Below are 71,230 nucleotides of genomic sequence, written 5' to 3'. Positions count from 1 at the left end.
TGGAGTCTGATGGTTTTCCCTGCCCTTTTCAGACACCAAGAAAAAAGGAGAGTAACTTTATTTTGTTTGTGTGATTTTATTTTGTTGTGTGACTACTGGTTGCAGTTCCCTGTTCAATTGATTGCAGTTCCCTGTTAAATTTAAAAAAGAAAAAAGTCTAAAGTTTTGTTTTGACTGGAGAGAACTAAAAAGGTTACACTGTCTTCTGGTACTAGCTCAAAATAACAAGTGGTGCTTGCTGCAGAACCACAAAGGCGGAGCTGCACCAGAAGGTGGAGCTGAACCAGAGTCAGCCCCGCCCATTCCAGAATCAGCCCCGCCCATTCCATTAGAGTCAGTCTAATTCCTTCCAGTTGTCAGACTTGATAGCATTCTGGAACCAAAGAGGGTGTTGTAGCTAAAAAATGCGAGATTGAGGACGGAGTTGAGAAGTTAATTGAACAGTTTTTGTAAAGGTTCCATATAATTAAAAATCTAACTTTTGGAACTTTTAATCATGTTATATTGTCATTTCCTCATAAGAAACACGCCAAAGCCATTTTTAGCCTCATTCATGCATTTTCCTCCCATCTCAGCTTCAATTTGGTCTCCTCCCCCAAAGCGGGTCTGGTCTTGGTTCTCAAATCTGGATATTCTGTGAATTTTCTGACAAATTATTTCTGAAATGACTTCTACTGAGACACCGCCAATAAACCATACATCCCATCTCAGAGACACACTGGGCAGCACAATTACATGTAACGCCACTTGATTTATAACAGATGTGGTGGTGTAGTGGTTATGGAGTCAGGTTGACATGCTGTTTCGCCTCCCAGTAGTGTAAGTTTTAGGTAGTTTACAACCTCTTTTCTTCATTTCTAGCTACACTTGCCAGCACTATGTTTACATCAATTTACTGGTATACCGTTTAACATATAATGTGTTTATTTATTTATTTATTCGTTTATTTAGCCAGTGTGAGTCCATTTGTGAGCAGAGTTTCAACTAAAATGCTGTTTAGGAACGACCAAATTCAAAGAACTTTTAGCGACATAAATATTTTGCTGAAAAGAAACATTACAACTAAAATATAAACAAATTGAATGTGGCTAAATAGACTGCTGATGACCCCACCGAGAATCGAACCAGCATCAGCTGAGGGGAAAGCGAAAACCACCTCAGACGATTTTACCACTAGACTACCAGAGGCCATTCAATAGACTGAAGTGCTGTTGTAGACCACTTTTATTAGACCAGTTGTAGGCAGATATTAGCTAAAAGAAACCTTTTCATTTCGAGATATATTCAGTCTTTGTCATGTAGCAAGTTATATTTATCTTGTTTAATTGGAGTATAGAACATAGCATTAACGACTGTAAACTAGTAACAGCCGTAATTCATGTGGGTCAGGTCAGTTTGCGATAAAGTTGAAAACAAAAACGGAAGTCAGTGGGCTAGGCTGAGTTTGCGTGAATGGGCGGGGTGCAGCTCCGCCTTTGTGGTTTTGCAGCCAGCACCCTCTCCAAAATAACCACAGTTTTTTCCCTCAGTGTCATTTGATCTATTTCTTGGGAAGATGGATGGATGGATGGATGGAGATATATATATATATATATATATATATATATATATATATATATATATATATATATATATATATATATAATTATTTTTAATATAGCCTTTTTCAATACCAAACTTTCAATACCAAACAAAAATGAACTACAATAAAATTACTGGCACACTAAATTCCAATTCTCCTCAATGGGACTTGAACTCGCCAACTGATCTCCCTTACACGACACCAAACGAGGTGCTTTACTTGATTTGGGAGGGGGAAATAAAAGCAGTAAAACAATAAAACTTTGAACATTACAACACAAAGAGAAAATAAATAATGTTACAGCAATTGCGGAATGCCATCTGCGGGATTCGAACCTGCCGCAACGACCAACCAGTAGGTGTCAAACCATGACTAATGAGTGCAAGCCTTGGCGCTCAGGGACACCCATCAGTATGTGATTGTGAGGCCACAGCACATACGTTTTAGACTGGGTGGGATTCTTATACCCAACAGGAGTCTTCTGCCCGCCTTCTCATTAGAATATGCATAATTTGTGTTTCAGGCACTAGTTAACTAGTGAGCTGCTGCACTGCCACACATGTAAACTGGTGAAATTTCAATTGTTCCACTAGTTAACTAGTGGACAAAAATGGTCATCTTGTATGTGTTTTTAGATGCAACTAGTTAACTAGTGAGCAAATCCGCACCTCACTAGTTAACTAGTGAGGTGCAGATATGCTCACTAGTTAACTAGTGAGGTACTAGTGAGGTGCAGATATGCTCACTAGTTAACTAGTGAGCATATCTGCACCTCACTAGTTAACTAGTGAGCAAATCTGCACCTCACTAGTTAACTAGTGAGCAAATCCGCACCTCACTAGTTAACTAGTGAGCAAATCTGCACCTCACTAGTTAACTAGTGAGCAAATCCGCACCTCACTAGTTAACTAGTGAGCAAATCCGCACCTCACTAGTTAACTAGTGAGCATATCTGCGCCTCACTAGTTAACTAGTAAGCAAATCCGCACGTCACTAGTTAACTAGTGAGCATATCTGCGCCTCACTAGTTAACTAGTGAGCAAATCCGCACCCTACTAGTTAACTAGTTGGCGTTTTGAGGCCCACTAGTTAACTAGTGAGCATATCTGCACCTTACTAGTTAACTAGTGATGCTTTTTTGCACCTTACTAGTTAACTAGTGGGCGCTTAAGGGTGCACTAGTTAACTAGTGAGCAAATCTGCACCTCACTAGTTAACTAGTGAGCATATCCACACCTTACTAGTTAACTTGTGGGCGTTTTGGGGCCCACTAGTGAACTAGTGACACTTATTTTGCACCTCACTAGTTAACTAGTGGACATTTGTACCCTCTCTAGTTAACTAGTGAGCAGTTCCGCCTTCACAAGTTTACATGTAAGTGTCACACTGAAGCCACTACTAGTTTACTAGCTGAGGTTCCTCTGGCCAGCATGTTAACTTGTGTGCCGCATGCAAATGTTTGGGGTGGGATTTTGCAAAATTCCGCACTGTGATTGGTTGTCATATTTTATTTTAACATAGTGAGCCAATAGAAAGCCTCAATTTGAGAAATTCTCTGCCTCCTAATTAGAATTCTGTGCAACTAGCTAGCTAGTGTGAATGTAGGCTTGAACTAGTTTACTAGTATACATTTATGTCCTCACTAGTTAACTAGTTTGGACAATGGATGAATCAACTAGGTAACTAGTGAGCCTGCTACAATCAACTAGCTAGCTAGTGAGTCATTAATGGTTCACTAGTTAACTAGTGGCACTGCCCTACTCCAACTACTTAACTAGTTAGGAGTTTTGCCTTCACTAGTGAACATGTGGACACTTTGAACTGTCACTAGTTAACTAGTGAGACACAAAAACCTTCAACTAGCTGACTGGTATGCATTTTAGCCCTTACTAGTTAACTAGTGAGCCATTTTTGTGTCACCTAGTTAACTAGGAAGCCAAAATGTGTTCACTAGTCAACTAGTGGGCATTTCTTCTGTCACTAGTTAACTGGTGTGCACATTTTGGCCATCACTAGTTAACTAGTGAGACACAAAAACCTTCAACTAGCTGACTGGTATGCATTTTGGCCTTTACTAGTTAACTAGTGAGCCATTTTGTGTCACCTAGTTAACTAGTGAAGCCAAAATGTGTTCACTAGTTAACTAGTGAACATTTCCGTCTCCCACTAGTTAACTGGTGGGCTCATTTTGACCCTGACTAGTTAACTAGTGAGACACAAATACCTTCAACTAGCTGACTGGTATGCATTTTGGCCTTTACTAGTTAACTAATGAGCCATTTTTGTGTCAACTAGTTAACTAGTGAAGGTCAAAATGTGTTCACTAGTTAACTAGCGTGTACAGTTTGACCCTCACTAGTTAACTAGTTGACCTGTTGACAAGATATCAGAATTAATGCTCAAGCGGCTGGCCAAATTGGGCAAAGTTAACAAGTGGGATTTTTACATTCAGTAGTCAGCTAGTACGAGTTTTTGTACCTTACTAGTTGACTAGTAAAAACTAAATGTGTTTTAACTAGTTAACTAGTGGACATTGATCTGTCCACTAGTTAACTAGTGAACACACTGAGCAGTACTAGTTAACTAGTAAGATATGAAACATTTTAACTAGTTAACTAGAGAGAATTTAGGCCTTACTAGTTAACTAGTTGACATTTAGGCTGTCACTATTTAACTAGTTGACACAAACATGGCTAACTAGTTAACTAGTGGACAGAAATGGCTTACATGTTCATGACAATTCTGGCTGATATTCTGATATCAGAATAAATGCTCATTTGGCTTGCCATAAAGTAGTCTCTTTCTGATATCATGTAGAAACAAGCAGTCTCTTTCTGATATCATGTAGAAACAAGCAGTCTCTTTCTGATATCATAAAAAAACAAGCAGTCTCCTTCTGATATCATGTAGAAACAAGCAGTCTCCTTCTGATATCATGTAGAAACAAGTAGTCTCTTTCTGATATCATGTAGAAACAAGCAGTCTCTTTCTGATATCATGTAGAAACAAGCAGTCTCCTTCTGATATCATGTAGAAACAAGCAGTCTCCTTCTGATATCATAAAGAAACAAGCAGTCTCTTTCTGATATCATAAAGAAACAAGCAGTCTCTTTCTGATATCATGTAGAAACAAGCAGTCTCCTTCTGACATCATGTAGAAACAAGCAGTCTTCTTCTGATATCATGTAGAAACAAGCAGTCTCCTTCTGATATCATGTAGAAACAAGCAGTCTCCTTCTTATATCATGTAGAAACAAGCAGTCTCCTTCTGATATCATGTAGAAACAAGCAGTCTCCTTCTGATATCATAAAGAAACAAGCAATCTCTTTCTGATATCATAAAGAAACAAGCAGTCTCTTTCTGATATCATGTAGAAACAAGCAGTCTCCTTCTGATATCATGTAGAAACAAGCAGTCTCCTTCTGATATCATGTAGAAACAAGCAGTCTCCTTCTGATATCATAAAGAAACAAGCAGTCTCTTTCTGATATCATAAAGAAACAAGCAGTCTCTTTCTGATATCATGTAGAAACAAGCAGTCTCCTTCTGACATCATGTAGAAACAAGCAGTCTTCTTCTGATATCATGTAGAAACAAGCAGTCTCCTTCTGATATCATGTAGAAACAAGCAGTCTCCTTCTTATATCATGTAGAAACAAGCAGTCTCCTTCTGACATCATGTAGAAACAAGCAGTCTCCTTCTGACATCATAAAGAAACAAGCAGTCTCTTTCTGATATAATGTAGAAACAAGCAGTCTCCTTCTGATATCATGTAGAAACAAGCAGTCTCCTTCTGATATCATGTAGAAACAAGCAGTCTCCTTCTGACATCATAAAGAAACAAGCAGTCTCCTTCTGACATCATAAAGAAACAAGCAGTCTCTTTCTGATATAATGTAGAAACAAGCAGTCTCCTTCTGATATCATGTAGAAACAAGCAGTCTCCTTCTGATATCATGTAGAAACAAGCAGTCTCCTTCTGATATCATGTAGAAACAAGCAGTCTCCTTCTGACATCATAAAGAAACAAGCAGTCTCCTTCTGACATCATAAAGAAACAAGCAGTCTCTTTCTGATATAATGTAGAAACAAGCAGTCTCCTTCTGATATCATGTAGAAACAAGCAGTCTCCTTCTGACATCATAAAGAAACAAGCAGTCTCCTTCTGACATCATAAAGAAACAAGCAGTCTCCTTCTGATATCATGTAGAAACAAGCAGTCTCCTTCTGACATCATAAAGAAACAAGCAGTTAGAAGAAATCATCAAGTCTTTAGAGGCGTCCACAGAAGAAGAGTCAATGAGCAAATGACGTAAAGCTAAACTAGAACTTAATGGAATTAAAAAAGACTCAATTTTTAGCACAAAGACTACGAATAGAAAACTTCGAACATAGTAATAGATCAGGTAAATTCTTAGCTAGCCAATTAAAAATAAATAAAGAGAAAACTACCATATCTGCTGTTAAAGACTCAACCGGGAATATAGTTAATGACCCTGAAAGAATAAACAACACCTTCAGAGACTTTTACCAAACGTTGTACTCACCACAGATAAACCAATCAGATAATGAGATCAATGAGTTCCTTGACAGGATAACACTTCCTAAATTATCAGACAGCCAAGTTACAGTCCTGGACTCGCCACTAACATCAGCGGAGCTCCAGGAAGCCCTTAAATCCATGAGTAATAGGAAAGCTCCAGGTCCAGATGGGTTCCCAGTAGAATTCTACAAAGAATTCTGGATCAATCTGGCTCCAACATTTTTCAGAATGATGAGGGAAATCGAAGAGAGCGGCAGATTACAGCCAAACATGAATTCAGCCAATATTAGTCTCTTGTTAAAAACAGACAAAGACCCAGTATTTCCAACCAGCTATCGCCCAATTTCTCTTATTAATGTTGATCTCAAAATAATTTGTAAAGCCCTGGCCAAAAGATTAGAGAAGGTAACCCCCTTCATAATACACCCTGACCAAACTGGTTTCATTAAGGCCAGACAGTCATCCACAAACTCACGTAGATTACTTAATTTGATAGATTTCTCTTACAGTAGAAACATAGAACCTAGTATATTATCTCTAGATGCAGAAAAGGCTTTTGATAGAGTTAACTGGAAGTTCTTATTTGCAACTTTACATAAATTTGGTTTTGGGAACTTCTTCATAAACTGGCTACAAACATTATACAGTTCACCAACAGCACGTGTCTGGACGAATGACCAAATATCACCTAGATTCTGTCTTCAGAGGGGGACCAGGCAGGGATGCCCACTCTCCCCCTCACTATTTGCTATCTTTATTGAACCACTAGCAGCAGCAATTAGGCAAACAACAGATATCAAAGGGATAAAGTGTAAGAAAATAGAACATAAGATCAGTCTTTATGCAGATGATGTTTTACTCTTCCTCCAGAATTCTCAATCCTCTCTCTCTCCCAAGCAATAGAACTGATAAACTCTTTTTCAAGAGTTTCAGATTACTCAATAAACTGGTTAAAATCCACAGTTCTACCAATTAATTTCTCATTTGTCAATTTGCTTAATACACAATTGGAGTCAGGGAATATCACATACCTGGCAATTAATATATCTCCCAAGTTAGCAGATCTAACCAAACTAAACTACATCCCACTTTTAAGGAAAGTGGAAGATGATCTTGCAAGATGGAAATCCTTACCAATATCACTCATGGGGAGAGTTGCTACAATTAAAATGATGGTCTTACCCAGAATAAATTACTTATTCTCGATGATCCCAAACAAACCACCAGCTGACTGGTTTAAATCTCTGGACTCCTCAATTACTAAATTCCTTTGGCAGGATAAACCTCCACGAATTAGCTTAAAAACGCTTCAGAAGACCAAAGACAGAGGAGGACTGGATTTACCCAACTTTTATTATTATTTCTTAGCCAACAGGCTGCAATATCTACCAAGATGGTTGCAAGATAATCCACTAGATGAGTCCTGGTTAGATATAGAACAGACACTTTGCAATACAATAGAACTTTCAGACTTACCATTTATTAGCTCAAGCATAAGAAAACATGAAAGCTTCAAAAGTATTAGTATCAGCACCTCTCTGACAGCATGGTGGGAGTATCTTAAAATGACTGAGTCTTCACTGGTACCATGCAGACGCACACCTATCTGGAATAATCCTGACATTTTGCAAAATAACAAAATGATGAACCTTCCGGACTGGAAAAATAAAGGAATCCTATACCTGGAACACATATATGAAGGATTGGACTTCATCCCATTTAATCAAATAGTCTCCCAATTTGGAATGATAAGAATAGCTTTTTAGAATATCACCAAATTAAATCTGTAGTCAAACAAAAATTTAAGCTCAATAAAATAGAATTACAAACACCACCAAGGGTATTAGACTTCTATAATCTCAAACCCCCCAAACTACTGTCTAAAGTATATAAGACACTGTCCAAAATAGATGATAAAATTGCAATCCCTATTGAAAAATGGGAGGTGGTTCTATCAGTTAGCTTTGACCAAGACTTCTGGTCCCAAACTTGTTTAAAAACTTTTAAAATGATCAGACACCCCAATTTACAATTAATTCAGTACAACATTCTACACAGAGTACACTATACAGGTCATCGGATGTTCAAGATGGGGTTTGTGTCGTCTGACACCTGTGCACACTGCACAAACAACATTCCTGACAATTACATTCATGCACTGTGGTCCTGCCCACCTGTCCAGGAATTTTGGGGTAGAGTATGTGAGGATCTGTCAAAATATCTGAAATGTCATATCCCAACTTCCCCCTCTCTTTGTTTACTGGGAAACCTGGACGATGTCCCGATTGAAACATCTTTGGTTCACGTGGTTCTGACTGCCATGTGCATCGCTAAGAAAACTATCCTCTTGAATTGGAAAAATAGAGAAACTCTCTGCATTAACCAGTATAGAAATCTTTTGTTAGATCATATTGCACTTGATATAGCCTCTGCTTCCACTTCAGATGAATCTCTCTGGGCTCCTTTGATCGGTTCCATCACATAGCGAGGGTGGGGGGCCGTTGATGTTGTCCTGCGGGATGGTGTGGGTGGGTGGGGGTGGGGGGGGGGGTCTGAGTTTGGAGTATCCGGATGTTCCCTGGAGGTGGGTTCACTGGGGGTGTCTGGGACTGGGGGGGGGGGGGGCGTTGCCCCCCTCTGGAGGTGCTTGGGTTGCCTCGGGGGGTGGACTGCTGGCGGTTGTGAGTGGGGCCCCTTGGGGATCTTGGCGGCGGCCATGGGTCACTGCCTGGCGGCTGCAATGCCCCTGGGCGGGTCTGGGTGGGGGCCTGGGGGCTCGGGGTTTGGGGGTGGCCGGCCCCGTGTGGGGATCTGGGCGGGGCCTTGGGGGTCGGGTCTAGGGATGGGTACCGAATTCGTTACTTTTTAAGGTACCGACCGAATTCCACAGTACCGACCGAGCACCGATTCACTTCATTTCAAACGGTGCCTCGTTTCGGTACCGGTCCTTCATAACGAGAACTTGGCTGGACAGCTGCGCATGCGCAAGAGCGTTATGTCATCAGTCGCTGCGAGCCAGTTGTAAACAGAGCAGCATGGTAGAAAGAACGCACGCTAAAGCTTTGGTCCACTTCACTAAATGTGATGGGTAACTGGGTGATGATGAAACCAGCGACAACGATCTAAGTGAGACATCCTCATCTTAACCTGCTCCGGTAGGTAAATAAAATGTTTAAGATAACGTTAGCTTGATTTGTTAGCTTCCGTTTCACTAATGGTGCGTTCGCTTCCTCCTCGGAACTCCGAAATTCCGACTAGAAGAACATGAACGCGCTCTAAAGTTTGGCTTCACTTTACTAAATGCGACGGGTGATTGGGTGAAGATGAAACCAGTGACGATCTAAGTGTGAGGCATCATCGTTTAAATCTGCTCCAGCAGCTAAATAAACTGTTTAAGATAACGTAGCTCGATATGTTAGCTTACTATGCCACCATTGTCATTATCTAATGGTGCGTTCACTTTCTCCTCGGAAATTCTAACTTCCCAGTAGGAAAAATCAAATGAAAAAGGACGGTAAAAGGAATGAAGATACACAGTAAATTTAGTTCACAGTAAAGATGTTTGCTTCAGTTTAATTATCAGCTTATAAAACTATAAGGACGATGTTAAAATACAAACAGTTGTATGTCATTTATCGTGATATTTATCAAATATGGTTATATCTTGAGAAAAATATATATTTAATTATAAAAGAGAATTAAAAATATTAAACACTCAAAAGTATCGAAAATTGGTACCGTTAAGTACCGGTATCGATTCGTAGGTACCGGGAATTAGTACCGAATCGATTCAAATGTCAAAGGTACCCATCCCTAGTCGGGTCCTGACATGTATGCTGCCGGGAAGAAGGCAGGAACACGCAGCAGTGCCTGGCCCGGGTTCGGGGGCCTCAGGTAGACCTTGGATCCTCTGCCGTTCCATCACAGGGGAGGGGGAGGTCCAGGAGGGGGAGGACCCAACCTTACCTGGATGTCCCATGTCTTATATATTCTGGAAGTTGTGCAAATGCAGGGATGGGCATAGATATTCTGCTGGGGTGGGGCTGGGTTGGTGTCCTCGGACTCCGTGAGGCTCTGTAATGCTGCTGCTTTGGGCCCTGGCAGGATGGGCTGGGACCTCCATGCCCTGGGTGGCAGTTTGACAACAGAGGTGCCTATTGGGGCCAGTAGGGGAGCTGGCTCCCTGGAGGGCTAAGCCCAACGAGCCATTCCTCCCCATCCCCGCATATTTCTCTCCTCCTGCTCCCTCACATCATCACACAAACATACACATAGGACCTTGGGGGGTGGGCAAGTCAGGGAGTGCGGGTATGGACCCCATTTCCGCATTCCCCTGGCAACCTGCCCCCCAATTTTATTTGCACCTTATACACTTCCACTGACGACATTCCACACAAACACACACTTAGGGCCTTGGGAGTGAGCACATTCAACGGCATTTGGCAGGGGGATATCTCAGTCTCCTCCCGGGTGCCGGTGGCCACTTCCAATTTTAAACCGCACTTAGACACTGATGGCTGAGGGTGTAAGTGGGGTGGTGCGGTGGCATCAGCTGGCATAGGCCAGATGATGCCCGCACTGCCCACTCACTACAGCCATGGAATACACCTCATGATCACACAACACTATATTGGAGCAGGCGGAGGGAGACTAGGGGTCTTAGCCACCTCTGTTGTTGCTAGGCTTCCTAGGCCGGGAGGCTAGGAGGGAGATCTGGCCCTCTGGTTGGGGTCTGGGGTGGTGGGTTGCTGTGCTCAGCGTTGGGCGGGGGAGCCTGCTCATCAGCACCCCAGCAGAAAGGGTCAAACTCTGGTTACCGGTGATGGTTGTACCCAATGTGCAGCAGTACCGGGACCAGAAAGAATAGGGTGTGTATGGGGAGCATGAGTGGGTGTCCGGCGTGCATTTTTGTAAGTCTTGGGTTGTATGTGCATGTGTGAGCATGAGGGAGGGAGTGTGTGACTGTGTTTGTGTATGACTGTATATGTCAGGTGGGGCCTTTGACTCCTCCCCTCTCCTGGAACTTCTCTTGATGATATAGATCTTCGTCCCCCCTCCCCTGCCACACCTGGTGTGAGGGGTTGTGCCATGGTCTGCCTGAGTGTTCGTGGCAACCGGGTCTGGGGGTTTAAGATTTTGGCATCTGCCTGATAGATGCCGGTGGCTGCCTGGTGGGGTCTGGGTCCCTGGGCTCTGCTGGGTCCCCGGCGGGGGTGGTCGCCCCTGGGTCCCGGGTCGCTGGGTCCCGGGCTCGGCCGGCTAGGGGGTGGGAGGCTGCCGGTGGGCCTGTGGGCTTGCCGCTGATGTCTCCCGGGACTCTGCCGGCTGCTGGTTGTGGCCCCCCGGGGCGATCCTCTGTGCCTCTCGAGGGGGGCGGGGGCCTTTCTGGTTGCAGTCTCCTTGGGGTTCCTGTGTTCCTGTGCATAAAAAGTATTAAAATGTGTCAAATGCAAACCATTGACTTTAACCAAAACATTAAGTGCTTCAGACTGAGTGAATCTAGTATTTGCCTACATTTAAATGTCCCTTCAGGTGGTTTTACAGCAGTATATGGGCTAGATAGAATTGTTATGTTGAACACTGTCACTGGCTTCAATCAGCTCCAAAACAAGCTGGTCAAAGTACCTTTATACATTTGGACTTTGTTCACTGTTCACATTAGGTTGGGTTTCCGATCCTCTCTCTGATTCTGTCGTGCTGTCTCCAGGATGTTGATCCTCTTCCATTTGTGGAAGGAACTCGTCACGTATGAACCCTGGATTTGTCTGTCCACTTCTGTGGTGATTACGAACCTCTTCGAATATCTGAAGAACCTTGAAATCAAGTCAAAAAAAGTAAAACTTGGATGAACACACTCAATAAAAAATAACAATTTTACATTGAATGAAGAGAACTGATTGCATTTAGAATACCTTGGATTTAGGAATCAGACCCACTCTGAAGAAACCAATGTTCCCAGTATCAATCTTTGTGCAGTCGACAAAGTAGATGCAATGTTTTTTGGACGCGGTCCATCACACAACACCCCATCCACCTACATCCAAAGAAACGTCAAAGTACCTCACAAAAAGTCCAACAAATCTTTATTTCCTGCTTTTTCTATGAACACTAAATCATTCCCTTGCCTTGTCTCCCAGTTTGGCGTAAACCTGGTTATGATGAGTAGTGTCTGCCTCGCCAGTGGGGTTGGCTGAGGTTACAGCAATAGGTCCCACCTGAGAGAACCAAATATTATTTTTCACTTATGGTTGTTCTGTTTTAGCTTCTTTTATTCTAAGATGTGCAGTAATAAATACTCATGGATTTATCTGATTAATGAGATGTGTAGCCTCTGCAAAGTCTGGGTTTCTGATTGCTTTGTGGAGCCCCTATGTGTATGGCAGCATCTCCTGGAACAAAGAATGCAGACAGCCATCATCTGTCAAGAAGATGGAAACATACTTGTAAGCTTTGGTGACTGCATCGGGCCTGTTGCAGGCTGCTACCAGCACATAGACAGTGTCGGTTGGCTCATAAGGATGAGCTGGAAGGTGAATGCGTACACAAAACAGGCTACATTTAGAAACAGTGCTGCAACTGTCACCAGAAGGTTAAACAACATGAAGCTGATGATCCCAACAGCCACATTAAAGCCTCTGGTTTCACCGTACAGACCTCTGTATCGAGTCGGCCCCCAAACGTCCACATGACCCCGTACAGAATAAAGATAGTACTCTCAAAGGTTTCACCCCGAGCGAACGCCACAGGAGCTGCAGAACCCCACCAGCCACCACCACCCAGAGCAGAACCAGGACGGACTGAGGAGTTCTGCCACCAACTGTGGCTGTGATGGAAAAAGCAGCCAGAACATTGCAGGCATGACCCAACACCTCTGCATCTGCATATCTGGAGTAGCCCAGGTGAGGTTCATGTCGCTCTTTATCAAGAGCTTTGGGCGTGAGTTTCCCCATCCTGGTTACTAAAGCCTTAAACACACCCTGGCCTGCAGGAATCTTGGTACTGGAAACCATGTTGAATGCAGTGATGAACAGCATTCCAACCGTAGCTACAAATATAACACCCTGCACTCCCTGAGTACCTCATTCGAAGAAGCCTTTGGGCTGTGCTGCAATGGAAATACAATAGGCTACAAAGAATAACTGGTAGAGGCCCACCAGCAGGCTCTTTTGACAGCTAAACAGTCAGAGTTGAGAAAAGCACCGCAAAGACAACAGGAAAGGGAAGCGGAGAGAAAGGCTGGATGGAGTACCAGGACAACAAAGCACTGTAGCCCTCTGCAAACCTCAGCAGGGCTGTAAAACCATAGAAAGTAGCAGCCAGTATGTCCAAAGATCGATAAAAGAGAACACACAGGCTTAGCTGGAAGACCGGCTGTCCACAGCCAGGGGACATGTCCAACAGAGAGTGTAGGGACAACACGTGACAGGGGACAGGCCAACACAGAGGCAGATAACAAGTTCATCACCAAACCTACACTTGCTACATCACTGCATCTCTGGTTCTGGTCTGTTTTCAGCTCAGCTTTCAGCTTCAGGGCAACTCCTGGGGGTCTCACTTTACCCTGAGTGATTGTGGACAGAAGACATCCAAATCCAAAGTGAACACACACCAGACAGACAAGAAGGTAGTTTGCAGCAATGGCAGACTTTCCAAACCCTGCAGCACACAGGTCAGTGATTTGATGGGCAGAAGCTAAAGAAATGCAGACGGCTATGATGAACAGAACCTGTTTCTTCACAAAGAGTGCAACACTGCCGATGATGAACAAGGCTAGAGTAAACGCGGCCAGACCAGGAACCAGTGAGGCTTTCAGGTCTGTGAGCTGCAGCACCCCCTGTCCTACCAGAATGTAGATCAGACCTGAGCCACACCACAGAGCAGAGACAGTGAGACACAGAGTGGAAAACAGCTGGGCGTGGGCAGGCTGTGACGGACACCTAGGAGAGATAGACGGTCCAGTTAGCAGGCTGGAAACAGGAAGTAAATCACGTCGGTCATTAGAAAATCCTTTAAAACAAACCTGCATAAGCTACAAGGATTGTGATGATGAGGAGCAAAACCCCCAGGGCAGTGTGGGGGATGAAGTCTTTTAGATGGGAGCTGGCAGAGCCGTTCACCAACAGCAGGAGAGAGCCTAACAACACAGACATTATTGTGTGGGTTAGGGTTGGTTCAGCTGTTGAAAAACAATCAGAAAAAAGGCTAAAAAATGGCATCAGATGCTTCTAGACTTAATCATGCAGTACACTAAAGACACGTTTACTGTGATTTATTGGTAACAGAACAAAATATAGATGGAAGACCGGAGAAAGCCAGAGGAAGAGTCGCCTGGCTGCTTGTGTTTGTCTGATCTGATTTGCACATATCTGTGCCACGTCTCATTTTTGGCTCCATTAGTGTTTTAAGGGTTTTAGTTTGAACTGTTTTAGACAGGAGAAAGCCATAATGCTTTTTGGCTTTTTAAACAGACGAGGGACCAGAGTGCTGGCTCCCTCTCAGCTCCAAACATTTGTGAGTATGGTCAGTAGACCTCTGTGACATGTGTGGGAGCTTTTTAGGTGTCTGTTTTAATTGAGAATCCCCATTTTAATCATGTATAACCACCTGCCTTTTTAACACTGTTATTTAACTTTTAGACGCTCCACGGTCAGAGATCAGCGGTACTTAGCTACATGCTAACCCAAAGCTAACAGAGTTTTCCCGGGCGTTTTTATCAAGATAAACTCCAAAGTGAAGGCACCTCTGGCCTGCTTAGTAATGAAATCATAACGAGGTAAGCTGACCGAGGATATTGGGCTAACACTCACAGTTCAGTGCAAACTAGATCTATTAAGCCTAAAACCAGGCTATAAACACATTTATTTCTGCTGTGAAACTGGCATTATTAACATGGGATTTGCTCACTTCTGGTGCACGAACACACACACACACACACACACACACACACACACACACACACACACACACACACAATGATTATGATGGGGCAGTGTGATACAAGAAGCTGCTCACATCTCTGCTGGGAACTTTCCAGTAAACAGTTTTGCATCTATGGTTTTTTTCCAGTTCCCTCCCTACAATCACAAAACATGTATTTTAGGGTCATTAGGAGTCTAATTTAATCTATGAACATGTCTCTGTGTCAGCTCTGTGTTATCCTGTTGTTCAGGTGTTATTCGTCTCTCTCCTGGTTAATACTGGTATGAGCTCCGTGACTCTGAACTGGGCAAAGTAAGGACAAAAAATAGCTCTGAACATTTTTCACATTAAACTGGTCAGTGAGTCATTTGTAAGTTTCGTAGTTAAACAGCCTGGAAGTTTACGCCACCACATTTAAAACGGCTTTTAATTTCAGTTAAATTAGGTCACATTTAAAAAAGTAATAATAAAAATTATAAAATAAATAAAAAAATATTAATAAAATGTATTTTGTAAAATGTATTTAACTTTCTGTAAAGTTTAGATACACCTTCAAACAACAGGTAAGTTCAGTCCATTTCAAAAGAAGACTTTTTAAATTTTATTTAGTTTCAGTTGTTGGCTTTTTAAGACATAATGAGTACTTTTTTATACATACATGTACTTTTTATTGAGTTAAAGACAGATACAGAAACAAATACTATTTTAAGTACATTAAACAGCTTTTAAATGTCCCTGAAATCATCTAATATAAAGTATATGTGTTTCACTAGGCTCTGTGTGCTCATGGTAAAACACCAGCAGTCATGAATAAATACAGAGGTTAACAAAGAAATTATAATTTACTTGAACACATGAATGTAATGCCTCCTAATCGCCTGGAAAAAGTTCTATTTTACTTTCCACATCTAAGCATGTTCACGGCTTATTTACGTTATGAAACAAGATCCACTATAAATGTAAGAAAGTGCTTTTATGTTTGTAACTGTAACGTGAGGAAATATGGGTTTTCTGTCACAATGGTGGTGTTGGACGCAGCTGGGTCATAGCTGGGTCGCTGAGAACTTTCACCCACAGATTAAGACCTGAACGCCAGCGAGTCTGGGAGGAAACCATAACATCTGCCACCTGCAGTCTACCAGAAGATGTGTTTACATGAGTTGTACCCAGACCAAGTCAAAACATAAAGTTTAAACTTCCTTTTCTTGATTTTAATGTTAAAGTAACCATTATCATTTTGCTCATTATAAATGTGTTTAATCAAATGAATGACTATTATGCTTTGGGGTAATTATAATGGTTTAATGAATCCATTCTTAAATAATGTTGAGAATGTTTGTTACTGACCTTCACACACACTCAAGCACAAACATTCACACACACCCACACACACCTGCTCACAGTAAACTCCAGACACATTTGATGACGCACGTTTGCTTTGAGAAGAGAAAGGTTTTTGGTAAGTTTCAGTCTTATGTTTAGCAGTTCGTGTTGGACAACGGGAAAGAACAGACCTAAAAACCAAAGGGGGGGCAGAGCCGGCTGGCTCGTTCTTCCCCCCCCTTTCACGCTGTTTCTGCCAAGCCAGGCAGAATAGCTGAATCGCAACTTCTAACGCAGACTCATTACCGAGTCTTTTGATTTCTGAGTGAATTAACTTAAGAAAGCGCGTCGACAAAACGCTTTACCATCAACGTGTACCGAGGGCAACTCTGGACCGGTTCCGTTCGACACCTACGTCTCCTGTCAGCCGCCGGTGTCATCTGGATGTACCACAACATCCTCCACGGCCCGGATCCGAAAGAGGGTCCACAAGAATTCGGTGAGACAGAACACAGTGTTTAGCGTTTGGATGCATCTTTTCCAACTAAACCTAAGTTTATTCAAACCATCACTTTTCACTCAGACACCTGTTTCTTCCTGAAGCAAAATCAGATGCACACACGCATCCATCTCACCTCATCTCACCACACTTTGCACACACACGCATCCATAATCACATCATATCACTCTCACAACTCACAACATTCTCAATCTTCATAAATTCACCAGAAGGTCTATTTGAGCAAGAACAACATATCAACTGTTAAAGATTGTCCCACAAAGTTGCCAATGTGATTGTTGTTTCCTGTTTGTCAATTTTCAAAATCATTAGTTTAATTTGAAGAATTAAAACTTTTAATCCTTCAAACTGGTTTCCTCATTGAACTGAAACACAGACACTCAGATATTATCGGCAGTTTATCGATGAAAACAACCTCAGAGTCTTCTGAACAATATAAAATTTGGTTATTGATTTATTAAAAATTAATATTCCGAATTAATACGTAGCATGGTTCCTCTTTCATAAAAGAGCATAAAACCACAACGCTACATAACAAAGCTACTTTTTCAACCATATAAAACAGCAGGGTTGTTTATATGTTTCAGAGACAATTCAGTTCATCATCATAGTAACTTAAATCAATGAGATGGTGATAAACACAGAAAAGACTTTGATGAACGACTGCTGCCAGCCACATGGTTGATCCTTCATGAGCTTTTGTTGGAGAAATGATTGAACTGGTCTTCTCCACAAGCCAGCATTGTTGCATGAAACATCCTGGGTCGATCAGGATCCTAGCAGCAGAAGCAATCAGAAACATTAGTTTAGTTTATTTCAAACAAAGAAAACATACATAAAAGTACCACAAACAGAAAAAATACATATCATCCCATCTGTGTTTGAAAAGGAGTAGGCTGAAGTGGAAACTTATATATCCCTACCCCTTTATACAAGTAATTTTTACTTGTTTACTTAAATCTAACACAAAACCTACAATAAAACAAACAAAATGGTACAAGTCACCAAAAAAAACACCAAATTATATGGAAAAAAAGAAAAAAAAACATCTTTTTACAATTGATACAATTTACTTTTCCTCGGAATAAAGGACACCCACATAAATCATCTATTTTCCACTATATACTTGTTCAGAATATGTTTTTTATAATTAATTTTAAACACATTTATATTTGTACTTACTTTGATTTCTTCTTCTAAATTGTTCCATAATTTAACCCCTATTATTGTGATACACATCTGTTTTAATGTTGTTCTAAACTTATGGATCTTTAAGTTTAGTGTCCCTCTCAGATTATATCCTCCTTCTCTCTCTGTGAACAGTTTCTGTATTTTATCAGGCATTAATTTATTTCTTACTTTATACATTATTTGTGCTGTTTTGTATTTAACCAAGTCCTGGAACTTCATTGTCCGTGTTTTAATAAAAAGTTCATTTGTGTGATCCAAATATCCTGCATTTGTTATTAATCTGATAGCCCTTTTCTGCATTGTCGTTATTGTTTGTAAATTACTTTTGTACGTGTTTCCCCAGACCTCTACACAATAGCTCAAATATGGCAGTAGCATCGTATTGTATAATATATAAAGTGCTTTCTGATTAAAAATATACTTAGCTTTGCCCAATATAGCAATGCCCCGTACAAGCTTCCCCCTAACATATTTGATGTGTGGCTTCCAACAGATCCTGCTGTCTATGACCACCCCAAGAAATTTTATTTCATATACTCTCTCAATTTTTACATTATTAATTACTATATCTAATTCATTGTATCTACTTTCATTACCAAACAACATAAATTTTGTTTTCTCTAAATTTAGTGACAGTTTATTTACATCAAACCATTTTTTTAATTTATTTATTTCCTGTGTGACCACATCCAGGACCTGATGCAATTCCACACCCGAGCAAAAAACATTTGTGTCATCTGCAAACAATACAAACTTCAATACTTGTGAAACCCTATAAATGTCATTTATGTACATTATGAATAGTTTAGGTCCTAAGACTGATCCTTGAGGTACCCCACATTGTATCTCTCTTAGTCCTGATTTATGTTGATTTATTTGCACATATTGTTGTCTATTTGATAAATAACTTTTTATCCAGTCCAAAACTATACCCCTGAAACCATATTTTTCCATTTTTCTCATCAATACGTCATGGTTTACTGTATCGAAAGCTTTCTTCAGATCTAAAAACAACCCTATTGCATGCTTCTTTTTGTCAATGCATTCTGTTATTTCCTCATTAAGATCAATCAGTGCCTGGACTGTCGACCTGTTATTCCTGAAGCCATACTGGCATTCCGTCAGCAACTCACATTGATCAACAAAATTATCGAATCTTTTAACAAACAGCTTTTCTAATATTTTGGAAAATTGTGATAGTATTGACACAGGTCTATAATTTGTAAATTGATGCTTATCTCCTGTCTTGTAAATAGGAATTACCCTTGCTACTTTCATGTGATTCGGAAAAACCCCCTTTTGAAAAGAAAGATTACAAATGTGTGTTAATGGTTTTACAATGCCCTCAATCACACATTTCAGTGTTTTCATATCAATATCGTTCCAGTCTGTACTGGTTTTATTCTTCATATTTCTAACTATATCATAAATCTCCTTCTCATCAACTGCTCTTAAAAAAACAGAATTTTTATTTCTTTCAACATACCCTGTGGCATCTGTTTGTATCTCATCAACTATTATTTTTTCCTCCAATTTAGATCCTATGCTTACAAAATATTTGTTGAATTCATCCACTGCTTCATTCATGTTTGTAATATTATTTTTTCTCTCTATAAAATGTTGTGGATAGTTATTATTCCCTGTCTCTTTCCTAATTACGCCATTTAATACTTTCCAGATGCCTTTTATGTTGTTTCTATTGTGCTCTAACTTTTTAATAAAATATTCACGTTTACAGCTTCTCACTATATTTATGAGTTTGTTTTTATATCTTTTGTACTTTGGTTCTGCTTCTGTCGTTCTGTTTTTTATAAATTCTCGGTAAAGTGTGTTTTTTTATTGCATGCATTTTGTAGACCTTTGGTCATCCACGGTTTTTCTTTATACTTATTCCTCTGAATATTTTTGATAACTGGACAGTTTCTGTCAAATTGACTTTTAAATATATTTAAAAAGGTATCGTATGCTTGGTCTACTTCATTTTTTTCATAAACAATATTCCAATCTTGTTCTAATAAATCATTTTTAAGACTATTTAACCTCTGGTCTGTTTTCATTCTTTTATACATATAGTTAGTTTCTTCTGTTTCATTTTTATAATGAAAGTCATACGAAGCAAAAACCGGTAGATGGTCACTCATATCGCTTATTAATAACCCACTTTCCACCTTTTCTTCCGTTATATTAGTGAATATATTATCTATTAAAGTAGTGCAGTGTAATGTTATTCTAGTCGGTCTGGTTATCAATGGAAATAAACCTAGACTGTACATTATATCAGTAAATTCCTCTGTACTTTTGTTTTTATTTGGATTTAGCAAGTCTATATTGAAATCTCCACAAATAAACACTCCCTTCTGGTACAAATTTGTAAACATCTCCTCCATTTTATTCTTAAATGTTTCAATCTTAGAGCCTGGTGTTCTATATATACAGCTTACTAATATGTTCTTCTTTTTCATGCTTATTTCTACTGTTACACATTCCATCACTCCCTCAATAGTAGTAGTCATCATTTCTGCTTTTTTGTAATTAAGATTTTTGTCAATATAAAGTGCCACCCCTCCTCCTTTTTTTCTTTTTCTGTCTTGGTGGATAAAGTCATATCCATGCAATTCAAAATTTCCTTCCTTTTTATGTGTTATCCATGTCTCTGATGTGGCAATGATAGTAAATGGCTTCTTGAATTGTGCTATATATTCCTTGATGGCGTCAAAATTTGCATATAAGCTTCTGCTATTGAAATGAGCTATTGTCAAACTATTTTCTGACTTCATCTTTATATTGAATTGTTCTTCATTGTAATAATTACATTCATGTATTTCATTATTAAAGAAATTGTAATCAGGATCAATATTGCTGTCAAAATCCCAAAACCTATCTTTACAGCCTATATTTGTGTCAATATGTAGTTCATTTGTCATCCTGTTCATTATAAATTTCTAATCTCCCTCACACTAATCACGTTTCAAAATCCAAATATCATTGAAAGACTAAGTCCTAAATGAAATTTCATTTTCCTCATATTTTAATCTACACATTCCATTCCTCTATCCCATCATCTCTTTTACTGAAATTGATCCAAATCTTCTAAACTTTTAATCACCAGTATCTTTGCTTCTTCTGGAGTTCCATTCAATTTAACAAAAATTTTACAATTTGCAGTCCAGGTACCCTGGATCTTTTTCTGCTTCCTCAGAAAACGGGCTTTCTTTGCAATTTCTGCATTATACTTTGTCAGATGCTCATTTACATAGACCGCAGTTCCTTTCAACTTTTTGGCCTGCTTAAGGAGTGAATTTTTCATCTTTCTGCTCACAAATCTCATTAACACAGACACTTTTCCCTTCGTATTCCTACTTGATAAAACATGACACGCTTCAATGTTGTTCTCACTGATTTCAATACCCTTTGAGTGAAAGAAAGTTGTTACCTGCCTTTCCACATGATTCTTATCTGTATCAGTTGGTTCATCCCCATTATTATTTGCTACAGCTCGAGCATATGATCTAGGTTTTATATCAACTCCTGTAATGACAACATCATTTATTCTTGAATATTGCTCTAGTTCATCCACTCGTTTTTGCAAAATATAGATTTGTTTGTCCTTCTCAACATTTTGTTGTTTCAGTTTTTTTACTTCTTGTACCAAATCCATAATACTTTTCTGTTGTTGCCTGACTGTTGTAAGTTCTTCAGCCAGAAAGTCAAGTGATTTTTTAATTTCATCCACTTCGTCATTATTAATCCTCTTTGGTCCCATCTTGAAAAACTGTTACTATCAGCAGTTAAACCTGTTTCTTGGTAGCTTGTGTTGAGGCCTGTAGCCAATGACTCACCCAGTTGCTAATTGCTGATGTTGAATCCTTTAGCCCAGCTTCCTGAGTTGATGCCTGTAGCCTGTGGCTTTCCCAGATGCTGGTTGCTGGTATTTTTTCCTTTTTAGCAATTAGTGTTTAGTAAAACCTGGGCTTCCGGGCCTATTGGCCTATGGTATATTCCAGAATCGTCTGGTGGTGGCTTGGTAGCTGCTGCTGGCCTGGTGGTGGCTTGGTAGCTGCTGCTGGCCTGGTGGTGGCTTGGTAGCTGCTGCTGGCCTGGTGGTGGCTTGGTAGCTGCTGCTGGCCTGGTGGTGGCTTGGTAGCTGCTGCTGGCCTGGTGGTGGCTTGTAGGCTGCTGCTGGCCTGGTGGTGGCTTGTAGGCTGCTGCTGGCCTGGTGGTGGCTTGTAGGCTGCTGCTGGCCTGGTGGTGGCTTGGTAGCTGCTGCTGGCCTGGTGGTGGCTTGTAGGCTGCTGCTGGCCTGGTGGTGGCTTGTAGGCTGCTGCTGGCCTGGTGGTGGCTTGTAGGCTGCTGCTGGCCTGGTGGTGGCTTGGTAGCTGCTGCTGGCCTGGTGGTGGCTTGGTAGCTGCTGCTGGCCTGGTGGTGGCTTGGTAGCTGCTGCTGGCCTGGTGGTGGCTTGTAGGCTGCTGCTGGCCTGGTGGTGGCTTGGTAGCTGCTGCTGGCCTGGTGGTGGCTTGGTAGCTGCTGCTGGCCTGGTGGTGGCTTGGTAGCTGCTGCTGGCCTGGTGGTGGCTTGGTAGCTGCTGCTGGCCTGGTGGTGGCTTGTAGGCTGCTGCTGGCCTGGTGGTGGCTTGGTAGCTGCTGCTGGCCTGGTGGTGGCTTGGTAGCTGCTGCTGGCCTGGTGGTGGCTTGTAGGCTGCTGCTGGCCTGGTGGTGGCTTGGTAGCTGCTGCTGGCCTGGTGGTGGTTTGTAGGCTGCTGCTGGCCTGGTGGTGGCTTGTAGGCTGCTGCTGGCCTGGTGGTGGCTTGGTAGCTGCTGCTGGCCTGGTGGTGGCTTGGTAGCTGCTGCTGGCCTGGTGGTGGCTTGGTAGCTGCTGCTGGCCTGGTGGTGGTTTGTAGGCTGCTGCTGGCCTGGTGGTGGCTTGGTAGCTGCTGCTGGCCTGGTGGTGGTTTGTAGGCTGCTGCTGGCCTGGTGGTGGCTTGTAGGCTGCTGCTGGCCTGGTGGTGGCTGTTTGTAGCTACAGTTTCGCCGACGGCTGCCGGCTTCTTCAGGCTGACGCTGATGGTGATTATATAAAGAAGGTCAGACGCTCTGAAATACCCTGAAGAGATTAGTCTCACCTGAATGGGGTTTGCACAGGTGGGAACATAACGGATCACAAAGCCACAGCGCCTCCTCCGGGACGTGTTGGGATCACTTGCATGGACAAGAAATCCATCATGAATCTGTGGGGAAAAAAAGTCATTACGAATCAAGTTGTAATTGTCTTTAGAACTATTTTAGATTACAGCAAAAACAACTCACAGACATCTGTCCAGCTTTCAGAGGACAGAACACAGTCTCCTCCACCTGAACCAGCTCCTCTGGGATCTCCTGGTTGACCGACAGCATGTTTCCAGAGCGGGTGGCTTGCTGATGGGGTAGCATGCCAGAGAAGTGGCTTCCTACAGTGAAAAAGCGGATCATGAGACAAAGCGCTAACTAGGACTGTGGGTTAAGCTATAGCTTCAGACGAAGTACCTGGAATAACCTGAAGGGCTCCGTTTTCCTTCTGTGAGTCATCAAGAGCGAGCCACACAGAGAGGACCGGACCACCAGCAATTCCCCAATACCTGTAAAACCAAAGGCTTACACTGAGAATCAGTGAAGACACTTTTTACATTTATTTTTTCACTGGAGTCACCGGGACCTCATATCCTGATGCCAGGCGACGTAAGGAAGACCGTTCTCCCCATCAGACTTGGTCGGACTTCCTTCATTCACCAGGATGTTGGCTGGTTTGAGAATCGGGTATTTACAGATGAAACGAGAGTCCAGCAGGAGGACGTATGGGCCCAGGACAGCTTGGATCACTTGCAGGATACGGGGATGTTTGGTCAGGCTCATCACCCAGGGATACTGGAGGTGAACGTTGTGGAGGCTGTACTGAGTGTACTCTTTACCTGCATAGACAGTTCTGTTAGAAAATCAGTTTGGGACAAATGGACCAGACAGAACAAAATGTACTAAATAAATCCTGAATATTTGCTGCATGTGGAATTCTTTGCAACATGTCTGATTTGTACATCCTCCTCACCAAATTCATCCTCCAGCTTAGCAAAGGCGTCTCTGGCTTCCCTCAGCTCCATCTCATTCAGCACGGACAGAGGAGACAGGAAACCCTGCTGGTTGTAGCTCTGCTGGAGTTCAGCCATCTTTGTTAGAGCGTCTCACTGCTGAAGCCTCTGAACGGTTTAGATAACTAATCAGACAAAGAAAAGATTAGTTTTGGAAACATTCATTCAGTCTTTATCTCATAAATGTAACAATAAATCCTGCCATGCCCATTTTTCCCAACTGGTTTTTGAGAAAAGACCAATAAAACACTCACTACCTCCCTGAATTTAATCATAACGGAAAAGTCACTAAATTGTTTTAAATTTTTCCTGTCATTTAATTATAACACATGCACAAAATAAAAACTGTTGTTCCTTTTAAAAAGAAAACATGATAAATCTATAGAAATTAGTATTTTCAGGTGCAAATCTAAACTTTTCTTCTAGGCTACAGTGACAGCAGAAAACAGCTGGTTCTGTCCGTACCTGTCTGCTCAGTCTTTTCTCGTGTTCTGAGTCTGGACTCAAACACACGAGGCACAGATTTTATACTCGCCGGCATCCTCTGGAAACGCCCGCTCTTATGCCACCTGGAGTCATGTCACATATTTCCAGTAAGACAGAATCAAAGAGGAGAATCCGTGCAGTGATGTATCTGTTGTTACAACATTCTGGTGTGTGGAGCCTATTCAAACATTTTTGTTCTCTCAGGTAACGAGAAATCTTTTGTTTTAATCAGCTGTGTTCTTTCCGAGTGTTGACTTCCCGCCCTTTTTCTGTACAAGGAAGCAAGGGGCGTGTACGTTTGCTTTGGTCAGAAGAACTCAGGATGACATCATCAGAAACTTGTCTGAATGATGACAGCACACAGGGCAGAACAATAATCAGATGAGATTATTATCAGATGTTGCTCAGGAGAAAATAAAGTGTTTTTTTATGAAGAAGTGAAAATAAAACAAAACAAACGGGAGAAAGACTAAAGTAACTGGGAAATGACTTTCTTCCTTTCCTGTCCAGAGCTTAGGTGAACGTTCAAACCCTGCAGCTACGTCTTCACATGAGTGCCTTTAAACAGATGACTCAGACTTTACCAAGAGACCAAATATTGATGTTATGCTTTTCTTTTCAGAAGTGTTGTTAGACTTGAGTTCAACTCAAACCTGAAGGATTAACCAGTAATTTACAGGCAACAACAATCAGTAGAACACCAGTCAGATGGAACAGAACTTACAAACATAAATCTGACACAGTTAGTTAGTTTGTTCAGGTAAAGATGTAAAAGAACTTTTAAAGAAGGCAGAAAAAGAGTTAAATGTCCTCAAATCTTGGTTTGATGTAAATAAATTATCACTGAATATAAAAAAATAAAATTTCTAGGCGTTGTGGTTGACTCTAATTTATCCTGACAACATCATTTCATTTATATAAAAGGAAAAATAGCAAAATCTTTGGGTCTATTATATACAGTGAAAGACAGGCTAAACTATAAGGCCTTATGTTTAATATACTGCTCACTAATACAACCTTACATGTCATATTGTATAGAAATATGGGGTTCAACTTTTAAAACACATATAAATGAAATAAAAACGATTCAAAAGAAAACTATTCGAGTTATAAACAAGAGCAATTATTATGCTCATACTGATCCGTTGTTTTTAAAATCACAGATTATGAAAATAGAAGATCTATGTTATTTTAAAATAATGCAATTTATGTTTAGAGCAAAATTAATGTTTCTGCCAGAAAATATGCAAATGCTTTTTGAAAAGAGTGAAAGTAAATATGATTTAAGAGGTATACGGTATGAATGTTTGTTGTACAAACAGCTAAAACGGGTATTAGTAGGAGATGTATCTCTGTAATGGGAGTAAAATTTTGGAATGAAGCTAAAATAGAATTGAAATGAGCAACTTCACTTTCAGTTTTTAAAATACTTATCAGTAAAAATATTTTTTAAGAGTATTAATTTGATGTTGGTGGATGGGATTGTGTTTTATTTTTTCTTTGTGGTTATTGGCACATTGAGGGAAACTGAAAAATTGATTTGTAAGTAGGTTAGGCAATTCTATAAGCTTTTGCTTCTGCCTAAACCTGTTCAGTTATGAGATACTAAAATAGATACTATATACACATATGTGAATATATACGTTGTGGAGAGATGGAAATGTATGTATCTATTTGTATGATATGTTACTGTTTACATGAATTATTTTTATGATGACTGAATAAAATTGATCATTCATTCGTTCATTGGAACAATTACTCACAGAAGCATCTACTAAACCATGAAGACACCAATATACTGTACGTACTTTAACTTAAGCAAGAAGGTAAAGGTCACAGTTAGCTAAAATGTTCGTTTTACCGCGGGCGTCGAAAAGCGATGCTCTGGCACATCGCGTCTGAAACAAACGCTTGGTCACCCGTCATCAGTTTTAGACGCTTTTGGGTGTGAGAACGTGTTGCAGATAACCTCAAGGCAGCTGTTAAAAGACATCTACACAAAAGAGATGAAGCTGTTTTGTTGAGATTTATGAGGAAAAGATTCCCAACAGGAAGTTGGGACTAACTAACTAACTAACTAACTAACTAACTAACTAACTAACTAGTTGAATTTGATTTAAAACATCTGTAGAACATTTGTAGCGGCAGTGGCAGAGGAGTTGAGTGTCCGCCCCATTACGAGAGGGTTGCCGGTTCAACCCCCATCTGTTGCAGCCATTGTGTCTGCTTTCACCTTCAGGCAGCCACAGGAGGGCACTAGGGAGATGCTAATCACAGCTCCCTCTAGGAGCTGCTGTGGCAGGTGTGTTTTCCACACACCTGCACTCCATTTTACCAACTACAACCAGGAGGATAAAAGGAGAGGAGGCCACACCCACCTTCCTAATCTTCATTACTGGCCTCCTCATCTCCTGAGATCCTCCTGAGCTCCTGTTAACCTCCATCATTACCATCATCATCCTCAGCTGCTGTGTGTCTCCTGTCCACCCTCCAGCATTATACCATAAGCTGCATCTCATTCTTCTACCCAGACTCCATTCAGAAGTTCCCTACGGTTCACCTCCTGCTCTACAGTTACCCATCTCTGGCCCTCACCTACTCTAGTACCACTCCAGCTCCACCTCTTTTATGCTGATGAGCTGTTTATAATAACGTTAAATACTACGAATGTATTTAAGAAAATGACTAAATCTATTTGGGACTGAAAATGCAGAAATCACTGGTTTTGCTATTTACAACATTTAGTTTAGTTTTAACAACAAACAAGCAAATCTTTGACCCTTGTAACCAGGAAGAATCCTGATATTCCTGGACTAAAACTCCAGCGGGTCATGTCTGACCACCAGGACTCAACGTTATTGTTTCACTGGAACGTGTCAGTGGTTTTGGTTCAGAAAACCCCGCTGAGCAGGAAACACTTACACAAATCCTTTCAAGGCAAAGAAAACATAAAAGGTTATTAAACTCATCACTCGTGTAACCGTATGATGTCACTAAAATGATCATTTGTTGTCAGGTGTTAGTTGTTGTTGTTGAAATAATTTAAAACTGAGTTAGATAAAAAATGAGTAAAAGATAATTAATAAAATATCTGTAGCCAAATTGTCACGTTCAAGTTTCCTCAAATGTTGCTGAGATACTTCAAAAGAAAATAATACTTTCTCTCTCTCTCTACCTCTGCTGCTCAGTCCTGCAGTATCAGATTGTCTCTTGACATCTCACATTTCACCTTCTGAGTGCCTTAAGTTTGTCTTTTGTTCATTTCTTTTATTCCTAACAGAGACTCTCTTCTCTTTTGAATTCCAGTTGGGGTTCCTTCAACCTTTCTGTCCACAGTTAGAGGGAAAAAACTGCACATGAAGAAATCCTTTTCTGTTTTTCTGAGCTTGAACTGGTAGTTAAACACATTGAACATGGCTGTCTAATGACCTATGATTCCTTATATTTTATTTTTAATTTATACATTTATTATTGAAATGTTTGAATCAGGACTGACACAGGTAGCATAGAAACAGTTCTCTCTGCACTAAAATAATAACACATAAAACTATGTCTCTAAAACAGACCAGCTGCATGGATTTCCTTTTTCTTTTTGAGAAAAGAACCCAGATCCACCACTTGGTGGTGCACTTCACTGATTTAATCTCTTCACTTGGCAGCACTGAAACATCATCCTGAACCAGGGTGCAGCACACAATAAAGATATAAACACACCAAAGTCAACCCTTCAAAGTGTGTCAGCACACAGAGGGTCTGTCTGGTTCAGTGAACTCAGCTCAGCTGAAAACCAGGACTTTATACCTGCTTAGAGTCTGCTCCAGCTTTAATATAGGGTGATCATATTTCCACTTCCAAAAAAGAGGACAGGAGATCTGTGCCTACTGATGACATCACACTATGGCAACGCCACACAAACCACGTTGGGACCCTTTTTTCCCAGGTGAAGAGCTAAAATTAGTATCAGATTCTGCCAACACAATGGCTCTAAAACAATTCATGTGTAAATATTTTGCATATTTACTGCAAAATCTCATTTTTCTGCTGCTTAAGTGCTGCAACAACATTTTATTAATAAGAAATTATTATACCTTTTGTTTTACATCTGTACGCTTCCTGTGCACAGATTATTAAGGATGCTTGTTCAGCTGTGAGATTAGACGATAGGATCAATGATAAAACAGTTTGTCATGGACTCCATGGAAACTTTCAGAGAATCCACAAATAGAGGCTTTCAGATGCTTTTGTTACTGACAGATGTTTGTGAGTTTAGAAAAGAAACCGATGACAGCGTGTCCGACAATTTTGTTTTTTGTCTGACAATATTAGAAGCTGTCAGTGATGTCTGAGATGCTTTTACAAACACTGTATAACTTCTGGGGAGCCCAGTTATAGGGGTGAGGGGTGTTCTGTGTTGCCTTGGCCCCCCAAAATGCCTTGAAACGGCCCTGGGTTTGTCTGAGTTTTGAAGGTGATCTGAATTGTATCAGACATATAAATATTACTTGTGTGTAACTTATTGTTTTACACAGGTAAAAACGAGTAGTGGAGATAAATCTATCTACATTTTACTTTTCAGCACTTTGCTTTGTTTTCTTGTTTTTATTTAACTATTTCCTGTCCTGTCTGTCTCTCATCTTCCTGCATCTCCTCTAAACTCTCCAGAAAAACTGCTGCCTGGATTCTTACTTTTTCACCTGATCAGTTACTTTTGAACTAAGCAGATCAAAGGGATCTCCTGACCGCATTTTGATGCTGCGTCAGTGAGGTGAAATCACCGCAGCACACGATGAGTGGAGTGCGTCAGGAATGATTACAAGACAGAATACCAGAGGATTTAAACAGATACGAATGATCATGTGTTAATAATAATGTTTTGTTGCGTCACTTTGTGAATGTATCGTGGGCCGGACGCAGCGCGCGCACCAACGATCAGCTCTCTGCGTCCTCTCCGCTCAACAGAATCCCGCTTCGCTGAGAGTTCATAAATATTGTAATAAAGGTAGAAACTGGATCTTTCCCTGAAAGATATAGACCCCATAAGTCGATCCCTGCTCCTGGATGAAAAACAGGACACTTTATTCCATGTAGGAAACCCTGCCGGACGTCCCGGACAGAGAGTGAAAAGTGGACATGTCCGGGGAAAAGAGGACGTATGGTCACCCTATTTAATATGTCATTCTGTGGAGCCATGGACGTAATTTTGGGGGGGGTCAGGGGGGACATGTCCCCCCCACTTTTTCCAAAGTCAAGTTTTGACCCCTGCACTTTTTACCATCCAAAAACAATATTACGCTATATTAAATTGACACTGGTTGAGCTCTAGGACCAAGTGGAAAACAACTGTTTGTGTTGAAGCCTGTTTCCCATTAGAGCATATTGTAAAGATCCCCCCCCCCCCCCCACACACACACACACACACCCGTGTCCCCCCCACTTCTAAAGTGAAAATTACGTCCATGTGTGGAGCTTTTCTGATCTGATGGTCTACTGCCCTCAGGTGAATGTATGGCTATTCACCCTATGCAGCGAGCTTAACATAAAAGGACATGGTTCCAGGAACGACAGGACACATCACTTTGTCTTTTTCTGAAGACCGTTTTTTCCTCTTTTAATTTGTAAGACTGTGAACATACAGTAAAATAACATGTAAGCATCAGTATTTACATATTTTGTAACCAAAAACAGGTTAGCAACATAGCTTTCCTTATGCTTTCATTCACCATCCTTATACATTCAAATAAGCTTTTAAGTAACATGAAAGTAACGAATCTTACAGAAAACAAAGCTACACGTTGATTACTTACAGATTATGGTTCAACAAACTCCCCAACGACGTAAACTGGGCTTAAAGTTGTGCGGGTTTTCTGCTCCACGCATTCTCTCACACTGCCTGAGTGAACTTTTCCGGCTGCTTACAACACATCTCCAAAGGGGGCAGTGTAGCGCACACCAAATAACCAAAGAAAAAGCAACAAACCTCAAGGGGTAATACTGCCCACTGGTGGGAAAACTGAGAAATGCCCCAGCCAAAGAAACTCAACAAAGCGACAACAGAGGGGGCAGAATACTCCCCGCCTGACATCCGTGGAATGTCATTCTCAACTAACACAAAAAACAAGCAAAATACAGTGACAAAAAGTTTCTGCTTTTAAGTACAATCCTTAGACACCAATAACACAACCTCACTAATAGGCCTTATGTAACACCTGTGTTCACCCTTGCGGAAAATCTTCACCTCTATCTTCCTTACAAGCCCATCCTCACTGGGAAAGGTTTTGGTGATAAGTCCAAGTGGCCAGTTGTTCCTATGTTCGAGTGTCTCTTTTAAAAGAACAACATCTCCTGTTTGTAGGTTAGGCTTCACTGTTTTCCATTTGCGGCGGTCGTGAAGTCCCGAGATGTATTCTTTTTTCCATCGTCTCCAGAATACATCAGCGAGGTACTGAACGCGCCTCCATTGAGCTTTGAACAGATCACCGTTTCCAAACTGACCAGGTGGGATTGGTGGGGTCGTAACCTTTTGCATGAGCAGCATGGCAGGGGTCAGGATGACTGGGTTATCTGGATCTGCAGACACTGCTGTTAACGGACGAGCATTCACTATTGCAGTGACTTCAGCCATTAGGGTCACCAGTATTTCGTGGGTAAGTTTTGCATTCCTGTGTTCCAGGAGCATTGCATCAAGGATTTTGCGCGTGACCCCAATCATGCGCTCCCAGGAGCCAGCCATGTGCGACGCATGTGGGGGGTTGAAAAGCCACTTGCAGCCAGAGTCCTCCAGAAAGCTATTTAGTTTGCTGTTGTTGCAGCCCTGTTTGTCTATATGCAGTTCTTTGCAGGCACTCACAAAATTTGTCCCACAATCGGACCTAAGAAGTTTGACTGCACCTCTGATAGCAAAAAAACGACGCAGGGCATTGATGAATGATGACGTGTCCATTGATTCTATAACTTCAATGTCAATGGCCCGTGTGCTCATGCACGTAAATATGACTGCCCATCGCTTTGCATCTGCTTGCCCACCACGTGTTTTTCTGACAGTGACAGGCCAGGGCCCGAACACATCAAGCCCTACATGTGTGAAGGGAGGGTCAGTGGACAGCCTGTCCTCTGGTAGCTCAGCCATAATCTGTTCCTGCTGTCTGCCTCTTAGTTTTCGACAGGTCACGCAACTGAATATCATTTTGCTTATTGCTCTTTTTCCTCCCACAATCCAAAAGCCTGCAGCTCTAACTGCTCCTTCGGTAAAATGTCTGCCCTGATGGCATACTTTCACATGGAAGTGTCTTATAATGAGCTGGGACAGGTGGTGTTTAGATGGGATGAGGATAGGATTTGTTTCATCCGACGTCAACTGTGCTCGTCTTAGTCTCCCACCCACTCTGAGTATCCCATTTGTGTCAAGAAATGGGTTTAGTTTGCTAAGTGGGCTTGACCTTTTGAGGGGCATACTCTTCTCAAGCTGCCTTATGTCATCTGCATAGGCTTCTCTCTGGACGGTGCGAATGATAATGATCTTAGCTTGATCAAGCTGCTTTTCAGTTAAATGCTCACTACAGCTGTGCCAGCCTTGACAGGAGCCTTCTATGTTCTGCTTAAAGGACTGAACAATGTGTCGGAGTTTAGATATAGCTTTCAGTAGTGCATTCCAACTTGAAAACCTTTCGAATCTGACACTACTGAGAACATCCTTTGAAAGAGTGGTAACACAAGAAGTTACCTCATGACGCAGTTCGTTGTCAGTCTCTGGGTCTACAAGATCAAACGACTCTGCCTGAGACTGACCTGTTTCTGACTTGGCAAGGAATGCGGGTCCACTGAGCCATGTGGAGGCAGAAAGCTGCTTCGCAGGTAATGCGCGTGTGGCATGATCAGCAGGATTTAAGTGAGTGGGCACATAATGCCACTGGTGAGCTTGTGTAGATTGCCTGATGCGTTCCACTCTGTTGTGCACATAGACATAAAAACGCCTTGTTGTGTTGAAGATGTAACCGAGGACTACTTTGGAGTCTGAGTAGAAGCTCACCTGATCCACTGCGATGTCCAGCTCGTCCACGACTAACTCTGCCACCTCGACAGCCAGGACCGCGGCACAGAGCTCAAGTCTGGGTATGGTGATGTCTGGTTTTGGAGTAAGCCGTGCCTTGCCAAGAAGGAAGCCCACTTCATTATGACCATCTCTGTCTGTGAGTTTAAGGTAGGCAACAGCGGCCACTGCCTTGGTAGAAGCATCACAGAAAACATGGATTTCCTTGGTTACTGCTGCAGAGAGTGGTATTGAGGTGAACATTCTGGGAATCTCAAGTTGTTGTAGATGTTTGAGGGAGTGTTTCCACTGTTGCCACTGCTGTAGTTTGTCTTTTGGGAGTTCAGTGTCCCATTCACAAGTGTCAGTGGAAATGTCTCTGAGTATGATCCTGCCCTCTACAATGACAGGGACAGCAAAGCCAAGTGGGTCATACACACTATTAACGACTGACAATACTCCACGCTTAGTGAAGGGCTTCTCAGTGACGGTTATCTGGAACCTGAACAAGTCTGTAGACAGGTCCCAGCCTAAGCCCAAGCTCCGCTGCATGGGTGTCTGTCCAAGGTCAAGGCCCTGCATGTCAGCCGCAAGGTCCTCACTTGGAAAAGCATTTGTGATGGTAGGACAGTTGGATGAGATTTTATGCAGGCGTATGTTACACTGAGCCAGCATCTTCTGAGCCCCACAGAGAATGTTGATGGCCTCATCAGCAGAAGGAAATGATTTTAGTCCATCATCCACATAAAAGTGGCGTTCAATGAACTCTCTTACATCATTACCGTGCTCCTTTTCTCCCTCCATCGCTGTTCGTTTCAGTCCATAAATGGCCACTGATGGGGAGGGGCAGTTCCCGAACACGTGGACTCTCATCCTGAATTCCTGTACCTCTCCATCCAGATCATGGTTTTTGAACCACAAGAAGCGAAGGTAGTTGCGGTGGTCTTCTCTGACCACAAAATTGTAAAACATTTGCTCCACATCGGCCATGACTGCGTATGGGTCGGACCTGAAACGCATCAACACTCCCACAAGAGTATTATTGAGGTCTGGCCCTTTTAGTAGCACATCATTGAGAGAAACATTGTTGTATTGCGCACTTGAATCAAAAACCACCCTAATTTTTCCTGGCTTCTGAGGGTGGTAAATGCCAAAACTAGGGAGGTACCAGCATTCTTGTTCTGGAGCTAGAGCTGGAGCTGGTTCAGCGTGGCCCTTACTGAAAGTTTTGTCTAAAAACTCAATGTAATGGTCTTTCATTTCAGGTTTCTTCTTCAGTGTTTTGCGGAGTGACATTAAGCGACTGAGAGCTTGGTCCCTATTGTTGGGTAAACGCTGTCTGGGGGAGCGGAATGGGAGTGGAGCTACCCAGTTGTTCGCCTCATCTTTAGTGAAGTCTCTGTGCATAATTTTCAGGAACAATGCATCTTCTACTGAAAGAGCCGTTTTGTCATCATCTACTGTTTGCTGGAAAATGTGTCTGCCTAGTTCTGCTTGCGTCTTCTCGAATTTAGGACAGCTTTCTGTATATCTCTCTTTGATATGGATTTTGCTTCCACAGGGGCTAAGGTAAGTAGGGCGCCCGTTATTCAGAACGTCTGTCTTGAAAGAGTTTACTGTGGGTTTGTGGGCACCTGAGAGACAGACATCACCTACAACCACCCATCCCAGATCGAGGCGTTGGGCATAAGGTGCACTGTTTGGGCCATTTACCTGACTGCGAACCTTGTGAGCTTGGATGATGTCCCGGCCCAAGAGGAGGAGAATGTCCGCGGCTGGGTCCAGAGGAGGGATCTGTGAAGCCAGTGTGTGTAGATGAGGGTGAGCCGACACAGCCTCCTTGGTGGGTATCTCATCTCTATTATCTGGAATGTGATCACATTCTGTCAGTGTGGGCAGCAACATGGACACTTCTCCATTTACATCCTGAACAACGAAATTAGTTGCTCTGCGTCCTCCAGCCTCTGATAAGCCTGCACATGTTTTCATGGTGTATGGGAGCATAGTGCCTTTCACTTTAAACATGTTGAAGAAAGCAGACCTAGCTAAGGATGAGTTGCTTTGGTCATCCAACATGGCGTACATCCTCCTTTTCTCTTCAGGGTTTGTGCGGGGATACACGTCGACTAAACAAATCTTAGAGCAGGATTTGCCCTTTAGACCTGGGCCACACACCTCTGTGCAAGCAGTTGTGGTTACAGGGCTTGAAGGATCAGACTCCCCGCCGTGGTTTTGAGGCAGGAGGTTAGAGTCCTTGATTGCCCACGGAGGTGGACCAACATGCATGGCAGACACGTGAGCATCACTATTACATTCCGAGCATTGGATAAGAGCCTTGCAATCCTTAGCTCGGTGACCTGTGGAAGAACAACACTTATAACAAATAGCATGTTCTTTGAGGATGCTTTTCCTTTCTTCTAGTGTTTTTGACCTAAAACCTCTGCATTTGGCAAGTGAATGGGGCTTGTGGTGAATAGGACATTGTCTGTCTGGGTTGAGAACTGATGTTTGAGCCGTGATGTTTGTTTGACCAATATCTGTTCTGTTCACTGCAACCGGAACTCTGTATTTAGTCGGTTTCAACAATGGCTTATCAGGTTTTGGAGCCATTATGTTTGAACTTTGTAACATAAAGCTAGGATCTGTTTTCATTTCTGCATAGTCATTTATGAACTGAACAAAATATGAGAAAGGTGGGTAAACTGCACCATTGTTCTTTTTGTATTTTGTCCCCTGTTTCACCCAGGACTCCTGGAGTCCGTAGGGGAGCTTTTCCACTATCGGGTTTATTCCCCTTGGGGTGTCCAGAAAGCTAAGGCCGGGTAGATAATTTTCACTTTGTGCATACTCTAACTCCAACAGGAGATCTGCAAGCTCCTGCAATAAGTGAGTGTCCTTATTAGATATTTTTGGAAAAGACTGTAGGCGTTGGAAAAGTGACGCTTCGACTACCTCTGGAGAACCAAAACTTTTGTCTAGACGTTGCCACAAACGTTGAAGACCTGCGTGTGGGTTGTTCACATGGACTGCCCTGATCCTCAGAGCATGCTGGAGTGACTCCCCGCTGAGCCACTTGGTGAGGAGGTCAAGCTCTTCGCTGGACTTGAGGTTGAGGCCTTCTATGGCGTTGCGGAAGATGGACTTCCATGACAAGTAGGACTCAGGACGGTTGTCGAAAACCTTGAATCCCGCTGTCAGCAGATCACGTCGTGCTAGACAGGCTGAGAAATCTGAGAATTCAGTCTGTGGAAGCACTGAAGGTTTAGGTTGGGTTGAAATGACAGTTTCTCTGTGTATGGGAGGGGACTTTGGTTGCTCCTGATCTACAAAATCAGCGAGATGTTCACCTGGAGAGGAGGCAACTGGTGGTTGACTCTGTCGTAGATGCTGAGCGTCGTTCTTACCGACCAGTTGTCGTGTAGCAGGCTTTCCGTCTTCATTAACTACCAAGCTGCAGTTAGCGAAATGAGCGTTCACATAATCTTGAGCACGTCTGATGGAAGGAGGTGTCTTAGAGGAGACTCCTTGTTCTGTGAGGTCAACGGCGTCATGCTCCTCATCGGCTGCCGCTTCCAGGACATGAGCTGCGGCGAGTGCTGCTTCAGCCTCACCCTCCTTCTTTAGAGCGTTTAGTGTTGCCTCGATGCGTGCCTTCTCAACCTCCATGTCGATCTGGCGTTTGGCGTACTGTGCTCTGGTGCGGGCGGCTTCTGCTTCTGCTCTGGCTCGAGCTGCAGCTTGGCTGGTGGAAGAACGACGTGACGAGTGGGAAGAGCGTGAGTGGCACTCTGACCGGACCGCCATCTGGGAAAGAGGTGGTGAAGCTTCAGGCTGCGACATCTTGGGTGCTTGCTAGGTAGATAATCTTCTTACTCTACTGCCCTCAGGTGAATGTATGGCTATTCACCCTATGCAGCGAGCTTAACATAAAAGGACATGGTTCCAGGAACGACAGGACACATCACTTTGTCTTTTTCTGAAGACCGTTTTTTCCTCTTTTAATTTGTAAGACTGTGAACATACAGTAAAATAACATGTAAGCATCAGTATTTACATATTTTGTAACCAAAAACAGGTTAGCAACATAGCTTTCCTTATGCTTTCATTCACCATCCTTATACATTCAAATAAGCTTTTAAGTAACATGAAAGTAACGAATCTTACAGAAAACAAAGCTACACGTTGATTACTTACAGATTATGGTTCAACAAACTCCCCAACGACGTAAACTGGGCTTAAAGTTGTGCGGGTTTTCTGCTCCACGCATTCTCTCACACTGCCTGAGTGAACTTTTCCGGCTGCTTACAACACATCTCCAAAGGGGGCAGTGTAGCGCACACCAAATAACCAAAGAAAAAGCAACAAACCTCAAGGGGTAATACTGCCCACTGGTGGGAAAACTGAGAAATGCCCCAGCCAAAGAAACTCAACAAAGCGACAACAGAGGGGGCAGAATAGATGGATTACCACAAAAGCCTGAGAGAAGGTGGACAGAATCAGCCCAGACTCACAGTTGAAGTTCAGGGAAAGGGCAGAAACATGGAGACAAAATATAAATTATCACATTTTTGGCTGTTTCCCTTTGGTTATTCCTTTTACACAGTATTTTGCAAATGCAAAGGACTTCACATCTTTTTTAGCCCATGTTTAACCCTGAAGTTTCCATTGATATTAACTAGGCCCGATCAAATAAAAATGTTTTAAGTCTAATCTTAAAAGTAGAAAAGGTGTCTGCCTCACGGACTAAAGCTAGGAGCTGGTTCCACAGGAGAGGAGCCTGATGGCTAAAAGATCTGCCTCCCATCCTATTTTTAGATATTCTGGGAACCACCAGTAAACCTGCAGTCTGAGAGCAAAGAGCTTGGTTAGGAACGTATGGAACAATCAGGTCACTGATGTATGATGGAGCTTTATATGTGAGAAGGAGGATCTTAAAATCTATTCTGAATTTACCAGGCAGCCAATGTAGGGAAGCTAACACAGGAGAGTTATGATCTCTCTTTTTAATTCTCGTCAGAACTCTAGCTGCAGCATTTTGGACAAGCTGAATTACTCTTAACTACATTCTGTGGACTTCCTGAGAGTAATGAATTACAGTAATCCAGTCTTGATGTAATAAATGCATGAACTAGTTTTTCAGCATCACTCCTGGAAAGGATGCTTCTAATCTTAGCAATATTCCAGAGGTGAATAAAGGAAATCCTACAAACCAGTTTAACGTGAGATTTGAATAACATGTCCTGGTCGAAGACACCAAGGTTCCTTACTTTAATCTCGGAGATTGATTTAATGTAACAGGAAGAAACCTGCAAAGAATCCTGGAGCCATCCGCCATGAACCACTTGGGATTGAGAAGACAGAGCACACACACACACACACACACACACACACACACACACACAGGTGAATTTACGACCATGTGTTTTACACGTTTAAAACACTTTATTATGTACACATTTTGGAAACACATTTTCATACATTAACAATATTAATATAAAAACAGGCATTAAACAATAAATATGACTCACACACACGAGTCATGTTCTTATCTGAATTTTGTTACGATAAAAACAGAATTCAATACCAAAAGACAATCTTGAACAATAGAGGAAACATCAGCTTGAGGAAAACTCCAGAGGAAAAACATGGCAATGTGTTTATTTCCAGTCTACACTAAGCAGATCATTTCAGAACATTAATATAAAATAATATTATTCTTATTTCTATGCTGAAGGATTGTTGCTTTATTGTTCAGTGTTATTGATCACTGCAGCTGTGAGAGAAGAGCTCCACAATCATCCAGCCTGTCCAGCTCCTCCACCACCTCCACCAGCCGCTCCACCTTCTCTGATGGCAGCACCACCTCTGCGTTGCTTCTGAACTTCTTGCTCAGGCTCTCGTTCGTCAGCGGGTTGCGCCAGTGGCCGTAGAAGGTGTCACAGCGGCCCTTCAGGATGTCTCCTCCAACTAGAGTCACCTGGACTTCTCCGTACATGCGGTTGAAATTTGCGGAGTTGTCCTCAGGATGCTCCATGCGAACACGGCTCAGCAGGAAGTGCAGCTCTGGGCGGCTCAAGGCGGGCGGGCTGAAGGACTGCACCGCCACCTGACCGTCCAGCAGAGCGCTGCAGGCGTTAAACTGGAAGGAGTGGCGTGCCTCGTGCTCTGACTCAGGAAAAGGCCTGTTGATGTATTTAGACTGGGGGACTCTGAGCAGGATGTCCTGGACCTGATGTGGGGACACCTGTCCTAGACCATGTCCCACAAGGAGCTCATGGACCGCAGCTGCAGCATCAGCCACCCAGTGCATCCCCAGATGGGCAGGAAAACGCTTAAAAGCCATGTCCTGCTCCTCTAACAGGAACACATGTCCACCATCATCAGGTGACTCTAAAGGCTGAGGAACATAATCTTCATAAAAGGCGCTGAAGCCCGCCACTCCTGCAACAGCATCCAAGACCAGAGGACTGGCTTCTAGGCCTCTAGAGGCCAGCAGAGCAGCTTCAAGCCCCAAACGAGAAGCTTCAAGCCCCAAACGAGAGGCGTTGCCAATGTGAAGGGGCTTGGACTGAGTGGCAGCATTAGCCATCGGAGCTCCAGCTAGAGAAGCTGCTATAGCCAAGGCATGACTGCACTGAGACGGATCCAGAGACAGGAGACGAGAACAGGCTGCTGCACTTCCCATAGGACCCACCACAGTGGGAGGATGGAACCTGTTCTCTCTCTCACACACACACACAAACACATGCACGTGCACACAATCTCTCCCTCTCCATAAACTCTGTGACCAGATGTTCAGTGCATTATGCTTCGAGCATCTTGCCACAGTTGTAACTGACTTGTTCATTGTCTCCTTCTCTCTTCACTACAAGACATGGGTTATTGTTAAACTTATTGATAAAATCCATGACAACATGGCAACACTTTACAATAAGGGTCCATTTATTAACGTTAGTGTCACGTTGAGTGTAGGAGGTTGGACCCAAGATGCAGAAATTCCCAGAACTACTCAAGGCAGGAGTAGTTTAAAGAAAATAATTCCTTTATTAAAAGAGGATGTGCCGAAATCCAAAGCACAAATAATAAGACTAACTCTCAAAAACTCACTGAAAATTCCAAAACAAACAAAAGCTCACACATGAGCACAGACTCAGGAAAACTCGAGAGGGGAACGAGCAACGCAGACGCATACGACAATGACCCAACAAACACTGAAGGACAAGACAGGCTTTTAACACAGTGGAAAGCAATCAGGGGAACAGGTGACAGGTGAAATCAATTAACTACATGGGAAGGGAAAACCAAGCAGAGGGGAAGATAACATAACCTATAAAAACACTACATAACTAAACCTAGAAACTAAGGGCCAAGATAAACAACTAATGACAAGAGGAGTAAGGAAGACTAATTAACATGTGGGGAAGGACACAAACACTAAGGGGACCAAATCAAATGAAAATCTGAACCTATAGAAAATAAAACTACAGAGGGGAGACTGGAGAGTCCTGAGAAGCTGGAAAACACTAGGAGGAACATGAGAACACAGAGGACAAACAGGAGGGGGCTGGGGACCAAGGGGACACAGAACATGACAGTTAGTGCATTATTAAGCATTAAATTATTAAATAAAGTATTAAAACTGCTTAACCATATTATTAATGCGCTGCTATGCAGCCACACACCCCCTGCCCTTGGTCCTAGTCCTAAGGACACTTAATAGTTAACTGTAGCATTAATAAAGAGACCTTTTGTTTATTAATATTTGATAATGCACCGAGTAACATTAATAAAGGGACCCTTATTGTAAAGTGTTATTAAATACATTTTAATATCATGGGAGTTCAGCTCCATAAAGACCCAAATCATTAGACAAAATGATCTAAGCAGTTTGCTCCTTGACCACATTATGTTCCAAACCTTACAGTTTTTCCTCAATTGTTTACACACATTTCCTGAAAGCATGCCTCATTCTCAGATCTCTACACACAAATCCAAAAATATACACACAATGGGCAAAAGCCCTCACTTAACCTGCAAAACCTGCAAAATTCTACTTCACATTCAAAACAACGTATACTTTCTCCTCAAAATGTGATTTTGTTGTCAAATGACACACAAACCATCATATGAATAGACATTTATAAGAACCAGCAGAACACTTATGTGCTCAATGTTAAACACTATGATGAATGGAAAACACATCTTCTCCATTCATTATAATGACTAAAGCCTTTTTGGTTCCGTGTACTACAGATACATGTACATATACACGCATGTGTTGTTATTTCCGAATATTGTTTTTACACTCTGAACACACAAATACATGGTAGAAATTATTTTGTTTTTCCCACAAAACATTGTACACAATGTTTATCTCATTCCCAACCAACACAAAGTTGCACACATAAACTACATCCAACAGAAGAATTTACTGTATACAGTTACAGTAAAAAAGAAAACTATGCTGCATCCTCTCTTCTGTTGCGGTCTGGCCACAGCGCCTCTTCCACATCACAAGCAATGTTGTCCCTGGCCAAGCAGCGGCGGAAATGTCTCCTAGCATGGCGATTCCAGCCATGAAAAGAATCAGCTGCTATATCTCCACATGCGTCCTCCATAGCTTGAAGAGGTATACGGGTTTGTGGCTGTCGGTCATACACCTTCCATCCCCATGCAGAAAAAAATTCCTCAATGGGATTGAGGAATGGAGACTATGGAGGGAGATAAACAACTAAAAAGCGTGGGTGGCCAGTGAACCAGTTACGGACCACAGCAGCCCGGTGGAAACATACGTTGTCCCAAATGATAACGTACCTGGGCTGTTCTGGACCATCTACCTGATCTGGTGGAATGAGTGTGTTGTGTAGGGTGTACAGGAATGTGATCAGATGGGCGGAGTTGTAGGGGCCAAGGGTAGCATGGTGATGGATGATGCCATGGTAGCCAAGCGCTGCACACATTGTGATGTTCCCTCCACGCTGGCCAGGGACTTCAACAATGGCACGCTGGCCAATGATATTCCTTCCCCTCTTTCGTCTTTTTGTGAGGTTGAATCCAACCTCAATTAAGATGAACTGGTGCTCCCCTGCAGCTGCCTCTACCTCAAGGCCTCTCTGAAACACACATGGCTATATCAGAAATAAACGTGGAGTGGTCACTATTGTGAAGCACAATCATTGTGACTTCAATATTGAAATATGTATAATTTACTGTACACAGTGTTGAGTGTATGCATCAGTTGTGGGTCTCACTTGCACATAGTTATATCGCAATTCTTTGACTCTTTCTGAGTTTCGTTCAAATGGCACCCTGTAGACCTGCTTCATCCTGAGATGATTTCTGCGCAAGACACGGTCCAGAGTTGATAGGCTGACCCCATGAATATTTTGAAACATGTCGTTGTTTTCGATACATTTTCTTTGTATTTGCCGTAATGTTATGGCATTGTTTTCTAGGACCATGTTGAGGATTTCAGTTTTCTGTTCAGGTGACAGAAGACGACCTTCTCATGTTGGTAATCTTTCAGTTCTGCCAAACAAATAGTAAAATAATGTGAACACAAAGTAGGTATACATTTCCTAAATACTGGAAACATACTTTACAGTATTTTTTACTGTCCAACAAAACCAACCACAGGCAATACTACTACTATACTCATTGAATACTGATTGTATTGACATGCATGTGTGTGTGTCCCCAGGTTCTGCCATTTTCTAGTGAGAGAACATTTCTTACCTATTTTTATTTCGGAAAGCCTGGATGATGGACGCTACAGTGTACCTGCTCAAATTTGGCTGTGCTCTTTGCCCAGCCTCCCTCATTGTAAGACCATGGTTGACCACAAGATCAACCAAAGTGGCTCGGATCTCATCAGAGATTACGGCCCTTGGTCTTCCTCATCCTCCCTGTACTCCTCTCACTCTCACTCCTCTGGCTCTGGCTCTGCCTCTGTTTCCAATGTTGGCATCCATTGCTCCAAAACAGAGGAGCTCACCTGTTGCCCTTTTATTCCAAAGCTCTGATTGCTAATTGTAAAACAGTGTGACAGGTGTTCGCCATTGTGATGAGTCGGTGTGTATATTTGAATAGCAGTGTGTTCCTTGTGAAAACAAGATATTTTCTGCATGAAAATTGTGCCAACAGCAGAGAATTGTGTGTAGTGTTTTGAAAAAAGTGTGTTTTAGATTTGCAATTTGGTGCAAAGCAGGAATTGTGCTTGTAGTTTAGCAGAATTGGTTAAGGGGGTTGGTGAATTGGTTACGTGTTGTGGTCATTGTGTCTCAAGTACCAGAAAATGTGTGTAAACAATTGAGAAAAACTGTAATACTGAAGGGAAATCTCCAACACATGCAGTAAAAACTGGAGGAACAACAGAATGGTGTTGGGGTGACCTTTGGTCCAATGGAAGTTACATGTGCACACCCGAGGCACAAATGTGTAGACGGACCAAAGTGGACCAAAGCTGGTCAGGTTCACGTTCAGCCAATCAACTACTTTGATGTCATTCGCTCCATTCCCCTCTAAGGATCCCCTTATGTGTCTCTTTGTGGTCTTCATGTGTCCCCTGGTCTTCAGCCCTCCAGATGATCCCTCCCAGGTCCTGTGTTCCTTTGGTCTCCCCCAGTCACCCCTCTGCAGTTTTTTTTAGGTTCAGCTTTTCATTTTATTAGTCTCTTTAGTGTGTTTTCCCACAGGTTTTTGTAGATGTCCTTCCCCCTTAGAATATTAGTTATTTTTGCTGCTTTTCTTGTCTTTAGGTTTTAACTCTTAGGTCATGTTAGTTTCTTCCCTGATTAGTTAATTGCTTTCACTTGGTTTCTCTCCCAACACACCTGCAGCCTATCTGTCTCCCATCATGCCCCAGTGTATATAACCCTGTCTGCATCTCTGTCTGTGGTTGAGTCATTGTATTTGTCACCTTTGTCTCGTTTACCCTCTTTAGTCTTGGATCTTCATTTTGGATTCTAGGTTTTGTATTTTGGGACTTTGATTTTGTGCCTTGGCTCCCTGCCTTTTTGGACTGATCATTAATAAAAGGATTTTTACTTTATTGCTCCACTAAGCGTCATCTGGTTCTCTGCATCTTTGGGTCCCAACCTCCTCTTGGCTCCCCATCGTGACAATTTTAACTCAAACCAAGTTCATTACCAAGTCTTCAGGTTTGACTATGAACTGAAGTGTAGAAAACAAAAAACTGAGCAAAGATAAAACATTTAAAAGGTTTATTAAAAGGTGTTTGTGCATGTGTCCAGTGTCTGACGACCCAGGTGTCGTAGGGTCCAGGTGTCAAAGTGTCAGTGTCCAGTGTTCCAGGCATCTGAGGGTCCCAGGTGTCCAAGGGTCCAGTCTGGAATGAAAAAAGCCACAAATAACTGAGTTAATTTACTAAAATGTGTGTGTTTGTGTGTGTGATGTGTGTGTGTGTGTGTGTGTGTGCGTGCGTGCGTGCGCAATGTGGGCGTGCGTGTGTGTGTGTGTGCATGCGTGCGTGTGTGATGTGTGTGTGTGTGTGTGCATGCAATAAGAAAGGGGAGGTGGTGTCCTGACAGGGGAATCCTACTAGTTGCAGATAGCAGATTCCCAACTTACCATTGTCCCCACCCTCCAGAAAAAGAAAAAAAAAGTGATGTGTCTGTGGTGCAAAAACTAAGAGGACAGGTCAAGGGTCAGAGCAGGTGGTTGAAGGGCGAGGCTGCTGGTTGACAACCTCACCCATCCCACCCTCACCCTAGTCCCAAACCCTGTCCCACAAAGAATTAATGTTTATCTGTGTGTGTGTGTGTGTGTGTGTGTGTGTGTCTCTGTTTGTGTGTGAGTGTCTCTGTTTGTGTGTGTGTGTGTGCGCGATGTGTGCATGTGTCCGTGTGTGCAATGTGTGTGCGTGTGTATGTGCAGTGTGTGTGTGCGCGTGCGTGTGTGTATGCGTGCGCGATGTGTGTGTGTGTGTGTGTGTGTGTGTGTGTGTGTGTGTGTGTGTGTGTGTGTGTGTGTGTGTGTGTGTGTGTGTGTGTGTGTGTGTGTGTGAGTGTTACCCCAGCTTTCCACGGGAGCCGTCAGCAGCACGTTACTGCAGCAGCACGTTATAGCTGCTGATAGGAACCGCTGTGGTCAACAGAACCTTTTCCACTGGAGCCGGCAGCAGCGCGAGTCGGCCGCGTCTCAGGAGCAGCATGTCGCGGCCTTTACGCGCCGGTTCTATTTTCTACGCGCGACGCCTCTGAAACGGGTCAAGTTTGACATTTTTGGGGAAGGAAAGACAGGAAATTGGACGCGGAAATGGAGCGAAGCTACCGAGATTTTCAGAATAAAGAACGTACTGCCTTCCGGTTGCTTTACTTTTAAAAAATGTTACTAACTGTGCGTCCCCGTGAGAAGTTATCACCTAGCTAGCGGTCTCCTTTGTTTTTCAGGTCCGTATTGGCGATTATAAAACGGACAGAACATAAAACACAAACCTTGTTGTAGTTTTCTCCTGCTTGTTGTTGTGTTTACTGACGAAGTCACTCGTGTGACTTCGTGCTCGGTCGGTGACAGCTGCTCCCCTGCTGCTTCGCGTCTCGTGGGAAGGGCCAAGCAGCAGCTTACGCGAGCAAGACGTGCTGCTGCAGTAACATGCTGCTGACGGCTCCCGTGGAAACCCGGGGTCAGCGTGTGTGTGTGTGTGTGTGTGTGTGTGTGTGTGTGTGTGTGTGTGTGTGTGTGTGTGTGTGTGTGTGTGTGTGTGTGTGTGTGTGTGTGTGTGTGTGTGTGGTATTTAGTCTGAATGTGGGTTTACAAACAGTAAAACCCTAGAAAAGTGAACACAACAAAGGATATATAAAAAGATATTCCAGATGTTGGTCACTGGCTGCGGCTGCTCCCCCCTGGGCTGCTGGACGCTGCAACAGAAAGATAAAAATACCATCAGTTCTGGGACTTTTTAAAGGAAACACTTAGCTTCTACAACCTGAATAGCCCCAACATAAAGCATATAAACACACATGTAAAGTTCATCTAGATCCATTCAACAGTCAAGCTGTGGTGACATCATCACATCTAATGATCCACAGAAATGTTTCTTACCTGCAGAGCTGGCGGCTGGCTCCTTCTTAACGCGTTTTGCCTTCTGGTCCCAAAAACACACACAAGAGCTTTATATCAGTAAGTGTTCATCAGCATCAGGTGTGTGAGTTCATAGTGTCTGAGCAGGGTGTACGTACAGGGTTGTAGTTGGGGACCCAGCCCGGGTGCTGCTGCATGTGGAGCCTCTGTTCCTCGTGAGCCTGGTCGAAGTAGATGCTCCTCTGCTCAGGAGACAGTTCCCTCCACTGTGAACAGAAGACAGTGAGACAAGCTGTTGGTGAAAAATAATCCACAGAAGCAAAAACATCATCATTCTGTCGCAAACACACTTACCCTCTGGCCTACGACGGCGTTGACAGCAGCGCTGTCTTTCGGATTCAGCTCAGCCACCACCTTTGGCCTCTGGTCCCGCAGGAAGATCATGAAGGCATTTAGTGGCTTCTTCACATAGGGGCGATCCTGCTGCTGGTGCTCACGCTTTCTCTTTCTGTAGAGACAAAACACAACACAAACCTGTCAGCATCTACATCCTGGAAATGTGGTAAACTTTATAGATATTTTATTCTGAAATGGTCAAGTCAAAACTTACTTTGGGTTAGAGACTGGAGCACAACCAGGAGCAGCAGGTGGAGTACCAGGAAGAAGAAAGAATGGTGGCAGAGAAGAGACAGTGGGAGTATGAGGAGCAGAAACAGGAGCAGCAGGTGGAATGTCAGGAAGAAGGAAGGATGGTGGCAGAGAAGAGACAGTGGGAGTATGAGGAGCAGAAACAGGAGCAGCAGGTGGAATGTCAGGAAGAAGGAAGGATGGTGGCAGAGAAGAGACAGTGGGAGTATGAGGAGCAGAAACAGGAGCAGCAGGTGGAATGTCAGGAAGAAGGAAGGATGGTGGCAGAGAAGAGACAGTGGGAGTATGAGGAGCAGAAACAGGAGCAGCAGGTGGAATGTCAGGAAGAAGGAAGGATGGTGGCAGAGAAGAGACAGTGGGAGTATGAGGAGCAGAAACAGGAGCAGCAGGTGGAATGTCAGGAAGAAGGAAGGATGGTGGCAGAGAAGAGACAGTGGGAGTATGAGGAGCAGAAACAGGAGCAGCAGGTGGAATGTCAGGAAGAAGGAAGGATGGTGGCAGAGAAGAGACAGTGGGAGTATGAGGAGCAGAAACAGGAGCAGCAGGTGGAATGTCAGGAAGAAGGAAGGATGGTGGCAGAGAAGAGACAGCGGGAGTATGAGGAGCAGAAACAGGAGCAGCAGGTGGAATGTCAGGAAGAAGGAAGGATGGTGGCAGAGAAGAGACAGTGGGAGTATGAGGAGCAGAAACAGGAGCAGCAGGTGGAATGTCAGGAAGAAGGAAGGATGGTGGCAGAGAAGAAACAGTGGGAGTATGAGGAGCAGAAACAGGAGCAGCAGGTGGAATGTCAGGAAGAAGGAAGGATGGTGGCAGAGAAGAGACAGTGGGAGTATGAGGAGCAGAAACAGGAGCAGCAGGTGGAATGTCAGGAAGAAGGAAGGATGGTGGCAGAGAAGAAACAACAGGAGGAGAGGGTGGGAGGTAAAGAAAAGCAGTAGGAGAAAGTGGAGGAGCTAAAAAAGGAGATGGAGGAGGGGGAGGTGAAGCAGGATGAAAAGAAGGAAGGAAAGGTGAGGGAGAATGTCGAAGAAGAGGAGAAGGTGGAGGAGAAATAGAAGGAAGGAGAGGTGAGGGAGGATGTTCAAGAAGAGGAGAAGGTGGAGGAGAAAAAGGAAAGGCCTGGTAGTCCTGAAGGATCTCGTCCAGAAGGGAGAAGTCCCCTATGTCACTCTCAAAACTCTCCAGGAGGTTCATGTTTTCCTCCATCGTTCTGTGACACAGGATGAGAAGAAGAAGCTTTAGAACCTGTCACAAGACGTCAGACATCATGGCATCAGAGACATCAAACAGGAAACATCACATCCACTGTTACTGGTAACAAACTGATCTCTGATCAGTTTCTACAGTCAGATCCATGTTTTCACAGCGACCGAAGCAACAGCTGTTACATGTGAACCATTTCATCTCCAGCCCTCCGTTTAAACACCAGTTTCTGAAGATTATTGTTGTGTTTTACTTCACTAAGTGAAACGTTTGGATTTCAGTTGTGAATTTAGTTTATTCTCCATGTTTTAAACCAAACGCAGTCTCACTGGAGATACTTTATGTTATTGTCTCAGCAGGTTTCAGATCTATGAAGAGAAACTTTCAGTTGTGTTGTTTACATCAGGCTGTGCTTCATTTTCTTATCCGGTTCGTTCAGAAACACACTTTTAGGATCAAACGGAGATGGAAACAAAAAGGATTTCTGTTCACATCCTTCTGCTCAGTTTTAGGTCGGATCAGTGGCGGCTGGCCAGTAGAGGGCGATAGGGCACCACCCTCCCAGTTTTTCCGTGTTTTTAATTTTTATTTTAAAAAAATAAATAAAATTAACAATAATCACATATTCTAAGTTAATTGTGTGTTTTGTAATAAAAATAAATCATATATATATATATATATATATATATATATATATATATATATATATATATATAGGTCTCTGCCGGTCTCTGCCGAGCGGTGGAGGCTGTGTGCTGTTTTTAAATCGCCCAAACAGGACGAGACCAGCTGTCCAATTGCTGAGAAGAATATCAAAGGGTAGGAATGGGAATGTATCCAATCAGCGTCGACGTTGTTTCAGAACGTTTCAGAAGCATGATGGGCGATGGAGCTACCGCCAAAGGTTTCGTTGGTGTTCGGTAGAACTCGGCAGAGTCGTTTTTGGTCATGACGCAGATGTAACATGGACGCCGCCGGTGACTACAACCAGCATGGATACCGGATCTCAGCAGCCACTGAATTCAGTTCAGTCCCTTCTCCAGTATCCGTTCGAGAGGAGAACTATGGTGGAAAAACTTAATGTCAAAGAACTTGGACCAGATCAGCCCGACGTAAAGATAAGCCAGCAGGAGGAGGAGAGAGGTAAACTGTACACACGACGCTTCTCCCAAAATTGGTACACCAGGAAGCAGTGGCTAGCTGGATGCAGTCACGCTAATGCTTATTTTGCTTTCCGTGTTTGTTATTCAAAACGGCTGGGACAGATAAGGCATGGATGAGTCAGGAGTTACAGACATGAGAAGGTGAAGAAACACGAGTCATCCCGGGCACACATGGACAACAACACGGTGAAGCTAGCCATGCTAGGCAGCAGAGCTAACGTTGCCATGCAGGGAGAACAGCAGCTGGGTGCAGAGGTAAGCTGTACATTACAATCAATCAATCAAAGCTTTATTTATAAAGCGCCTTCCGCAACCCTGTCAGGAAGCCCAAAGCGCTGAACATTGTACAGTTGTATGTAAATATATTGAATAAATCAACAATAAAAGAAATTCAAATTACAAAATACAAATTACAAAATACAAAATGGAAATTACAAGATAGATGAAACATTCTGGTAAAGGACAAATGTGTGAAACACATTTGGATTGAGTGGATGGATTGAGTGTACCAATGAAAACTGTGGAATGGATTCAACATAAAAGCCATTTCTGTGAACAAGACAATCAGAATCAGAAATCCTTGGTTGTCCCACAAACCGGGACATTTGTTTAATAACATGTTTAATGTGCAATAACTGTAAAAACTAATTTCAACACACATACTTATTATACATATTTAATCACGTAAATGTGTATTTCATGTAAATTTGTACATACATCAATCTGATTCCAGTTTACTTGTTACACTTCTGCTGCAGCAAACAAATTTCCCAGCTTTTGGGACAATTAAACATTTCTGATTCTCAATTAGATGTTTTTACCTCAAATGTAAAAGCATCTGATTGAGAATCAGAAATGTTTTATTGTCCCAAAAACTGGGAAATATGACATTTGTAAGAGGATACTGATGACATTATTTCTTATAAAAGTGTTTCCTATGTACTTATCTGTTGTTTTTTATTTATCATATGACAGGTTTTTCACACCATCCTGAGCCATGCAAAAGAAGATTCTTGTCACCACACCCTTGACCACAGCCGAATCAGAAAGGTGCTTTTCTACTTTAAAGAGGATTAAGACTTTCCTTGAGGAACACCATGACACAGGATGGGCTGAATGCTCTTGCCATGCTCTCCATGGAAAAAAAGCTTGTCACAAACATTCCTGACTTCAATAAAAAGCTAATCGAGAGCTTTGCCACTCAGAAGGACAGAAGGGCAACATTTCTGTTCAAATGAGGTATCACACACACACACACACAAATGCATCCACTTGATCTTTGTATAAAGTTGACCTTGGCACAACACTCCAGAAATATTTAACAGTGTAAATTTCTGGCATTTTGTCTAAGTGGTGTTTACTACCATTACTGTAACAGTGACCTGCTCATAATTTTTCGTGTTCACTCAAATGTTGAAATTAAACAAAATGGTTTTGTTACTTGCCTCTTGCATTGCCTATTTACCATTTATGGTCGTGTTATTTTATGTGCAATTTAATGCAGTATTTTTCAACCTTGGTCTGCAAGGCAGCGTGCCAATAGTCAGACACACCTGGATTAATCAGTTTGTCCAATGATGTAAGACAGGAAATAAAAGAGCTGTGCTTAATTCAGGAAATAGTGAAGTTGTGCACAAAGCTCAGAAAGCACAAGTTTGTTTAAAAAAAATAGCACAGCCCCACCAAAAATATTTTTCACCAGCCGCCACTGGGTCGGATGTGTACGAAACTGCCACAGATCCCATCTGAGAGTCAGCATCACTACAGCGACCAGAAGCCACCGCGTGTAGATCTAGATTATAAAAGCACAGCTGGAGATATCACTTTATTCTACTCTATGTGGTTTATTCAGCAGCCTTTGCTCTTTTTAATCAGGAACTCGTTCAACACTAGATCCATTTTTGAATGTAAACAAGTCTAAATAGTTTGCTCACTTAATGTTATTAAAGTTATAACTTATTCACTGATGAAAAGTGGCATTTATTTCTATTTCTGACAAACTGGTGCAGAAATAAAGATCAGTCCCTTCTCCAGACACCACTACTGTACACGGCAGATAGCATGTAGGTGTAGTTATAGAAATGTATGTTCATAACTCATATTTCACATTCAAAGTAGTTTTATCTTGACTGTTTATCTGTAATCTGACCTGCTTAAGGGGTTTTTGTTTGATTTTTTTTCCCAGCAGGTGTATTTTATATAATTGATAAAACCAGTTTACCTTGAGGGATGTTAAAGTCTCCCAGTAAAGCACAGGAAACACTTCAGATAAACCTAAAAGTATAAACATGTCAGATGTTGGGCTAGGTTTGTTTGTGGGTAGTTTTATTACCTGCTAGAGCTGCTCTCTGGAAGACTAAAGTCAGCAAACACAGATACCGCAGAGAAAAGGTCCTACTCTCTCGAGATGGAACTTATACTGAAGTCTGAAAGGTTCTAGCCTTATTAATAAAGCATTTTAAACGATGCACCTGAGCTGTAACTATGGTAACACAAGATTCCACATTCTGTCATAGTTGACAGACAGCGCTCCATAGGGAGCCGAAGTCATGCCCATCTACTTCCAGACCACGGGTTCCCGGAAGACCAAAAAAATGAATGCAAGTCAACGGGGCTAAAAATGCTATTTTCTAATTCCGCTTGTTGTGTGCCATGGATTTCACATATGATGTCCATGAAGATGCATTTTAATACCAAGAACGTGTTTATTTTCTAAAGGGAGGAAACGTTATTTTAAGTTTTGTTTAATAAGTCCAGGACTACAAATGCGCTTTCTGAAAGTGACATCAACGAAGCAGGCACGGAGAAAAACAGGGCAAATGGCAGAGATTCTGCAGCTTGACTACTGAATGGATTTAGATGAACTTTACATGTGTGATTATATGCTTTATGTTGGGTTTATTCAGGTTGTAGAAGCAAAGTGTTCCCTTTAAAAAGTCCCGACGAGACTAGAGCCCTGCACTGAAGCCCTAGGCCCTCGGGTCGGCCCGGCCCGACGGCCCGAGGGCCGGGCTTTGGGCCAACGACTGTGTAATTACCTCGGACACGGGCCGGGCCGGGCGCCTTTATTTTTAATCAAATTCATTAAAAAAACTGAAACACTTAAACGCAGCAGTAGAGCCCTGCGCGGGACTGTTTTCTTCATCCCGCTCCTGCCCGCTCCCGCTGAATTTCTGACCATTACCGCCCGCAACTGCAACGTGTGTGTTACACTCCCGCCCGCAACAGCAAAACTCGGAGAAATTATTACCTCACAATAAAAGAGATGTATTGAGTTTGCGTCCTCTCTGGTCCTGGAGAAAACATGTCACAACCCGCGGCTCTTCCATCCATCTGATGCGGCTCTCTGTGCTTGTAAAATAATGAATGGATATTTAAATAAAATGCTTTATATTTTACTGAATTAATTTTTTATCTGTAAGTCAATTATATATAAAGACTGTCTGCGTAAACCTGAACAGGTCCAACCCGGTCTTACTGTGAGATCGGGTTGACGGGTCACGCTTGTGCGTAATCATATGCGTGTTCTGAGCTGACGAGGACGTGATTCTGGGCTTCTCCTCAGATGGCTCCTGGATGCATCGCCACGTTGGAGACAGGAACAAGCGCTATTCAGCCAAAGTTTCATAATCAGGGAACATTTTCTAAGTGACAAGTCTCTCTGAGAGACCGGGTTTGGAAAACACTCGCTTCAGTGGGAGGAATCTTCCCGCATGCGCTCTGGTTCTGTGACGCGCTCCAAGCCAATCTCCACAACTTCAGCTCGCTGTGCACACATGCGCTGACAGCGAGCTGCGCTGAGCAGCTCAGATGTTCAGATGGGAATCTTTTCTTGGGTGATTTAGCTACATCTGCGATGTGCGTAACGAATAAAATGTCAGTTCGTCTGCATGCGTCTGGGTAATTCTTTCTTTTCTTTCTCCGTCAAAATAAACGGTCAAATACGGGAACTGTCCGGTCAACACAAGCCCTGCTTTTGACTGTTTTGTTTTCTTGTGAAAATTGTTAGAAAGAGATATAATTTAACTTGATTACCACCAGAGCCAGGCGCCGTTATCTCTGTGATGGTAAACGAGGGAAAAACAGATTGATCGGATCCTGCACGTCTTTTAACACATCGGTCAGCATTGACACACTTTGTTTTCATTTAGTTGGTTAAAAAAAAGTCGGGCTCGGGTCGGGCTGGGGCTCCATCCCCACGGGCCGGGCTGGACACGAGCTCAGATTTTAGGCCCGTGCAGGGCTCTAGTTCAGACCTCAGACCCAGGTCGGAGGCAGTCTCTAGGGGCCCTGAGGTTGTCCTGTAGGATGTAAACTCTATTTATCTAAACAGAGGCTGTTCAGGAAAGTATCTATAACTAGTAAGACAGTGTGTGTGTGTGTGCGTGCGTGCGTGCGTGCGTGCGTGTGTGTGTGTGTGTGTGTGTGTGTGTGTGTGTGTGTGTGTGTGTGTGTGTGTGTGTGTGTGCGTGCGTGCATGTGTGTGCGTGTGTGTGTGAGTGTGATCCTGACAACAAAGCTCTAGTTCAATCACTTCCTGTGTTCACACGTCTTCTCCCTACTGAGACAGATCACCTTGATGCAGACCTGGGTTGGGGGGGGGGCAGCCTGACCTGAGACCAGCACCGTACCACTGACTGTATCACAGACTCCATAGGGAGAATAATATGACATCTCTTTTGTTTTAGTACTTGTCTCATGACTTTTAAACACAATAGCAGGTGTTTCTCATCCGTCTGTTTATTTACAAACATCATTTTTCTGAATGTGAACCAAAAACCTTCTCAGTCAGACCGTTCTCTCTGCTAGTTGAATCTGTCTTTTCAGTGAGTGTTTTATTAACCTCTGACCCCATGACCCCCTCGTCTTCTCGTGTGGTGTTGTTTTGTTTTTGTAGCTCAAAGACGACGGCGCAGCAAACTTTACCTGACCGTCAGTCGGCTCCATGCAGACGTTGGACGTCCATTCTGCTGCTGTAACCCGCTGCCTCGGCAGGACCGAGCAATCTAAAGCAACTGGACCAGACAGAATCCCAGGGTGAGTTTCTTTCTTCTGCTGCCACTTTCAGGATGACCTCACCTCACCATGGGTAGGTCAATCTGTAATTTGTGTTTTTTTAATTCCAGACTCCTGTTTGAAGCTCTGAAACTATCACCTCTCCACTGTCCCTCTCTTCTGGATTCACCTGACCTCCCTTTCATCACGTTCCTGGACTACTGGACTCTTGGACACCAAGATCTCAGAACCCCTGGACCTATGGACTCTTTGAACACCTGGAACTTTGGACATTCTGAACCTTGAACACTTGGACATTGGACACCCTGGACATCTCTCCTCTTCCCTAGACCAGCTATGAGGTTTTGAAATCTTCATGCGTCTTCCATCCCCTTTCAGATCAATTCAAATAAATCCACATCCTGCTGGGCTGAGGGAGAGACATTCCAGCAAAACCTTTAAATAAACTTTTAAAATGTTTTATCTTTCCTGAGATTTCTGTTTTCTACACTTCAGTTCATAGTCAAACCTGAAAACTTGGCAATGAACTTGTTTTGAGTTTAAGTGTTGGAACTTTTCTCATTATAGTTTTACTTTGTCTAAATCTGAACCATGAGGTTCGCTTTTTTCTATTGTCAGTTTACAACAGCTACAACTGAACCAAGGTGAGGAACAGATTAAAACACAAGAAAAAAATAAACAATCTCTATAATTAGACAGACAAAAGTTACCATCAGACAATTATAAATCTTACATAGAAAGAAACACTTTTCAAAATGGCTGAAATGTACAGTAACAGAGAACATTTAATGTCTAAAGCAGAAAAATATGGGCGTCACATCTTTGATGTTCCTCCCCTCACATTTACCCTTTGATGACCCTGTTGGTGGCGTTTTTCCTACTTTCCTAGGTGATAACCTGCATGCAGATTATAAGGCTGGAGGCAACAGTGAAAAAACAAGTGTGCATTTTTATTTACAAAAAGTGCTGCAAACAAAATAAGAAGCAAAACACAAATACATCTATAATTAAAATGTCTCCTTTTAACTTTAGTTGGAAGTGTGAAGATAAAACCCAAAGAACTATGAAGATGCTCTTTGTTTCCTTTTGCTCTGCATTCAGAACAATCATGCCAGATATTTTATGTGACAAACTGCTAGTCCTCCTTCAACCCCGTGTGCGAATATTCTCTTTATTTGACCCAGGAGCAGCGGGCTGCCAGCTGTGACACCTGTGTGGAAACTAGTGCTGATGAACTACAGAAAAGTGCTAAAGCAAACTTTACTTTAAGGGACCAACACATTTCTTTAGAAAATAGCTCCTTATGTCCTCAGCCATCTTGTTTTTTGCCTCCATCCTCATTTAAACTACTTTTGGGAGACTCTTATTTTAATTCAGACAAGATGTGGTGTGCGGCGCTTTTATGGTGACGACCGGAAGTGTGTGGGTTGGCTGGCATTTAATAAAGAACTACATGTTAAAATATCCTATTAGCTCTAGTAGCTAAAAAAAACAAGGTCTTTGTGGAAACATTTCATATTTCATGGGAACAATAGAGAATGATTTCTACTTCATCTATCAAAATAAGTTAAAATATAAAAACATGTTGTGAAAAACTTGTGTTTATTAATTCTTGATCATGGACTCAATCAACTGAATGTAAATGTATTGCTCTATGTCTCTGCATGCTCACTCATTCAGACACACACACACACACACACAGTTCAGTTAGGACATTTATTCTGTTGTAACTGAAACAATCACTGATCTGCATCACCACTTAAGAATGTTTCTATTGGTTGAATCTTTAGAACAAGATGAATTGATTTGACTCATTTCAGGTCACCTGAGTTTCTAAAACACCCACCAGATGAAGGGTTTGGTTTGTGCTAATTCTGTTAACGTTACACCAAGAGCCCCTGCTGTTCCTACAGTAAGCAGCATTACACTGACATCACTAAAACGGCCTCTTACACCTCAGTGCTGAGATCAGCACAGTCAAACAAGGACGTCTTTAAACGAACGTGTTCATGAAGATCGTGCTAAAACCAGACTTTCTGGATCAAGCTTGACTTGTGCTGTGAGGCACTGACCTCTTGGGAATGCTGCGTGCTTCATTAGAGAACCTCATTAGACGGCCCTGGATCTCAATGCCGACATTGAAGGCCAGTAAGAAGTCCAGACCGCTTGGTTTGCTGTTAGCCGGCATCATGTCACTGAGAGCAAACAAAGCTGGGAGAACAGCTCCTGAGGGATGAGTGGCTGGATGCCACGTGTCGTCAAAGTCCATGGAATGAGTCTGGAAGCAACCAGAGTTTGTGTCTCATCATACTGAAGCTGAAAGGAGTCAGAATAATAACTTTTTCTGTGAGGGTCATAACTAGATCAGAACCCAGCTATGAACACCTTGCCTGTGCCGTGTCTGAATGATCCACTTCTTTATGTTTTTTTTTCTGAAGTGAACACTGACATGTTTTCTGTTCCTGGTGTGTTTTCAAAAGAAAAATGACTTTCATTCCTAAATCCAGCCATCGAGGGGGAAGAAAGTAGTTTCTTTGGAAATATTTGATGGGAAACTTTAAGGCCAGCTCAGCTGATTTTATTTCTATATCCTAACCCTGTGGTCTTTGGGAGCCACGCTGCACCAACAGCTGAGAAAAGCTGTTTATAGAAAATGTTTCCACTGATGTTTATGTGGTTATTTATATATGGTTGTTTTCCACTTATGTTCCTCACCGCTACTCCATTAACGAAAGCTGCCAGTGTTGGGGAGAGTCTGATCCCTCTGCGTCCGTACACAGAGCTGATGTGATCCGGAGCATACATGTGCTAAGAACAAACACAGAAACAACCCTACATTCACTCATCTGTTCTGGACGTATTTGGGTTGGACCTGACTCAGACTTTCACTTTGCCTCACCTGGCAGAACTGAAGAGACAGCTCAAACACATCTGTCCTGCTCCCTATCAGTCCGACCCCGATGCTGTCCAGCACCACCCTTTTGCTGCGATGGAGCACAACCGGAGACAAATGCTGAGGCTTTATTTCACTGATGAACTTCCCAAAACTGGCTGTGACCGTATCTTCTGGGGCTGGGTGCTTCTGGACTGCAGGAATGAAAAGATAAAAGTTGTTTAATAAAGGTTATTAATTAAGGTTATTATTGTTATTTTTAATCAAAGTCAGCATATCTGTTTACCCTCCACTGCAGTGTGATGCAGTCTTCTGGCAGCCCGCACTGGTCTGATGGTTTTCTTTGGGACAAAACATAAATCAGAACAAAGCATTTCAGTTATTTTTCACATCTCAGGATGACTACAGGCTGATGAGTTCCTGCATTTACTTGTTCACGTCTTTAATCTAATGTTTGTGTTTGAAAGAGCCAGTGTAGAGTTGTAACAGGTGTTTCCCAGCATGAGTGTTCTCCTCAACAATTAGCAGGAGTTATTTTATAGTTCCCTGCCTTGGCTGCACAACAAACCTCTACTTTTAGATATTTTTATGACTTCTTTATTTGAAAAGGACTTAAAACCATCACTTTTAGAGTCTGAAAACTGACTAAAAGCATAAATATGTCTGTAATCGTACCTGTAGCGTGGAGAACATGACTTCAACTTTCTGTCACAATGATCTTGTTTCTTGTTTCTCTTGGATGCAGCAGCTGAGCAGTGAAGGATGCTGATGCTTTTGTGGCTGAAAATCCACCTGCCTTATATAGTCCAGGACTTACAATGACCGGAAACACCAAAGGAGCAGGAAGGGCAGGTTCCTTTTGCAATCCTGCATCACATCAGAATGAGGCTTTTCCACCTGGGTCATTATCTGTGGTGTAACGTTCACCATCATCAATAGCCTTGAGGGGGAGGAAGGAGAAAGAAGGAGGAAAAAACACTTTTGTGTAAAGTGAAAGGCAGTGATGCCACCTGTAAGTATGCTGCTGTGTGACAGAGTGGGGAATTCTCAGTAACTCCTCCTTTACACAAACAGATCCTATTTAAGGCAAACCTTCGTCCCTCCTTCAGCACAACTCAGCTTTCCATCAGTCTGAACAACTTCAACAGGTAAAACTTTGTTCTTTTATTTTATTGCTGACAGGAGTAAATATTCTGTTTCTGCATGTCACCCATCAACAATCCTTAAACATATAGCTAGATTATTATATACTCTGCTTTGTAGATTGAATCAGACCTAAATCTGCATAAAGGATGCTCCCTGACGAGAGTTTATTTATAAATATTGAAACTATTATTGCAATATCCTGTAGTTTTTCAAAATTATGAAAATAATAGAAATGTAAGGGTTATTATTCTATTGATAAAATTGTTTTCATTTAGAATAAATTCTTCCTCTTCAGAGAGCCTGTTAGAGGAGCGTCGTAATAAATGACTTTTGCATTAGTTACATGACAAGAGTGGCTCAGCCTACTTATGACAGGCAAGGACTGTTTTATATTATATTATATTATATTATATTATATTATATTATATTATATTATGCTCAATCTTTCATTGGTTCCTTTTAAAATTCATATATTAACGTTGTTGTTGATGATTACCATTTTAGACTTTTATCATATGTTTGGATTGTCTACAGAAACACCATGGCAGCAGACGGGTTTCCTGCCAGTTTCTACGGAGAACCAGGAGTATTAGGAATGCTAACACTCCAGGCAGCCTATGGATTCACAGCTGGAAGCGTTGCTTTACTGGTCAATAATGCCTTCCTCATGCTGATTGGTAAGGTCTAGTATCTGCTTTCAGAGCTGGAATTCACAGTTTTTATTCATTCATAATTTTGTACTTTTGTTTCTTCTATTAGCTGCTTATAGGAACGTGGTTCTGTTGTTTCTAACAACAATCATGGAGGTTGTTCTTGTCTGCTTCCTTCTCTCCACCCTGCACAGACTTCCATACCAACTTGAAAGTGAGTTAAAACCGCCTGTTATAAACTTTATGCATTTACGATACTGACTCTCATCAGAACAAATAAAGTCTAACATCCAGAAATGATGTATTGCAGTTGCCATGCTTGCATTGGTATCCATCATTTGCTTTTATGGCACCTTGGCTTCACTGATGAACTGCATCTTCTCACAAAGAGTGATCCCAATGGGTCCTCCCATAATAAAGGTAATGACTGAAGTTTAGATTGACCTACCTTTAAGAATCAGCGTGATAATTAACAAAAATGTGTGTGTGTGTGTGTGTGTGTGTGTGTGTGTGTGTGTGTGTGTGTGTGTGTGTGTGTGTGTGTGTGTGTGTGTGTGTGTTTTGTTTTAGGAAAAAGTGAAACAGGAAGCTTGTGACGAGCCGTCCTGTCCGGTGGCTAGCTCGGGTCTCACCGGCGGTCTGTTGAAGATAGCTCGACTTCTCGAGGACGGGTGTGTGTGTGGTATTCCCACAGATACTGTGTACGCTCTGGCTGCTTCCTGCAAGAATCCTCAGGCGATAGAAAAAATCTACAACATTAAAGTGAGAAGATAGAGGAGGCTTGTTTAACAGCAATATACATTTTCATAAAGTCACCATCTTGTTGAATTGGACCTTTTGCAGGACAGACCTGCAGAGAAGCCTATATGCATTTGCATCTCCAGTGCGGAACAGCTGGTTGCAGCCAGGCCTCCTTTCAGCCCTCTGCTGTGGGAGTTCATGAGGAATGTGTATCCTGGAGGCATCAGCTGCATTGTCAGCAAAGGAGACTGGCTTTTCAGACTAGGTCAGCAGTGTAGAGTGTTTGAATGTTGAGTGGCAGAATTCTGTATCAGTTTTCAGTTTTTACGTGAACTTTAACCTCATTTCTGTAGGAGTTGGACCTGCTTATGACCGTGTTGGTACCAGAGACAGCATCATGATCCGTGTCCCAGACCACACCGTGACCTGCCACCTATGTGACATCACTGGACCCCTGGCCATAACATCAGCCAATCCCAGTGGAGAATCAGACAGCACCCACCACAGCATGGTCATTAAGTAAGAGTCTCCTCAAAGAAGTTTAATGCAAACTAACAAACAACGCATCTCTCAAACTTTTAGCACCATACACTAATTACTGTTTCAAACTGCTTCTTTTGCTGCAGTCGACTGGGACACAAGATCCAAGGAGTACTTTGTGATGGTGACTCGAATGAAGTAGTTGCTTCAACTGTGGTCAACTGTCTGAGGATTGATGAAGGTAAGGGGCCATGATTTCTTCCTACTGGGGCTGTTTAAGGTCAAGTTTCTAACTGAAGCTCTTCTAACCTTCGTTCAGGAGTCATCACCATTGTGAGAGAAGGCTGTGTCCCTGCTATCAAAGTCCAACAGATCTTTGACAGACTGAAGAACTCCATGATTTGAGTGTCTCTTAGCAAAGACTGTCTACCTGGCTGATCACGTTCAAGTCAACTTGTCTAACCCAAGCTGTGCTTTGCTTTTCATACTGACAAACAGCAAAAGAGGGAACAATAAAACTAAAGATGTGTGTTTATATGGATGTAACTTTTATGACTTAGTGGATGCATAGATAGATAGCTAATTCAAAAGTCATCTTAAACTGCATGAACTCCATAATGTTTTGGACTATTTATATATTTATTGTTATATTTATTTTCAAAATATATCAACACAAACAATTTAAATCTGTAAATAAATAGTTATGCTTTTTAATTTATAATGTTTGAACTCATTGTAAAACAGAATGTCTTTGTGTGATTTCTGCGTTGAAGCTCTCTCGTGCATTAATTAATTTGTGCAATAAAAATAACTAAAGTTTATTAAGGCTTGCATCTTTAAATAATTACTAAATGTTTTCTAGATGAGTGCATTCTCTCCCTCAATACATCTTTATTCAGATCTTCAGATAAAACAGTAACAACAATGGTGTTTAAAAGATTGACATAAATAGATATATTTTTGAACAATTACTAATTAAGCACTTGAAAGCATCTAGTTATTTGTCAGAGGTCATTAGCAGCTCAAGAACTCTGAAACAATTCAACCATCTAATTTTATTATGAGCTCTTTAAAGATGGGGATCCCTCGTTTAATCAATACATTTGCAGTGGTCTCTAGTAGTAATGAAGGCCTTGTAAGTCATACTCTGGGGAAAAGAGAGCTCTGGTGCACCAGTTTCAGGAAGTAGAAATGAGCCACATCAGAGTTGAGGATTTGCCTGAAGTAGCTAATGCTAACGATTAGCTTATACTGTTGGAGACATTGTCTGCTGTTTCCTGGACCCTAAACCAACAACAGCCATCCCTGTCGTGAGTCAAGGTAGACTAGTCCATGAATGCTATGTGACAAAAATAAATAAATAAATAAATAAATAAATAAATAAATAAATATATATATATATATATATATATATATTGGTCTCTGCCGGTCTCTGCCGAGCGGTGGAGGCTGTGTGCTGTTTTTGAATCGCCCAAACAGGACGGGATCAGCCGTCCAATTGCTGACAAGAAAATCCAAGGGTAGGAATGGGAATGTATCCAATCAGCATCGACGTTGTTTCAGAAGCATGATGGGCGATAGAGCTACCGCCAAAAGCTTTCGTTGGTGTTCGGTAGAACCCGGCAGAGTCGTTTTTGGTCGGTCGTGATGCAGATGTAACATGGACGCTGCCGGATCTCAGCAGCCACTGAATTCAGTTCAGTCCCTTCTCCAGTATCCGTTCGAGAGGAGAACTATGGTGGAAAAACTTAATGTCAAAGAGCTTGGACCAGATCAGCCCGACATAAAGATAAGCCAGCAGGAGGAGGAGAGAGGTAAACTGTACACACTAGGCTTCTCCCAAAATTGGTATACCAGGAAGCAGTGGCTAGCTGGATGCAATCACGCTAATGTGTTATTTTGCTTTCCGTGTTTGTTATTCAAAACGGCTGGGACAGATAAGGCATGGATGAGTCAGGAGTTACAGACATGAGAAGGTGAAGAAACACGAGTCATCCGGGCACACATTGACAACAACACGGTGAAGCTAGCCATGCTAGGCAGCAGAGCTAACGTTGCCATGCAGGGAGAACAGCAGCTGGGTGCAGAGGTAAGCTGTACATTACATTTCTGTGAACAAGACAATCAGAATCAGAAATCCTTGCTTGTCCCACAAACCGGGACATTTGTTTAATAACATGTACATTGTTTAATGTGCAATAACTGTAAAAACTCATTTCAACATGCATACTTATTATACATATTTAATCATGTAAATGTGTATTTCATGTAAATTTGTACATACATCAATCTGATTCCATTTTACTTGTTACACTTCTGCTGCAGCAAACAAATTTCCCAGGTTTTGGGACAATAAAACATTTCTGATTCTCAATCAGATGTTTTTACCTCAAATGTAAAAACATCTGATTGAGAATCAGAAATGTTTTATTGTCCCAAAAACTGGGAAATATGACATTTGTAAGAGGATACTGATGACATTATTTCCTATGAAAGTGTTTCCTATGTACTTATCTGTTTTTTTTTATTTATCTACTTTAAAGAGGATTAAGACTTTCCTTGAGGAACACCATGACACAGGATGGGCTGAATGCTCTTGCCATGCTCTCCATGGAAAAAAATCTTGTCACAAACATTCCTGACTTCAATAAAAAGCTCATCGAGAGCTTTGCCACTCAGAAGGACAGAAGGGCAACATTTCTGTTCAAATGAGGTATCACACACACACAAATGCATCCACTTGATCTTTGTATAAAGTTGACCTTGGCACAACACTCCAGAAATATTTAACAGTGTAAATTTCTGGCATTTTTAAGTGGTGTTTACTACCATTACTGTAACAGTTACCTGCTCATAATTTTTCGTGTTCACTCAATTGTTGAAATTAAACAAAATGTTTTTGTTACTTGCCTCTTGCATTGCCTATTTACCATTTATGGTCATGTTATTTTATGTGCAATTTAATGCAGTATTTTTCAACCTTGGTCCGCAAGGCAGCGTGCCAATAGTCAGACACACCTGGATTAATCAGTTTGTCCAATGATGTAAGACAGGAAATAAAAGAGCTGTGCTTAATTCAGGAAATAGTGAAGTTGTGCACAAAGCTCAGAAAGCACAAGTTTGTTTAAAAATAAAAAATAGCACAGCCCCACCAAAAATATTTGTCACCAGCCGCCACTGCTGAACACCTAGAATAAACATTATTTGAATGTTTAGCTAAAACTGTGAAATGAGCTTTTTTCTCTGAGGATCACAGTTGAGGAGCGTCAGTACGGAAATGTGCTGGCTGCAGCAATCATACAGAAAAACTGAGCTTTTCTGTTTCAAAGGGAATCTAAACCAGCCAGTATCAAGTCAAAAGCACAACAGATAAAGGGAAAATCCTTCCACAGGTTGTGTTGGGAGTGTTTGATTCATTCACCTGTGCATTCGTGTTTTTTTATTTTTGCAAAATCTTCATGGACCACTTCTGGATTCTAATGAAACTCTTCAAAACTAATGAATGGATGTTCATCCACGCGTGGCTGACTTTTGGAATTGAATACAAAAATGTCTGAGTCAGTTTTACAGACATTGAGCAGAAGTTTCCTTCACAACCCAAACTCCAAGTAAAGATATTTAAATGATTTAATATGGAGTCTTTGATTTGACTAAAACAGCTTTAACACCATCATTTGTCAATCCGTGGCTAATCCAATGTGTGTCAATCTTTAGATTTATTTAAGGCTCAGACTTGAAGAACTGATCTTTAGTGTAAAACACATGAAATGACTAATATGTAATAAACATGAAAGCAGTCAGGTTTCCATCGTCTCTCCTGTCTGTCCTCGTGTCTCCAGGTGTGTCAGTATGTTGTGTCCGTGAATGGATTGAACGTCTTCTGCCACGACTACCGGACCGTCAGTAACCTGATCCTGACTGGACCCAGGACAATAGTGATGGAGGTGATGGAGGAGCTGCAGGTTTGACTTGGAGAACGTGGGTTTATGGTTCTTGAACTGGACGGATGGATGGATGGAGGTCGCGATAAAAAAAGGTCACAGAATCAGAAAGCTGAGAGGATAAAGTCACCGATAAAACTGAACACATGAATGTTTCATGGAAACACGCAGTGACCTCTACCCCAGTAAGGCTGCAGAACATCACCTGGGTTTATTTACTGCCCCACACTGCCCTCTACTGGACTTTACAGGAAGATGCACATTAGTATTTTTGCATCTATCTGAGGAAAAAGATCATTCTGCTCCTGCTGTGTGCCAAGTTAGCCCAGAACAGCTGGATGTGTGTTCAGCAGGCTCAAGTAAAAAAGCTAAGTGATTAGCATCATTTTTATGGCTTCATGTATATTCTTAGACAATAAAAAAAAACTTGAACACAAATCTAGGCTTTTAGCAGAAAATCTGATGATCAGACTGAAACATTCTGCTGCACCACTAAGGAACTGGATTTAAACATTTTAGATGAAGTAAAGAATCACACATTTATTCATCTATTGATGCAAAAATGGGATTTTTGACAATTCACATGAAAACTTAAGAAATGCAAAAATCCTAATAATAAAGTCCAAACACTTAATTAAATTGCGTTAATTGAATTCTATTAGAAAACACGTGTTTTGCTTGTTTGTGTTAATAAGGACTAAATCAGCTTGAACAGATCAAATGTTGCATCATTTCCTGTTCAGTGGATCAGACTGGTGCCAACCACACACGTTCATTCTGATTTCTATTAATAAATCATATTTAGCTTATAACTGTAAATAGCACAGGGGCGGTAAAGAATGTGACCACCACCATCGTCCATGTTGTACTGCTGTAGATTTTATAGTTTAGATGTTCATAACCAAAGGGACAAATGGCTCTGCTCGATGTGAGGCGAGACTTTTCGGGAGCTTTTCTCTGCTTTCAGGGACTGAACGTTGGGTTTCAGGTCATTATAAACTCAAAGGTTCAGCGTTCAAATGTATTAAAGTGTTCAGTGATTCTGAGTCTGTGGCTTCCTTTGTTAGGTCTCAGGTAGGTTTCCTCTGAGCAAAACCTCACCTTTGACCTCAGGTTGGGTTCTCACATTATTCCCGTGTGATTCACAGGAAATATAAAAGTATTTTTTTTTTGTTTTACTATCTTTTTCTTATCAATACATTGCTGTGTGTGTGTGTGTGTGTGTGTGTGTGTGTGTGTGTGTGTGTGTGTGTGTGTGTGTGTGTGTGTGTGTGTGTGTGTGTGTGTGTGTGTGTAGTAGGGATGGGGGCATTACATTTTATGAAATGACACATATAGTCTGTCAGAGAAACAAAATAACATTAGAGCACATTTTATTTTCCAGAGTCAAAATTAATGCAACTTAGACTAAGAGACCATTAAAGGCTCAGGAGCCGTTTGCAGGTGTTTACAACAATGCATTTTAGTTGATTGGTGTCTTGTTTCATATCACAAGTCCCTCTTTTCCATAAATCCGTACTGACTATGGTTTAGTGTTTCATTTATATAGTTAACACGTTTTCTAGCCTACATTTCAACAGTTTTCCAGGATTTTTGAACATTGTGGAAGGAGTGACACTGGCCTTAGTTGTAGATGTTTATTACCCTGCTTGAACCTCTTGGCTATTGCCTTTCAGAGGAAACCAGTTTGAAAGGATAAATTAAATATGTAAGTTAATGGTTTTAGAATACCACCAATAATCCTTTAAACCAACAATACCATCACAGTCAGTGGAGGCTGTTGTTACAATGATCAACAATTTATTTAACCTCCAGCTCATCTGAGGAAGATACGGTCAGGGAGATGTTTTTATTAATGTTTCATTCATTATCTTTAAAAAAAAAAGTAAAAAATATAATAAATAAATTATTAAATAAATAAATAAATGTTTCACTCATCTCGTTTCCTTGGTCAGATATTTGCTGCTAACTCTGGTCCCACATTCACATAAAATAATTTCAGTCCATGAAAAACATGCGCACAATATTTTGTTTGTATCTATTTTTCAATAAAGTTTAAGTTTTCAATCTACGTCATCATCAAGCGACGCCGATGTTATTTTTGTGCGACACCAATGTTATTACTTTCAAACGTACCTCAAATAAGACCGGTAAGTCGTTTTTTCCTGTAAAGCTTTCAGTATTTACGAGCAGAAAACAACCATTTAATATTAAAGTTGCCATTTAGTTTCGTGTCGGGTTATTTTCTCATCATCGCACTATATTAGTTAGCTTTTCTTGCGTGAACTCTGCCCGAATGTCGTCGTTTTAGAAAATCAAACATGCTAACTCTCTGTGTCAGCTTTTATTTGTGTTGCACCGATTGTAGAGTAAAAACATTAGCAGCAACATTTAGCTTCTAATAAAATGATTAAAATACAATTTAGAATCTGGACACACGCGCGCACGCATACGCGCACGCATGCGCACGTACATAAAAGGATTAAGGTAGTGCTCTTCTTCACTTGGTGAGTTCATAGATCAAAGGACAGCAGTTGATGACATCACTCTTGGTTGTCACAGAGACCAAAGAACAGCATTCGTCAGATCTCAGAGACAAGTCTCTAGCTCACAAACACTCGTGACTCGATACATACTGTTTCTCCTCAGTTTTCTGACTGTTTGGGACAGATAGTTGAGAATTTTGTCACAGTTTTCTCTTCAAACCCGTCAATATTTCACACGTCTTAAAGATGGAGACCACACAAAGTCTTTCTTGGTTTGAAATCGTAGAACGAGGAGTTAAGGTCAATTATGACGAAATAATTGACTTTTCTCCCAACACAGAGGTTCAGGTCAGTGAGGTCCACCCAAAAGCCTCACTGCCTACTAACTGTGGGACTCAGGGCACAGATCAGCAGGAATCTGGTGAAAAGCTCCAAAAACCTGCTTGTACTCAGGATATTCGTTCCCAGTACTACAGAAGAGAGACAAACCAGTACCAGCCTTCTGTCAGTTCTCAGGATATTCGTTCCCAGTACTACCGACGGGAAACAAACCAGTACCAGCCTTCTGTCAGTTCTCAGGATATTCGTTCCCAGTACTACAGAAGAGAGACAAACCAGTACCAGCCTTCTGTCAGTTCTCAGGATATTCGTTCCCAGTACTACCGACGGGAAACAAACCAGTACCAGCCTTCTGTCAGTACTCAGGATATTCGTTCCCAGTACTACAGAAGAGAGACAAACCAGTACCAGCCTTCTGTCAGTACTCAGGATATTCATTCCCAGTACTACAGAAGAGAGACAAGCCAGTACCAGACTTCTGTCAGTACTCAGGATATTCGTTCCCAGTACTACAGAAGAGAGACAAACCAGTACCAGCCTTCTGTCAGTACTCAGGATATTCGTTCCCAGTACTACAGAAGAGAGACAAGCCAGTACCAGACTTCTGTCAGTACTCAGGATATTCGTTCCCAGTACTACAGAAGAGAGACAAACCAGTACCAGACTTCTGTCAGTACTCAGGATATTCGTTCCCAGTACTACAGAAGAGAGACACCTCAGCAGAAACGTCCCACTATGATCCGCCTCAAAGGTTGTAGGAAAGGGACGGACTCAGGACCCAAAAGTGTCTCAGAACCCCCAAAAACTGCATCTACCATCAAGTGTGAGCAGCCTCAAACTCCAGTAATCTGGATGATTGGATCCAGTTACATCAGACGGGGTGAAAAGGCGGCTCAGCAGCAGTTTGGGACAAACTTTGGACTCAGAGCTAAGGTCCAATGGTTTGGTAAAGGAGGCATGCGCTGGGGTGGTGTCCTTCCCAGGTTTTACTCCGAGGCTCGCACACACGGTCCTCCAGATATTCTGGTCGTCCACGCTGGAGGAAACGATCTGGGTCACGTTTCCCCGGTGGAACTGGCTTCTCAGATCCAAAAGGATTTGTCCCACCTCCATAAGGACTTTCCGAAAATGAGAATAGCCTTTTCCGCCATCAACGAACGTCAGTCGTGGGGATACGGGCAACCAGGAAGAATTAACAACAACAGAAAACAGGTTAATTCTTTACTGAGGAGGGCTGTTAGTAGCTTTGGGGGCCTGGTCATCGAGCATCCTGAGCTCAGGTTCTTCAAAAACGCTCTTTTTCTCCCAGACAGAGTGCATTTTAGTAAGAGAGGAAACAGTTTGTTTCTGGGCAGCATTCACTCTGTTCTGGAGAAGATTCTGGCTCAGAGGTGTAACACCTAAATCTGTTACGCCTTAAAAAGATAACAGCTGACAGAAAAGGGCAAATGGACGAGCTTCTCATCCAGCACCAAACCCAATAAATAAATAAATAAATAAAAACTAACTCTGCCAGAGTTTCCCTTTTGGGTCACTTCTGCCGGTCCCAAGCCCGGATTAAAGAGGAGGGGTTGGATTATAACACAGAACTAAATCCACAGTAGAGGGATTTTACTCTTAAGAAATAAAATGAAGGCAGGTTATGACATATACAAATATATTTAGTAAACATTTATAGTTTCTAATCAAACATGTCAAATAGAAAACCATTTATTATACAATACAGTACAAACCCTGTTGCATCAGGGCAGCCGACTCTCACCAGAAATGAGCTCGACTAACTGCCGGCAACGCAGACCGAGCTCTGACACCAGTCGTACAAGGTCCTTACAGCCCGTATCAGAGGGCCTGGTACCCCCAGAGGGTACGGGCTGTTAGGACCCTGTACCCTACAGGTCCTTTTCTTGACTGGACCTGTAGTCACCTCAACATCTGATGCTGTACAGAAGGAGGAGGACAGAAACTTCAGCAGCGAGCTCTGAAGAAGACTGCAGTAGTAGTTGAATGTGTTAAAGAAGAATGGTGGTGAAGATGACCTCCATCCTACAAAACCCCTCCTACCCACTGCGTTCTACTGTGGAGACCATGGACAGCTCCTTCAGAGGCAGACTGAGACATCCCAGATGTGAAACAGAATGCTACCGTAGGTCTTTCATCCCCTCTGCAGTAAGAGTGTATAACTCCTCAGTTTTAGCTGTACTGGCATTATCCTGGTACACAATAACACCAATGCAGTATCTATTGTGGGGACAGTGTGCTGCTGACCTTCGAATACTTCGAAGACCTCCTCAACCCCACCGACACGTCTTCCAGTGAGATACAATAAAATGTATTAAAAATGGGGGTGCTATGACTACTCCAGGGATAGCTATAGCACCCCCTAGTGCCGCCACTGATTTAGTTATTCTCTTTAGTAAATAGTAGTTGGGTTTTGATAGTATTATGTATTCATTTTAAGTAACTCAAACATAATGGACTGATTAGTGTGTATTTGTTAGGGGTCGTTTATTCATGTTCTTTGTTAACTGATGTCTCCCCACCCTAGTGTGTGGGCAGTGGTCTGATCAGCCACCGTCCTGTTGCGTCTGTAGTCAGGTCCTGAGTTTGGGTTCCTTTGTTACTATGTCCATTGTTATGTCATTTCAAGTACTGGTTGGAACTCTCTTTTGAGAAAAAAAAAAGTAATAAAAAAAATAAAAAGTCTTAATTAAGACTTCAAGAAAATCATCAGTGCTCTCCTGGCTCGTTTATGCAAGTCCCTGACGATGATAAACGACCTGCACTTGTCTAGTGCCTTTAGAGTCGGAGGACTCCAACATGCTTTGCACTACAGTGCATCACTCACCCATTCACACACAGATGGTGATGAACTACAGTGTAGCCACAGCTGCCCTGGGGCACACTGACAGAGGCGAGGCTGCAAGCACAGGCGCCACCGGTCCTTCCAAGGTGGGTGAAGTGTCTTGCCCAAGGACACAACAGCAGAAATCTCTGTCCAAAGCTGGAATCAAACCTGCAACCTTCCTTTAACTGGAAAACCTGCTCAACCTCCTGAGCTACTGCTGCACCCAACAGGTGGCAGGATGCTTAAAACCCCCGTTACTCCACACACCTGTTATCATTTCTGCACATTAAATCGGTTGTCTAGGATTAAAACCCAAAACTTATAGAAGAAAAAAGTGATTTCATTTGCTGCAAGCTTCTGTGGATCAAAGCGAAGTCTGTTTCACTCCTCATTTCAGGACCTTCCTGGACAGAAAAGCTGTCAAACGAGTGAGATCTTTAGTGAAGCTTGTTAAAGTGACCCGCTCCTCCCTCTTTAGGGTCCGTTAGGGACCAACATCTGAGTCGTGCATCAGGACAACAAAGCTGAAGGACTTGTGAGGGAGGGTCAGATGACTGTTTTGCATTGACAAGATAGTCTTTAAAAGTTTGCTACTCTGCACTTTTGTCTAGCTCCTCAGAAATATTCAGGGGGGGGGAAAGCCCCACCTTTTCTATTTTCTCAACACCTGGAGGATTGAGACCCTTCATCATATAGTGGAAACATCCATTTATTTGAGTTTAAATCACACAGGTGCACATGTCCTAGCTAAATCAAGTCCCTGTATGGATACATTTTTTGCAGGTCCCAATTGAGAGTCAGTAAAAACATTTATTTATGTTGCACACATCTGTGTCCAGCCAACATAGGAAAGTCTAATTTATGGCCAGAAAGGAGAACAGTAAAATTCCAGCACCTGTCAGAAAATCCAATTTAATTTAATTTGGTACTTTAAAGCCAAAAAGTACCAAATAAAATAAATCAGAAATTTTTTTTTTTTTTTTGCATTTTTAACTTCCCTAAAAATGTCATCTCTTTACATTATTTGTGGGAATTGGACAGCGGGTGAAGCTGGAGCTGCAGAAACAGAACCAGCTCCAACTCTCTGCTGCCATCTGCTGCAACACTGAAACCAGCAACTTTTAAATGAGTTCATAAAAAACACAAAATTAGACATTTTTTAATAATATAGGCATATATTTATTCATACATATTTATATTGGTTAATTGTAAAAAGAGAGAGAAGGAAAAGATTTACAGTAATTAAATGAATTAAAGTCACTTTGAAAACGGTTTCATTTTCTCAGGTGGGGACCGACCACCAACACTGACACTTCGGTCCTCATGGATCAACCTTATTCCAGTGTTTGGGACCAAAAGTGGATCCATAACAAATAGATTGCTATGTAAACCAGAGAGACAAGAGAAACGCAGCAGTTCAGAAACATAAGTTGGTGTTTTGAACGGTCGGAGCCTGTAGTGTTATGAACCCTTCAGCAGGTGAAGCTGCTGGTGAGGACAGGTGTGTTTTAAACCACATCTTATACGCGACTTTCCCTGCTCTTTAACCTTGGGAATGCAGCAATGGGAGGAAATTTCATTTATCCGCCTTTTTCAATGCTCCGCTCCTCCTTGATCCCCGTAAAGCTCCCCTCCAACAAAACGGATCAGAGTGGATCAAACCGGTCTTGTAGCTGTCAAAATTCCCACTGAATAAAATCATCATGTGGCTGCAAATTTTAAACCCAAACGGGGATGTTTGTGGATAATCTACACGTCTCATTTGAAGCATCTGGGCAGACAGAACCAGGAGGAATATTTGGAAATGCAAGAAATAAAAACCAAGGACCTGAAACATTAACTTCAACCGCACAGATGCCAACCCTTCCCCTGGGAGGAATACAGGGAATACACTTGGGAACATTTTGTAACAATAAACTCTTAATGAAGAA

General features: G+C 42.2%; 4 protein-coding genes, 1 long non-coding RNA gene and 1 pseudogene across 5 annotated transcripts; 3 read left to right on the top strand and 3 right to left on the bottom strand.

The window, feature by feature from the left end:
* Positions 1–11,754: 11,754 nt before the first annotated feature.
* Positions 11,755–14,277, bottom strand: LOC139061553 (uncharacterized; annotated as a pseudogene).
* Positions 14,278–21,367: 7,090 nt separating this feature from the next.
* LOC107372484 (L-threonyl-[L-threonyl-carrier protein] 4-chlorinase-like) lies at positions 21,368–24,419 on the bottom strand. Its single transcript, XM_070551897.1, has 6 exons — positions 24,156–24,419; positions 23,769–24,021; positions 23,600–23,691; positions 23,384–23,523; positions 23,077–23,304; positions 21,368–21,436 (listed from the first exon to the last, which is right to left on the bottom strand). Exons 1-6 carry the CDS (start codon positions 24,271–24,273, stop codon positions 21,368–21,370), a joined length of 900 nt encoding a protein of 299 aa, XP_070407998.1. The 5' UTR covers positions 24,274–24,419.
* A 13,794-nt stretch (positions 24,420–38,213) lies between these two features.
* Positions 38,214–57,364, bottom strand: LOC129160962 (cis-aconitate decarboxylase-like). Its single transcript, XM_054738078.2, has 6 exons — positions 57,347–57,364; positions 56,958–57,012; positions 56,678–56,865; positions 56,494–56,586; positions 55,851–56,056; positions 38,214–39,420 (listed from the first exon to the last, which is right to left on the bottom strand). Exons 1-6 carry the CDS (start codon positions 57,362–57,364, stop codon positions 38,472–38,474), a joined length of 1,509 nt encoding a protein of 502 aa, XP_054594053.2. The 3' UTR covers positions 38,214–38,471.
* Positions 46,293–47,620, top strand: LOC139069979 (golgin subfamily A member 6-like protein 7). The gene has a single exon (XM_070551471.1). The coding sequence runs from the start codon at positions 46,420–46,422 to the stop codon at positions 47,332–47,334; it is 915 nt and encodes a 304-aa protein (XP_070407572.1). The 5' UTR covers positions 46,293–46,419; the 3' UTR covers positions 47,335–47,620.
* A 971-nt stretch (positions 57,365–58,335) lies between the features above and the next one.
* On the top strand, positions 58,336–60,358 carry LOC139069911 (threonylcarbamoyl-AMP synthase-like). The gene is made up of 3 exons (XM_070551295.1): positions 58,336–59,473; positions 59,562–59,727; positions 59,835–60,358. The coding sequence occupies exons 1-3, from the start codon at positions 59,407–59,409 to the stop codon at positions 59,941–59,943; spliced, it is 342 nt and encodes a 113-aa protein (XP_070407396.1). The 5' UTR covers positions 58,336–59,406; the 3' UTR covers positions 59,944–60,358.
* Positions 60,359–61,377: 1,019 nt separating this feature from the next.
* On the top strand, positions 61,378–64,742 carry LOC139070072 (uncharacterized). Its single transcript, XR_011520728.1, has 4 exons — positions 61,378–61,502; positions 61,626–61,777; positions 62,232–62,401; positions 63,528–64,742. It is a non-coding gene; the product is annotated as an uncharacterized lncRNA (long non-coding RNA).
* The last annotated feature ends 6,488 nt before the right edge of the window (positions 64,743–71,230 follow it).

Source organism: Nothobranchius furzeri, chromosome 5, assembly GCF_043380555.1.
Source record: "Nothobranchius furzeri strain GRZ-AD chromosome 5, NfurGRZ-RIMD1, whole genome shotgun sequence".
Lineage (NCBI taxonomy): Eukaryota > Metazoa > Chordata > Actinopteri > Cyprinodontiformes > Nothobranchiidae > Nothobranchius > Nothobranchius furzeri.
The sequence above is the reverse complement of the archived record's forward strand: the minus strand, read 5'-3'. Positions and strand labels throughout refer to the sequence as shown.

What these genes read in the sequence shown, in the direction of transcription:
- LOC107372484 (XM_070551897.1), bottom strand. Translation starts at nt 24,273, where the DNA reads ATGGCTGAACTCCAGCAGAGCTACAACCAGCAGGGTTTCCTGTCTCCT. An exon ending in TAAGCTGGAGGATGAATTTG is followed by an intron (nt 24,022 to 24,155) that starts GTGAGGAGGATG and finishes CTGTCTATGCAG; the next exon opens with GTAAAGAGTACACTCAGTAC. An exon ending in GCCTGGCATCAGGATATGAG is followed by an intron (nt 23,692 to 23,768) that starts GTCCCGGTGACT and finishes TTGGTTTTACAG; the next exon opens with GTATTGGGGAATTGCTGGTG.
- LOC139069979 (XM_070551471.1), top strand. Translation starts at nt 46,420, where the DNA reads ATGGTGGCAGAGAAGAGACAGTGGGAGTATGAGGAGCAGAAACAGGAG.
- LOC129160962 (XM_054738078.2), bottom strand. An exon ending in GCATCACACTGCAGTGGAGG is followed by an intron (nt 56,866 to 56,957) that starts GTAAACAGATAT and finishes TCATTCCTGCAG; the next exon opens with TCCAGAAGCACCCAGCCCCA. An exon ending in TGTCTCTTCAGTTCTGCCAG is followed by an intron (nt 56,587 to 56,677) that starts GTGAGGCAAAGT and finishes GTTTGTTCTTAG; the next exon opens with CACATGTATGCTCCGGATCA.
- LOC139069911 (XM_070551295.1), top strand. Translation starts at nt 59,407, where the DNA reads ATGAGGAATGTGTATCCTGGAGGCATCAGCTGCATTGTCAGCAAAGGA. An exon ending in AGACTGGCTTTTCAGACTAG is followed by an intron (nt 59,474 to 59,561) that starts GTCAGCAGTGTA and finishes TCATTTCTGTAG; the next exon opens with GAGTTGGACCTGCTTATGAC. An exon ending in CACCACAGCATGGTCATTAA is followed by an intron (nt 59,728 to 59,834) that starts GTAAGAGTCTCC and finishes CTTTTGCTGCAG; the next exon opens with TCGACTGGGACACAAGATCC.